At 45.9% G+C, this 67,550-nt stretch overlaps 9 protein-coding genes and 1 non-coding gene across 38 annotated transcripts in view; 6 read left to right on the plus strand and 4 right to left on the minus strand.

The window, feature by feature from the left end:
- The first annotated feature begins 8,481 nt into the window (after nucleotides 1-8,481).
- Nucleotides 8,482-9,660, plus strand: LOC120648528. The gene has a single exon (XM_039925283.1). It carries the CDS (start codon nucleotides 8,748-8,750, stop codon nucleotides 9,429-9,431), a length of 684 nt encoding a protein of 227 aa, XP_039781217.1. The 5' UTR covers nucleotides 8,482-8,747; the 3' UTR covers nucleotides 9,432-9,660.
- Nucleotides 9,661-10,082: 422 nt separating this feature from the next.
- LOC120650131 (uncharacterized protein At4g38062-like) lies at nucleotides 10,083-13,829 on the minus strand. Its single transcript, XM_039927153.1, has 2 exons — nucleotides 13,535-13,829; nucleotides 10,083-13,452 (listed from the first exon to the last, which is right to left on the minus strand). Exons 1-2 carry the CDS (start codon nucleotides 13,572-13,574, stop codon nucleotides 10,322-10,324), a joined length of 3,171 nt encoding a protein of 1,056 aa, XP_039783087.1. The 5' UTR covers nucleotides 13,575-13,829; the 3' UTR covers nucleotides 10,083-10,321.
- A 5,931-nt stretch (nucleotides 13,830-19,760) lies between these two features.
- On the plus strand, nucleotides 19,761-21,572 carry LOC120650132 (1,4-dihydroxy-2-naphthoyl-CoA thioesterase 1-like). The gene is made up of 3 exons (XM_039927154.1): nucleotides 19,761-20,060; nucleotides 20,156-20,347; nucleotides 21,210-21,572. The coding sequence occupies exons 1-3, from the start codon at nucleotides 19,902-19,904 to the stop codon at nucleotides 21,360-21,362; spliced, it is 504 nt and encodes a 167-aa protein (XP_039783088.1). The 5' UTR covers nucleotides 19,761-19,901; the 3' UTR covers nucleotides 21,363-21,572.
- Nucleotides 21,573-27,206: 5,634 nt separating this feature from the next.
- Nucleotides 27,207-32,854, minus strand: LOC120650134. 28 transcript variants are annotated; one of them, XR_005665498.1, is made up of 12 exons: nucleotides 32,197-32,851; nucleotides 30,663-30,848; nucleotides 30,376-30,506; nucleotides 30,177-30,275; nucleotides 30,021-30,107; nucleotides 29,649-29,808; nucleotides 29,501-29,574; nucleotides 28,481-28,591; nucleotides 28,321-28,384; nucleotides 28,181-28,217; nucleotides 27,777-27,868; nucleotides 27,207-27,556 (listed from the first exon to the last, which is right to left on the minus strand). XR_005665498.1 is itself a non-coding variant. In XM_039927155.1 (4 exons), exons 1-4 carry the CDS (start codon nucleotides 29,509-29,511, stop codon nucleotides 27,431-27,433), a joined length of 351 nt encoding a protein of 116 aa, XP_039783089.1. In that variant the 5' UTR covers nucleotides 29,512-29,642; the 3' UTR covers nucleotides 27,207-27,430. The 28 variants fall into 28 exon arrangements, 2 of the variants coding, with proteins under 2 accessions (XP_039783089.1, XP_039783090.1); XR_005665495.1 differs by having other exon boundaries at nucleotides 27,207-27,559; XR_005665501.1 differs by lacking the exon at nucleotides 27,777-27,868 and having other exon boundaries at nucleotides 27,207-27,559; nucleotides 29,501-29,541; nucleotides 32,197-32,852.
- A 1,592-nt stretch (nucleotides 32,855-34,446) lies between these two features.
- LOC120648289 (1,4-dihydroxy-2-naphthoyl-CoA thioesterase 1-like) lies at nucleotides 34,447-36,936 on the plus strand. The gene is made up of 2 exons (XM_039925011.1): nucleotides 34,447-34,899; nucleotides 36,641-36,936. The coding sequence occupies exons 1-2, from the start codon at nucleotides 34,528-34,530 to the stop codon at nucleotides 36,794-36,796; spliced, it is 528 nt and encodes a 175-aa protein (XP_039780945.1). The 5' UTR covers nucleotides 34,447-34,527; the 3' UTR covers nucleotides 36,797-36,936.
- Nucleotides 36,937-43,860: 6,924 nt separating this feature from the next.
- On the minus strand, nucleotides 43,861-43,997 carry LOC120653079. Its single transcript, XR_005666766.1, has one exon. It is a non-coding gene; the product is annotated as a small nucleolar RNA Z247 (small nucleolar RNA).
- Nucleotides 43,998-45,070: 1,073 nt separating this feature from the next.
- Nucleotides 45,071-49,048, plus strand: LOC120648290 (serine/threonine-protein kinase tricornered-like). The gene is made up of 13 exons (XM_039925012.1): nucleotides 45,071-45,303; nucleotides 45,772-45,946; nucleotides 46,033-46,116; nucleotides 46,211-46,452; nucleotides 46,529-46,754; nucleotides 46,899-46,978; nucleotides 47,062-47,146; nucleotides 47,300-47,431; nucleotides 47,541-47,654; nucleotides 47,746-47,793; nucleotides 48,392-48,476; nucleotides 48,560-48,619; nucleotides 48,757-49,048. Exons 1-13 carry the CDS (start codon nucleotides 45,101-45,103, stop codon nucleotides 48,900-48,902), a joined length of 1,680 nt encoding a protein of 559 aa, XP_039780946.1. The 5' UTR covers nucleotides 45,071-45,100; the 3' UTR covers nucleotides 48,903-49,048.
- A 2,053-nt stretch (nucleotides 49,049-51,101) lies between these two features.
- Nucleotides 51,102-54,054, plus strand: LOC120648291 (uncharacterized protein At1g03900-like). The gene is made up of 3 exons (XM_039925013.1): nucleotides 51,102-51,875; nucleotides 53,019-53,300; nucleotides 53,700-54,054. The coding sequence occupies exons 1-3, from the start codon at nucleotides 51,384-51,386 to the stop codon at nucleotides 53,766-53,768; spliced, it is 843 nt and encodes a 280-aa protein (XP_039780947.1). The 5' UTR covers nucleotides 51,102-51,383; the 3' UTR covers nucleotides 53,769-54,054.
- A 3,973-nt stretch (nucleotides 54,055-58,027) lies between these two features.
- On the minus strand, nucleotides 58,028-60,403 carry LOC120648292 (costars family protein). Its single transcript, XM_039925014.1, has 2 exons — nucleotides 60,158-60,403; nucleotides 58,028-58,434 (listed from the first exon to the last, which is right to left on the minus strand). The coding sequence occupies exons 1-2, from the start codon at nucleotides 60,236-60,238 to the stop codon at nucleotides 58,252-58,254; spliced, it is 264 nt and encodes an 87-aa protein (XP_039780948.1). The 5' UTR covers nucleotides 60,239-60,403; the 3' UTR covers nucleotides 58,028-58,251.
- A 2,791-nt stretch (nucleotides 60,404-63,194) lies between these two features.
- The window catches only part of LOC120648293 (tetratricopeptide repeat protein 38-like), a 5,114-nt gene continuing 758 nt past the window's right edge, over nucleotides 63,195-67,550 (plus strand). The window contains exons 1-12 of one of the 2 annotated variants that reach the window (XM_039925016.1): nucleotides 63,355-63,618; nucleotides 63,747-63,845; nucleotides 63,976-64,077; nucleotides 64,494-64,637; nucleotides 65,533-65,627; nucleotides 65,721-65,850; nucleotides 65,920-66,024; nucleotides 66,171-66,277; nucleotides 66,360-66,411; nucleotides 66,726-66,815; nucleotides 66,900-66,984; nucleotides 67,074-67,138. In XM_039925016.1, the coding sequence (XP_039780950.1) occupies nucleotides 63,355-63,618; nucleotides 63,747-63,845; nucleotides 63,976-64,077; nucleotides 64,494-64,637; nucleotides 65,533-65,627; nucleotides 65,721-65,850; nucleotides 65,920-66,024; nucleotides 66,171-66,277; nucleotides 66,360-66,411; nucleotides 66,726-66,815; nucleotides 66,900-66,984; nucleotides 67,074-67,138 (1,338 nt within the window). Of the gene's footprint in view, nucleotides 63,619-63,746; nucleotides 63,846-63,975; nucleotides 64,078-64,493; nucleotides 64,638-65,532; nucleotides 65,851-65,919; nucleotides 66,025-66,170; nucleotides 66,278-66,359; nucleotides 66,412-66,725; nucleotides 66,816-66,899; nucleotides 66,985-67,073; nucleotides 67,139-67,550 lie in introns of both variants that reach the window. The other variant, XM_039925015.1, reaches the window with a different exon arrangement.

Consider the following 67,550-nt stretch of genomic DNA (forward strand, 5'->3'; position numbering starts at 1 on the left):
TGGCTGTCCACCCTGGCTTCCCCCGCCACCGTGTCTCTTGTCCCCGCCTGTCAGACCACCATGGACAAAAGGGGCAGCCCAGCGTGGACCAAAGGGGCGGACCAGTCCCGGACGACCCCGCCTCCTTTGTCTGTTTCTCGGTCTCCTCGTCTTCTCCGAGGCGTCTCTGTCGTCTCCGGCAAGGCGCACGGCGGGTTCATGATCAGGAGGTCCCTTCGCTAAGCGGTCTGGCGCAGGAGCAAGAGGTTAGTGTGACAGACCAGGTTTTTAAATAGCCAATTCAGGGTAATTAGCACCAAATCATGCATCATTAAATAGGAAACCTTGAATTAATGCATGTGTATGCATGAATGTTTATGTGTATGTCTGTTTATGTGTATATGAAATTTTGCACATAAAATGACAGGTCAAATGAACCATAGTATTCGAGGTTTTAAACAATCTTTCAAATTTTAAACAAATATGCTTTGAAAATAATTTCTAAAATATAGCTCAAATGAATTTTTGTCCAAAACCAAAGTTCTAGGTTTTCAAAATATGAACAACTTTTGTGTTCAAAGTTTTTCGAGTCGCCACACAAAAATGGGAGAAAAATTTGAATTTCAAAGCGTATAGGACCTTTTCAGATGCACTCAAGTTTCAAATTTTATCTTTCAAACTAAGCCTCAAATGAACTTTTGCCTAAAACAAAAGTTGTAGATATCGAAATTTTGAACAACTTTGGTATTCAAGAGTTTTTCATTTGAGGCCAAGAAGAAGGAGAAAAACTGAATTTTACAAACTGCATTTTGGAACTTCGAGTTAATTACGAGACTGCCATCACCTTCATCTCCTCTGTTCGCGCCGCCGCAGCTTCTCGGCGTCCTCGTCCACGCGTCGCCGTGCCGCTGCCCTCGTCACCGCTTAACTGTCCGACGAAGCCAATTCGTGTTTCCCCTCTCCATTCCTCGCGCCAGAGCCCAGGCCGAGCTCTGCTCGCACGCCAGAGGCGCCGCCGCACCTCATGGCCGCCGCCCCCACCTAGCTCGCCGTCGGACCCCCTTCTCCGGCCTCCGTGCACCCGAACTGGGCAGCCTACAAGCTCCCACATCCTCCACCGCAGCTCGCCAGCCCGTCCCCGCTCGCCCTTGCCCACCGGAGCGCCGCCACACCGGAACAGACCGCTGCCGCCCCCTAGGCCACTGTGGAGCACCCCTCTCTGACCCTCCTCAGCCCAAATCGAAGCCACAGACCCCTTCCTCACCTTCCATCGATGCTCCCCGACCCGATCGCCGCCGCCCAGGGCCATCGGAGCGCCGCCGCCGGCCGCCGGAGCACGCGGCGCCGCCGCCACAGGCCATCATCTCACGCGCCACCACCCTCCCAAGGTAGCTCTCAACTCACCCGAGCTCCCTGACCCGTTCCCCCTCGCCGCCGGCAACCATCGCCGCCGGGAACGGCCAGCAGGGCCGTCCCCTGTTTCTTCTCCACCGGCGAAGGACCCAACCGCAAATAGTTTTAGAATCCCAGTGGTCTCAGCGCAAGAAACCAGGGACTGGATTGTAAGGTTTAGCTAGTTTTTTCTAAATTTTGCTGCGGACTTTGAAAATTCGTAACAATTCGTATAAAATCATAAAAATACAAATCAAAATGTTTTGGAATCCTTATTACGATATCTACAAGTTTTGTTACATGCACATCTTCAGAATCTGTCTACATTTTAATCTAGGAAAAAGATTATATTAAATGGGCTATGCTTGTTCTAGGAGTTGTACTCAGTATCTATATCTGATTTTTGGTTAGATGTTACTTCCTGCAATGTGTAGACCTGTGTAAAAATCTGAGCACCAATGGACACCCCTAACAAGATGAAATCCTAGTCTTTGCTAGATCTAGCATAACAACTTGCTATTTATTTCTGGATGTTATACTATAGATATGTGCATGAAACTTTTTCCATGTTTTTTTAATGCTAATCAAACACCACTATCCAAGTTTGGTTAATTTTTGATCAGTCTAGCTATATATGTGATTTAATCCATGTTTAATAGTGCTATTTCATGATAAATAGTTCTGGTAACTATAAAAATATGAAAAGTTCACAGCATACTTTAAACCATATTATAAATATTCAGAAAAAGTTTTAACACCAGAACTTGTATACCTTGTTCTGTATAAATAGGTTTTGTTTCTAGTAGTGTCTATTTGTTGTATTTTTCACGATTAATTTGCTGGCTAAAATTTGCTGAAACTTTTACAGTAGGCTTCTTAGCATATTTGGAATACTTTGTAAAATCATGAGCACCATTACTCTCATATTCCATCCTGTAGAAATGAATCTTGTTAATAGAAGAATCTATGTATTTTAATTTTCATGTTAGATATGATTAATGAAAATGGTTGAAACTTTTTTTAGTAAGCTTTTTGTTTAGTTTTATTCTCTGCATAAAAATTTCAACACCATAAACTCTTCCTAGTAATGATAGTAAATAAACTAAGTTTCTATGTGAAAAATGACAAAAGACAAAAATGAGAAATCCAACTTGCTCTATAAGTTTAAGCCAAGTTAATTACTACTCTATAAATGACTGCCCAGGAAATATTAATTGACAAGTTTCCCATACCACCCATACCAACTCACTTTATGTTAGACTGCAACTTTATCGTGAAGGAAAAATAATAACATCTAAATCGCTAAACAACTCGGAATTTTACATTCATACATATGCATTGTTACATTTCATTTAGGTACGATAGATGAACCACGTGAATAATGTGACGATTGAAGCTGAGCCAGAAGACGGTGAATGGTGGACACGTCTAGAAGATGGACGGATGGATCCCGATGTGCACGACCAAAGGAAGATGCTCGCCGAGCAACTATCCTTTAACTAACACTGACCTAGTGTTAATCCAAGGCAAGCCCCGGTGCATCAATCCCAGTATTTTAAATGATATTCAAATCATGTTCCTATTATATATCTGTGCATTTACATTTACAGGAGTTGACTGGAACCTTAGATGCATGATCCTAGGTACCCAGGTACTGGTTACTAGAAGTTAAGTGCGAGTAGATGCCCTGCTAATTAGGACCGGTAAAAGTTGAGTGGTTTCCTGCCGCTCGCGAGATGATAGGTTCTCTTCTACATACTGCAGAATATAAGGTCTACGGGCGGGGTCAGGGTACTATGTTTCTGGATGAGACCCCATCTGTTTAGTGCAGAAAATGCTAAGGCCGCAGTGTGTGGTAGTGGTGGTTAAGCATTTGAACGTACTAGACACATACCGAGAATATGGTAATCGGTAAGCTTAAGTACTGGATTGAACCGAGGCCGGAACATACCTCCCCACTATCTTGACTTTAGTCTCATCTGGGATGACGGGTGCAGAGCCGGGCTCTGTAGTCGAGGGCAGTGGGCCTGTTCCGTGAAGCGGGAATTGAAGGGAAAAGTTGCACGTGACTCTAGTAGTAACCACATGACGTGTGTTTAGGTCTGCCTGGCCAGGTTAACAAAATTGATTCGAATCGTTCCGCCGCTCACGGACAATGAGACTGCTTAACCCTTTTGCCACATAGAGTAAGAAGTGGAAGATGACGATGATGATGAATTTGGCTGGTTGGATGATAAAAGATAATTGTTTTCACCATGTATGCTATTGGATAGATGCTCACCTAGAATGGTTAATTGAACTAGAACCTGAAAGCTAAAACCTGCAATTAAGGACCTACTCTTTACTGCTTTTCGGCAAAACAAACCCCTCAAGCCAAAAACCTTGCATGTCTAGATAAAGGGCTAAGTATACCCTTAGTCGGGTAAGCCTTGCTGAGTATTAGTATACTCAGCCTTGCTTGTGGCTTTATTTTCAGGTGGTACATCGGAGGTTACGGTTGACGTCATGTACGGGCTTCATCATGACGTCTGGTTTCGACGCTAGACTATCGTTCGTTTTTCGTCAAACTTGAACTCTGTTGTACTTTTATAAATTCAAACTCGATTTGTAATAATAACAATCAGTTTCATACTCTGTACTGTAAAATTTGTGGAATGTTGCATTCTCTGGACTGCTTTGTCGATCCTGTTTCAAGTGGTTTAATCGGGATTTTACCCGACAGCACTGCCGAATTACTCCGTTTTAAGTGCGTGTTAACCCTGGTTGCCGTTTCGGTGATGGTTAGCGCACTTAAGCTGGATTAATTTAGGTGGGGCTGCCACAGTTAGTCCCCGCTTTGCCGTTCACCCATTTTTGCCCCAAGGTTTGGTCGTGATTGGACTAGGTATGGGAATGAGGGTTTCTATGGGAGGGGAATTTTGGAAGTAAATGGCGATGAAGTAGTGTAGTTTTATGTATTCGGCTTGTTTCTAGTAGACATAGTTTGGATTTTAGGCGTTAGGGTTGTGGGTTTAGGTTATTTTGGTGGAAAGTTGGGGTTTTTTTGGGGGTATTAGGCTCCTGCAGGTTGGGGTAAAAGTATACAAATGCGTAAGATTTTGATGTATGATTGCTGCACATGTTTTGATATTGCAGGATGGATAATCTTGCTGTTCGGTTTCACTTTGGTGGGTCATTTCTCAATACCGGTGGGCAGCTGCAATATGTTGGAGGGAGAACAGGGATGTCCGAAGTTGAGTTGGACAAGATATCTTATCCAGAGATCAAGGGTCATCTTGCTGATCATGTGACCCACTCGAGCTGCTACAGGTTGCATTGGTTGAAGCCTGGTTGCCAATTGTCAGATGGCCTTTTGTTACTTACTGATGATGCATTATGGCAATGGATGGCTGATAACGTGACTGATGGAGGTGCTGCAGACATATATGTGGAGGAAGTCTATGGTATGCAGTGTGCTGAGCAGAGTCCTGAGAAAAAGGATAAGGATTGGAGGAGTTTTATGCAGTTCTATAGATCCCCACCTAAGATTTCACAAGACTACAATGAGGCTGAAGGCTATATGAGTGGTAGAAGCGAATATGAGCAGAGCTATGTTGACGGTTCTGCTGATGACGAGGTAGATGGTGCTGATGGTAATGCTCATGAAGACAGCAGTGAGAATGACACATTAGATGAAGAGTACAAGCAGCCACCAGAAGATGACAGTTCTGCTGCTGATGAAGAAGGCCAACAGTTCAAGAAATTTGCAAAAGAGATTAAGCGCAATATAAAGGCTAAGAAGCTTGGAGTCCATGGGAGCCAGCTTGGAGAAATCAGGCTTGAAGATGTTGTGGCCGAAGTGCCAAACTTAGATGATCCTAGTAGCCCATGCTACGACTCTAGTGATGCCTATTCCTATGAAGAAGACAGTGATGGAGAGACACAAAGGTGGAAGAGCATAGAGAACCGATATGACAGCAAGGCTGCAGTTCCTATCTTCGCACTTGGAATGGCCTTTAGGAGCAGTAGGCAATTCAAGAAGGCAGTGGTGAAATATGGCATAGCAACTCACAAGCACATCAAGTTTGTAAAGGATGAGAAGAAAAAGGTGAGGGCTATGTGTTCTTGGAAAGGTTGCAAGTGGCTGATATATGGTTCCATCACCAGCAGGTCTGATTGGTTCAAAGTTGTTACCTTTGTTGATGAACATACCTGCCCACCAAGGAGAGACAACAAGTTGGTCACATCAAACCTGATTGCAAAACATTATTACAGTGAAATCAAAGATAATCCCACCTGGAAGGTTGGCCTTATCAAGAAAGCAGTGCTTAAAGACCTGCTTGCAGATGTGTCCATTGCCAAGTGCAAGAGAGCAAAATCATTAGTTCTAAAGGCTGCTCTAGATTCCATGAAGGGTGAGTACACTAGGGTTTATGACTATCAGGCCGAGCTTCTTAGGAGCAATCCTGGCTCAACAGTTGTGGTCTGTTTAGACCCTGAAATTGAGGACAGGCATGTCTTTGAAAGGTTCTATGTTTGCTTTGATGCTCTGAAAAAAGGATTCAAAGCTGGATGCATAAGGGTAATAGGATTGGATGGGTGTTGGTTCAAAGGTGCCAACAATGGGAAGTTGCTCTGTGCAATAGGTAGAGATGGTAATAATCAAATGTACCCTGTTGCTTGGGCTGCTGTGGCAACTGAAACATATGAATCTTGGTACTGGTTTCTAGGGCTGCTACAGAAAGATCTACAAATGTGATGTGATGTGGAATGGAGATGATGGCTTTGAGGTGCAGGAGAAAGAGACTCACAGGTTCATTGTCAACTTGGAGCAAAGGACTTGCTCATGTAGGTACTGGCAGCTTTCAGGACTGCCCTGCTGCCATGCCATCAGCTGCATCTACAAAGCTTCCAAAGTGCTGGATGAATTTATAGCTCCATGTTTCTCTGTGTCAGAGTACAATAAAACCTATGCTCATGTCCGGCAGCCAGTTGAGGGCCCAGCCAATTGGCCAATTTCTGATATGCCAAGGCCAGAACCTCCAGGTTTTGTCAAGATGCCAGGTAGGCCCAAAACTAAGAGAAGGAGGGAGCCTGGTGAGGCACCAAAGGGGACAAAGCTTAGCAGGGTTGGCACAAAGATTACTTGCAGGCTGTGTGGAAAATAAACTCACAATGCAAGAAGGTATCCAATGAACCCAGAAGCAGGCAAAAAAAAAGAATGCACATATAAAGAGGGATGCAAAGAAGACGAAGAAAGATGGGCAGCCATCAACTTCGGCAAATCGACAATCTACATCCAGGGGTAAAAAGAGGAAACTTAGTGAGGTATGTGAGGCCCTCAGTGTCCTATGGCATTTCTGTTTCTATAAAAATTTACACCTCTCCATTTGTAGGACCTGGCTCAAGGCCCTGCTCAAGCTCCTGCTCAAGGCCCTGCTCAAGCTCACCGAGTTCCTGTCCATGCTCCCGCACAAGGTACCTGGGGCAGCCAGACAAGTTCCATTACCCAGCCGGCAAGCCAAGGAGGGACATCTCTAAGGCGTTCAAGAATTGCCCATCTGTTGTTTGGGGACAACATCTAGTAATAGGCAGTAGGGAAGACAATAGTAATAGATCAGCTAGTTCAGTTAGTCTTTTGGATGAGCAATGTATTATATTCAGTGTCCATGTAGGACCTGGCACTAGAAGTGCATGATGCACTTGTGCAGCCTTTTGGATGAACATGTCTTTTGCTTGGTCTTTTGTGAAAACTTCATGTAACACTTGACTTCACCAGTGCTTGAAGGGTAGCACAAACATGGATATGGATATAAGTGCAACTAACTGCACTTTAATTTGCACAAATTCATATGCTCTTGTTCTAGTTGTTCAATTATGCATTCCTATTGTGAACTGGTCTAAGATGCACAGAATGCACATTTTTATTGTGAACTGCTCTGAGATTCATTGAGGTCAACACAAAACAGCTCATTCATTCATTCATTCATTCATTCATTCATTCATTCATTCATTCATTCATTCATGCCTTACACACAAAATGCATCAATCCTGGACAGCACCTGACATCAAGCCATCACAACACCTAACATCACACCTAGCATCACACCAACCACAAATACACACACAAAGGAACAGACTGATCTAGACCTATCCCACACATCTTCATAGCCATTGCTTGTAGCAATTCATCCTTCTCTGCCAACTTCTTTTTTCATTCCTTCTCGTTCTTCCTGCAGACTTTGGTTCATCTTCTTTGTTTTGATCTTCAAGCTCCCTGCTTACAATCACATCAACACTCCGAAGCTCATCAACCTCATCTCTCTCTCTGCCTTCATCCTCCACACAGCATTCCGAAGATCTATCAACAAGGTCTTCATGAATTCAGAATGCTCACCGTCAAACCACGAGAAGAACTTGCAGTCCATAGCTGACTGTAAAGGAACAAAGCACATCAAGAAGGAATTGTTCCTGAACCATTTCAAACAAAATCAACAACAAAGAGAGTCATCCTTACCCGTGCCCTGCTGCATCGGTAGTACCTGCGCCCCGGGTTGTCGTCGCTCCACGAAACCCTCCTCGGTGCCTTCAGCCTGCACCGGCAAATCACCGCAGACGCATAGTCCAGAGGACCTTCGCGGGCAGGCACCGGCAGCCCCTTCGAGGATGGTCGCGCCCCTGTAGAAGAGACCCAGGAGGAGGTCGAATCGGCCATCAGGTCGCCTCGCCGGCCCTAGGAGCCTTCCTCCCTCACCGGACCGCAACCTGCTCGCCTCCTTTTTCCCCGATGCCGCACTTCTCTTCGCGCCAAAATAGGCCGGCTGCCCGCCTCCTCTTCCGCCCTATTTCAGCACCGAGAGCACCCTGGTGGTCTGACAGGCGGGGACAAGAGACACGGTGGCGGGGGAAGCCAGGGTGGACAGCCACGCGGGCAAAACCGGGCTCCAGTACCGCCTTGGGGGGTTGTTTGTACCATTTGCGAAAGTTTAATGTGTCTGTTATATGATTTCATACCTCAGGGTTCTATGTATCCAACTTATCATAGTCTTGGGGGTTATTTAAACTTTTTCCGAATTGATTCCGACTCCGACGGTGAAGAGCTTCATCCGACTCATCCCCCCTGTTAGCAAACCCACGCGTTGGCTTCCGAATGCCTCTCCTCTGGGGGGTTTCCGAGCTTCATCCGACTCGTCGTCCCGCCGAAGAATCGCGTCCCACCAACGGCACTAGCAACCGCCGTTCACCTTGATCTGGACCCGATCGAGACTTCGAGTCCAACTCGACCGCGTAATCTTCGCTCACGCGTCAATAATGGCGGGGCTATAAACTCCACCACTCACACGACCCAGCGAGTCTCCCACACGCACGGATCCACTCCACTGGGCCCACTCGGCCTCATGGCGGCGGCGCCGGAGGCGGCGTCCTGCGACGGCAGCGGCGCGCGCATGACGCTGAACTGCAGCCACGGCGGCCGCTTCCTGCCCCTCGGCCCCGGCGGCGCGCTGCGGTACGTGGGCGGCAAGACGCGCGTCCTCGCCGTGCCGCGCGCCGCGACCTTCCGCGACCTGGCGGCGCGGCTGTCGCCGGAGGTGGCCGGCGGCGCGGAGGTGCGCGCGATCAGGCACCGCCTCGCCGACGAGGGCCTCGAGGACGTGATCGTCTCGGTCACCTGCGACGACGAGCTCGCGCACATGCGCGACGAGTACGACCGCCTGCGCGCCACGCGGCCAGCCGCCAGGTTCCGGGTTTACGTCACCACCAGCGCTCCTGCCGGTTCCGCCGCCGCCGGCGACTTCCAAGGGCGGAGAGCGGCGTCAGGGCTCCCACCCCTCCTCGACCCCAAGATGCGACGCGTCAAGAGCGTGGAGGCGCAGCTGCACCGGTGCCCCGCCTTGCCAGCGCCGATGCGGCGGATCCAGAGCGCAATGGAGTTCGCACGGGCCATCCAAGTCCAACCGTGTCCTTCCGCCACCGGCGCCAGCAGGAGAGCTGCCGCAACAGTCAGCGCCGTGACCTGTGCGCGGCCGCGCCGCCGCTGGCGCGTCCAGTGGACGCACTGCCCGGCATGTCCAAGAAAGTAGCTGCTCCTTCGGTGCCCGCGGCGATGGCAACAGGGCGGCTGGTCTTCACAGATGCCGCAAGGGGGAAGGCGAGGAGCAGAAGCCTCCTGGCGGCCATGGAGAACAGAAGAGCGATCTGGGAGTTGGCTAGTTAGGGCTTAGATTGTGTTGACGGTTATTGCCAAGCTGTAAATACAGATTGCTGTGTAAATACAGTTTTTGAAATACAATATTATTTTATAATTTGTAATTGTCCTCTGTTTATTCGTCCAAGATTACTTTGGACCATTTGGTGTTTATTTGTGAGCCACAGCCCACAGCCAAAAAGAGTGACTGTCTTTTTCCCCTTCAGTGGATGTATACTCAGAACTGTGTAAATACAAATTAATTTGTCAATGCATCCTCCAACTTGTTGCAGTTGCATTAAATTCTTCTCAAATAACAATGTCACATAAAGACAAGTATATGTTTACCAATTGCATAAGTTTCAGTTAACAACACAAGTAGTAGTATTTTAAAAAAAACTCAGGTAGTAGATAGTAAAATTGAATCATACAAATAGTGTCGAGGCATCTGAATTTATACAGCCTTAACTAAAATTTCCATAAAACAAAAACTTGGCAGTTCCATAATCATGAGCTTCAGATAGGAAACAAGAAAGTCAGGCAGATATCAGGATGTAACCAATGAAGTTTATTAATCAGAGTATCCAACAGTGCTCCACAGTAAGTAGCAGCAAATCCAGAATAGACTTGATTCCATTCAACACTGGGGAAACTATGTAATTCAAATCCAGTCCATAAAAAAAATGTTGGATAACCCACAGGCCACAGCCATTGCGTGGCATTAGGGAAGGAAAAGAAAAGGTATAAATCTAATACATGATCTGACCTATCTACCAGGTACAAAGACTAGTGGTTGTGCTCCTTCAGAGGTGATCTTCTCTCCAGAACATGCCCTGATTTGTTCCTGATCAAAGATGCAGAAGTTCTAGCTTTAGTTTTATCTAAGCTAGACTTGTCGTCGGATGGTTCCTCTTCATTAACTTTATGCGTGATCCTTCTAAAATCTGACATCAGGTTTTCACCTCCATAAATTACCTCCCCAATGGTATTGGTGAGTCCAGTCAGCTCATCAACTAAATCAGCCCTCTCTTGAAGAACAAAATTAGACAGATCTGTTGTTCTATACTTTAGCACTCCCAGCTGCTCTTCTAACATTTCTTTTCTTTCCTCCAACGATTTCAGCTTATTTGCAACTTCCTGACGCTCCTTTGATTTTTCTGTCATTTCTGCAGTAGACTCAGCTTTGAGATGCTCAATAAGATTCTTCAAATTTCCTGACCGTTCTTTCTCTAGCACTAGATCCACCTGCAGAGACTCGAGTTCTCTTTCACATTCTGCAATGAGCATATCCTTGAAAAGACTATCATGCTCTTGGATGATATTAAGTGAATTTAAGGATTCTGCAAATCGATAAAGTTGATTAACCTCGAGCTGAACATTTGTGACTTCTGCTGCTGCATTTTCAAGAAGTTGCTCGATGTCAAGTTTAACAGATTCAACAGTTCGTTGAATACCAGAAATAGCAATTTCTTTCTCTGCAATTAGTGTATACCAATCTGCTTCCTCTTGATCAAACATATCCATGATCTCCTGCTCCCTACATGTGAATTTCTGCTCAAAGGAACTAACCCTTTCTTCAAGCTCCAAAAGTTTTTTGTCATAGACCTCAACAATTTCAGAGTAGCTGCTGTTCACTTCTTGAATAGATTTCTCATACTCCATCTTGATAAGACTACCAAAGTCATTTTTTTGGCCCAGGTTTTCTTCTTCTAGTACAGCAATGTGCTGCTGAAGCTCATCAATCACCTTTCCTTTCTCGCTAATTATACCATATAATTTCTCCTTTTCTTTTGTATGACACTCCTCGCTCTCCATTTTGGCAATAAGAGCAACATCCAAATCTCTCTTCAGTATGTAGTTTTCATCCATATATGTTTTGAGTTCAGTTTCCATATCAACCTTCAGCTTCTTCAAATGCTCCAATGCTTTCTTTTGCTGATGAAAATTGTTCTCAAATTGGCTCAGCTCACTGTTCCTCTCTGAGAGGACATAATTTGCCTCATCAAGGGCACCTAGTAACTTTACCTTTTCTTGTATAAGCACCTCCTCAGCTTCCATCTTGGCAACGAGGGCAGCATCAAGATCTCTCTTCAGTGTATGGTTGCTATCCATATAGCCTTTGAGCTCGTTTTGCATATCAACTTTCAGTTGTTCCAAATGCTCAGTTGCTTGCTTTTGCTGATGGAGATTGATTTCTAATTGGCTCAGCTCATTCTTCCTATCAGCAAGGGCACAGTTTGCTTCATCAAGAGCACCTAATGCCTCCCTCAATTTCTCCTGCAGGTTGTTTTCTTTCTCTGAAGCCTCATCTTTTATGCAGTGAACATCTCTTGATGTGGTGTCAAGCATCTCTTTGTATGCACCAACCTGCCTTTGCATCTTCTCATGTTCTTGTTCTGCATGTTCTAGCTCCTCAATTATTCCCTGCAATTTTTCTATTACCTCAGATTGCTGTTTCTGTTCCACTTGAGCTTGAACAATCATGCAGCTTCTTTCTTCCAACTGCTTTCTAACAGAAGCAATTTCCTTTTCAACTTCTTCACAACGATGCTGCATATTCAGTTTAACAGTATCAATACATGAGCAGGACTCGTGAAATTTTGACTGTACAACAGTGGTAATTATCAAAGCTTCCCAATTCTCCACAATTTGAAGTTCAAGAGACTTGTAACTGCATAGTAACTCATTCCGCATTTCCCTGATAAGCATATCTTTGGATTCCAGCTGTGATAAGCATCTGTCCAAGTCACCCCCAAGCTTCTCCATCTGCATCCTCCATTCTGTCTCTTTATCTCTCAGCTTCTCAGTGCAATTTCTATGCGTCTGCTCCAGAGCTCGGAACTTCTCACGCAGATCTTTCAATGACACAACAGCATCTACGCCACTAATCTGTGCTTCCTGGTACTCCTTCAGCATCAACCGCAAATCCCCATTTTCTTGCTCAAGATGTGCCTTAGTGTACCCCATTTCCTTAAGCAATGTGACCTTCTCAGCCATTGAGCTCCTCAAAGATGCAATCTCGCCATCCCTATTGATAGTCAGTGACTCAACCATTGATTTGGCCTCTTCATATTCCGATACCACATTGCCATACATGTGGCGCAGCTCAGACATTTCTGCTTCCACCCGCTTCCTCCGGCCTTCCTCATGTGCCAATGCCTGGCTGCACATCTCTAGCCTGGATCGAAAATCCTCCGCAACCCTGGTCTTGGAATCCAAATCAGCCTCAAGATAACCAATCCGATCGACCAAGGTTGATCTATCTGAGCCCCACTCCCTCTTGGCCACCCTGAAGTCATCCTGGACCTTCTTGAGTGCCTCCTCGAGGTGCCGGAACTGCTCGGCCTTCCACTTGAGCTTGCTCTCGACGGCAGCTTTCTCCTCCTCAAGCTTCACCAGCATGTCGCCCCTCACCGCCACCGCCCTCGGCGCCAACGCCCTCTTCTCAGCCTCGCCGCACCTCCTCTCCTTCTCCGACAAGAGCCCCCTGAGGCGCGCGACCTCGCCGTCGCGCGCGCGCAGGGCGGCCTCCTGCTCCGCCCTCCCCGCCTCGGCGTCCTCGAGCGCCGCGAGGAGGCCCCTCTTGTCGGCCTCGAGCGCCTCGGTCCTCTCCCGGAGGGTGCCCTTGAGCGCCTCGTGCGCCGCGCAGAGGTGCCTCAGCGCCTGCTCCTTGTCGGCCAGCCTGGCCTCCAGCTCCCCGCACCGCTCCCCGGCGGCGGCGGCCTCCTCGCCCCTGGCCGCGGCCTCCGCCGCCTGCCGCTCGGCCTCCGCCCGGGCCTCCCGCAGCCGCGCGGCCTGGTCGGCGCCCGCGCGCTTGAGGCCGCCGGCTAGGTCGGACTTGGCGCGGAGCTGGGCGGTCAGCGCCTCCACCTCGGCCCGCAGGTCATCGAGCTCCTTGCTCATCTCCTCCATTTCCGCTGCGCGAAAAAAATCAAAGCAAAACGTCAATCCGAAACTCAGGCGACTACGAAATCTCGCTGCACGGCGGGCGGCGGGCACCTTTCTGGGAGGAGCAGGTCGGGAAGAAGGAGCGGGACATGGAGCGGCGCCAGGACACTAGGGGTTCGGCATGGGCGGGGCGAGCTAGCGCGGCGCCGATCGGTGGCGCAGTGGGGAATGGGGATGCCGAAACCCTAGCGGTTGAGTGGAGGGTGGGAATTGGCTTGCAGTGAGGAGGTGGTGCGGCGTAGCCGCACCAGCGGGAGGCGGATCTGATGATTCTGATCCGGGCGGCCGCCTGCTCCGTTCCGTTTTCACGGGCTCCCCATGTCTCCAGGATTTGAAATTGGCTGCGCGGCGGCGAGGCCGACCCCGTGGTTCGGCTCGGCTTAAATGGCTGGGCTGGTGGTTGCTGGCTGTGGTGTGGTGGGGCGCGCGTGCTGATTGGGCCAATACGATTCTTCACGCGGCCCAGGGACTCGTAGCGCGCGCGGTTTTTTTATTTTTTATTTTTTATTTCCGTTTTTTACAAAAATATATTTTCGATTTGGAAATTTACAGAAATATACCCCGGCCGCTCCGTTGCCGGGCGGCCGGGACCTGGCCGCCCGGCAGCTGGGCGGCAGGGGCTTATCCGCAAAAAAAGACAAAAAAAAATTGCAGACAGGTCCCTGGGGCCGGTCGCCCGGCTGCGGGGCGGCCGGCCCCCACTGGCCGCCCGGCTGCTGGGCGACCGGCTCTCCCACCCTTATATAAGAGTTGGTTGGTCCCCCCCACCCCTCATTTGCATCACTACAATTCCAGAAACCAAGAAAAAAGAGAGAGGGAGGGAGAGAGGCGAAGCCATGCCGGATTTTCGAGCTGGCGACTGCAGGTAACCAAAATTCTTCTACGCTTTACAAATAGCATGATTGTGTGTCCAGATATGGCGAGCAATTATTTTTGTTGAAACAGTAGATTAGCAATCAATTTAATATCATGATTCTGTGTCCAGATATGTCGAGCAAGCTTCGTTTTCAAGTTCATTATGGTGACGGATATATTTCTCATAATGCGTATGGAGTAGATCTATCAGCTTTTGAACGAAGAGAGTGCGGAATAGATAAACCCTTAGAGAGGAGTTTTGGTTCCATACGCAAATGGCTTCACGAGATATTCAATGTGAATCCAAAGACTCATTTCCTAACCGTTCAGTCTGTGACAAATTGGGAAACTGAAGGGGATTTCTGGGAGTTGATGCTTATAGCAAACACCGAAGAATGGCAGACTTACATGCAAGTAGCTCTTGACCGCGGGTGGCCTCTTGCAATGCTAATTCAGATTCACCAGAAGGCAGTCCATTTCGGTGAAGGATCAACAAGTACATCATCTTATATGAACCAAGCAGTGGAACAAGAAAATTAAGATCAGAACATGCATGTCACAGAACCTGAGCCGCAAGGTATAGCTGATCAGGTAGGAGAAAAAGAAGATCAGAACGTGCATGTCATTCAACCTGAGCCGCAAGGTTTAGCTGATGAGGGTGAGCGGATAACTGGAATTGTGGAAGCTGTACAGAATGAAGACCAAGAGGCTCGAATGATGGAAGAATGTGGGGACTCATCAGACGATGAGGACTACCCATTGCTAGGTGAATGGAGAGGCAAGGGTTTTGGAAATTCAGTGATACAGGATATTAGGAGTAATGAGTACGAATACAGAGAGAATGAGATTGTGCAGGGGGCAAAGTATCCTAGCATTGAAGCTGTGAAAGATGCTGTGAAGCTTTGGGCTATATCGTTGTGGAAGGAATTCAGAGTTCTGAAGTCTAGCAGCAAAGAATATGAGGTGAAGTGTGTCAATGGCGATTGTACATGGCGAGTACATGCCTACAAGGGCAAGTACAAGATACACTGGGAGTGTTCAATTGTTACACCACATATATATAGATTAACTGCTGTTGCTCAAACTCACCGTAACATCACATCCACTTTCGTTGCCAAGAAGATGTATGGGGTGATTCTGGACAAAATTGATTATGAGCCAAAATTGATAATTAGGGACATCGACGACCGTTTTCAATACAAAATCAGCTATGCAAAGGCTTGGCGGGCAAAACAAAAGGTGTTTGAGATGATATTTGGTACATATGAGGCATCATATGATAACTTGCCTCACATGCTGTCAGCAATTGTGCAGAGAAATCCTGAAAGCGCGGCTGATACCTACATTGTACCGAGTTTAGATGGGGGACCTGGGTTTCTGCTTCGTGCTTTCTTCTGCCATGGTGCATGTGTGAGGGCATTTACGTATTGTCTTCCTGTTCTATGTATTGACGGCATATTCTTGACAGGAAGATATAAGGGGACAATACTGACAGCGATTGGAGTTGATTGCAACAAGCAGGTGGTTCCCATCGACTTTGCTTTTGTTGAGAATGAGAACACAGAGAGCTGGTACTGGTTCCTTGAATGTGTGAAGATTCACGTTGTTGTTGGAAGGCCTGATGTTTGCCTCATCAGTGACAGACATGCTGGTCTTCTAGCAGCAATAAGGAAACTACATGAAGGAAGTCGAGAACAGCCTCCTCTATGGCCAGATGTTGTGAGTAGGTGGTGCATAAGGCATATGGGTGCAAACTTTTATGAGCACTTCAAGAATAAGGAACTTATGAATTTGTTCAAGAGATTGTACACTCAGAATCAGCAGCGGAAGTTTGATGCATTGTGGCAGGTGCTAGATAACATGTGCGCCGAGCTGCTAAAGGAACAGGCCTCAACCTTCAGCCGGAGACGTTCCGGCGGCGGAACTTTCACACAGTGGATTAAGGATGCACCTAAGGAGAAGTGATCAATTCTATACGACACTGGTGGTCGTCGATATGGGATCGAGACAATCAACCACGCAGAGTGTTACAATATGGTAATGCGTCATGTTCGTGGATTTCCTCTTGTTGGCATAGTTGAATTCATCATATACGGATGCACAAGGTACTTCAGAGAGCGGTACCAGGCAGCTGCTGTCTTACTTAATGATCCAGGTGTAATTTTTTGTAATAGGGTCACTAACTACATGAAAGAAAAGATTGAAAAGGCTCAATATCACAGAGTGGTCTCAATGGGCACAAAGGATCAAAGGTTTGAGGTTTCATGCAAGGACAGGACAGGGCAGGGTGTCCGCAGACAAAGGGTCGTTCAGGATTGCTTGATAACGCCGGAAGGCAAGGTTTTTTGCAGATGCAAGAAGCCACAGCTTCTTCACTTACCATGCTCCCATGTCATTGCGGCATGTTCAGAATCTGGGTTGGATCCTGGGGTTTTTGTTTCACAATATTACAGAAAAGAAACCGTTGTGCACACTTGGGACCATGAGATATATGGCATAGGCAGTCTGGGATCATTCACTACACTAAATATCTCTCCAATGTACATTCCCAATCTAGATGCTAGGAGAGGGGTAGGTCGACGGCAGACACTTCGTATCCGTAACGGAATGGATGAGTCTGAGGTAGGAAAGAAGAAAAAAAGATGCAACCTGTGTGGAGCAAATGGTCACACTTACAAGAAGTGCCCTAAAATGCAAGAAGATAATGCTGGTGCTGAGGTTGGACCTTCTGGAAATCCCACCGATGGATTGCCTCCGGATTTTGGAGCCCGTCGCGTCTAGATTTCGTTGTGTGCATATGTATTTGAACCAGATGTATGGATATGTATTCCGATCTGTATGTGATAATTAGATTTCGTTATGTATGGATATGTATTTGCACCAGATTGTAGCATGTAATATTACGAAGGTATTTGTGTAGTAATATTTTTTGGTTGTAGTTCTAAATGTGTAGGTTGGTTCAATTATATTGCTCGCTTGGGTCAGCCATGCTTGATGGTCTGTTACTGGTTGACCAGATGGGATTGCAGAAAAGAAAATAAAGATAAGAGCATCCGTAAAGGAGAAAGGCATCATCATCTGAAGGCAAGTTCCTTCGGTAGCAAAAGGAAAAGTTTCTGTAATTAATATTCCTTAGAGTTGTTATGTACTTTTCAACCCTCCTTGAAGAATTATGAAAAGAAAAATCAAAGACTCCGCTTGTACAAGATGAGAAGTGTGCATGCATTTAATAGAGTTTCCACTGTACGCTCCCTGATTATATATATGATGGCTGGAAGAACAATCCAAGAACACAGAAGAGAGTGGTAACTCAAAATTCATATCTCACTGGAAAAACTGGAAAGTGTACTGAAAATAGAAGGGTAGTTACGAATCATAAATTTTCGGTTTGCAATACAGTTTTGTAAACAATGCTACGATTACAAAGCAGAGGCCTAAGGCGTTCGTACTACTAGATACTTGAACAATAAAAACCATGGCATGTGCAACACGATAACCTCGTGTTGTGAGTAAACCTAACATGCCATAGGAAATGTAAAATGCCGGGATTACATGGTGGTGCTTTACTGAGTGCACCGGGGATATTTTCCCTTCCTAATAGCTTCAGACCCTGCTTCCTTAGCACGGCGGGCCCTCTCTCGCTTCCTCTCCCTATCAGCTTCACGTTCATCTGCCTTCTGACGTTCCACTTCTGCAATCCTCTTCTGAATCTCTTCCTGGTTTTTCTTGCGCTTCTCCTCCATCTGTTCTTCATGCAACATTCGTTGCCACCTTTTGTGCAGCCCACCTTGCTTGAAGCTCCACGTGGTCCTTATCCTGCTGAGATTGCTCGGTGTCTAACCACTGCACGAAATCACATAGAGGCGGTGGAGTCTTTCCCCAAATCATGTTAGAAGTCATTACTAGATCTGAAAGTGACAAACTCTGATAGTGTTTTGTAGTACCTTTGCTCGGTCCTTGCCGTAATGTTTGGGCGGGTCGTACTCGTAATTCTCGCACATGAAGAATCTCTTGCCAAATTCGCCCCCCAAAACCCTTGATTTCATTAGTTTGCACAAGGATCCGCAAAAACACATAGGCACCTGGACTCCTTGGGGGACTGTTTCCGTCACCTTATTCCATGGAATGTAGGTGGATCCTGAGGATGCCATGGTGTTGAGCCCTTGCAATCACAAGTGAGCAATCAGATTGCTAATATATTATATCAACACTAATCATTATCAATAACTACACCTAAATGTACCACTAATCACTCCTAATAATAATTAAACTGATTGCTAAACTATTTTCTAACATTTTCTAAAAAAATTCTAACATTTTCTATAATTTTCTAACATTTTCTACAATTTTCTAATAATATCTTGCATTTTTTTTTATTTTCTAATACTTCTCTAATAATTTTCTAGTATTTTCTAATACTAAATCTAACACTAAATGTACTATATCAACGCTAATCACTATAAGTAACTGCACCTAGATGTACCACTAATTACTCCTAACAATAATTGAACTGATTACTAATCTACTGTAGAAAATTTTAGTTACCTAAAGTCGCCGGCTTGAAAATCTGACAGGGCTTCGCCGTTTTGCATCTCCCTCCCTCCCTCTCTTTTCTTTTTTTCTAGATTTTTAGTAAGCCAAATGGGGGGTGAGGGGCAGCCAACACCTTATATAGGGGTGGGGGCCGGCCGCCCCGCTGCCGGGCGACCGGCCCCAGGGATCTGTCTGCAATTTTTTTCGTCTTTTTTTTGCGGATAAGCCCCTGCCGCCTGGCTGCCGGGCGGCCAGGTCCCGGCCGCCCGCGCGGCCGGGGTATATTTCTGTAAATTTCCAAATCGAAAATATATTTTTGTAAAAAACAGAAATAAAAAATATAAAAATAAAAAAAACCGCGTGGCGCGCTAGCTTGCCTATAGGCCCTGACCCCCTGGCCCATGAACCCAAATGTTTGACCAGCCACACACACTGCCGCCTCGTTGACCACAGCTCGCACGATTACTGCCGCCTCGTTGACCACAGCTCGCAAGATTACTGCTCGCTATCAAGAGAAGAAAGGATCTTTGCTATGGAGCGTGACCCCCGGCTTTGGACGTGCACTTCGCACGGCGAGTTCACCGCTGGATGGACTAGCGTGGCATCTTGATGTGTTCGCGCGTGACGACGACGCGGGCGAGCACCCACCAGTCGGGGCAGCCGGTCCAGGCAGAGGCAGACTCACTCGGGATGGCCAATGGCGCCGGTCTGGCCGGGCGGTGCCCCCCCCCCCCCCCCTATCAGTAGGTGCGCCAGAGAGAGTCGGGGGACTGAACGGTAGCCTGGACCAGGCCGCCAATGAGAGAGCAGACTACACGGCTTGGGTGGGTTGGTGCCGGCTGCGGTCATGAGACGAAGAGAGACGGCTCACCCGACAATCCCACAATCGGCCGGTCAGAGGCAGAGGCAGACCCCGAAGCGCAAGCCCAGAGGTTCCATTTCCACGTGCACCTTCCCCCGGCAGGCGGCAGGTAGCTGCACGACCCAACCACCCCGCGGGCCGCGGCAAACCTTGCCGGTCGCGCGCGCCATGGACGACGACGCCACGCTGCGGCGGCCGGCGGAGAAGGGCTCCGTCGCCAAGGCGGGCGAGCTGGACCCGCCGCTGCAAGCCATCGGCTTCGAGGTCGAGGAGCTCTCCCCGTCCCGGATCACCGGCCGCCTCCTCGTCACGCCCACCTGCTGCCAGGTCAGTTGATCGGTTCCTACTAGCTACCAACCAACTGCTGCCGCCGGCTGCTCTGCCTGCCTCTGACTGATGACCGCGTGGGCCGGCCCCGGCAGCCCTTCAAGGTGCTGCACGGCGGCGTGTCGGCGCTGCTGGCGGAGTCGCTGGCGAGCATGGGCGCGCACATGGCCTCGGGCTACCGCCGCGTCGCCGGGGTGCAGCTCAGCATCAACCACTTCCGCAGCGCCGCCCTCGGCGACACCGTCCTCGCGCGGGCCGTCCCCGTCCACCTCGGCCGCTCCACCCAGGTTCGCTCGCCCTTCCTCGATCATTCACACCCTCGTCTCCATGCCGCCAACACACACGGGCTCACATGATGAACTGCGGATCGGTAGCTAATTCTTATTCTATGTCGCTCGTTAAGCAATCTGTTCTGTCCATGTTTTTCTTTACTGCTTCCCAAAAGCTCAGCCTGCGGATTCCATTCCATTTCAGAGATTGCACCTGTCTTGTTCCTTTTTGCTTCTGAAACGAGCCATTCAGTTCTTCCTTGCGGTTGTTTATTTCGTTGGTCGTCCAGGGACAGTGAGTTGCAGCGACTTCTGATGGCAGCAAAAAGTACAGTCAGCGAAAAGGACAATATTCAGACATGATGCTTCCCTTTTACCAGGCTCTGTAAATCGTTAAAAGTACAAATGATCTACATTGTGTTAAATAGTAATGGGAAACGGGAAATCATAGTATCAACAATAATCAGCACGCATAACGTGGTCAGGAATCAGAGAACATGGATGCGACACGGTTGAACTACCGGCCCCGCGCACTGGTTGTTGGTGTTGGCTACATTGAACACCCCATGATCTCGAACAGGTCTGCCGCCTGGTTGTTAGTGGTTCCATCTGCTTTTAATTTGTTTCGAAAACACTGCGAAGAACACGATTACCGTGTCGCAGATTCGACCAGGGAGGAAGATTCCACTACAGCTGGATTATGCTTTGCTCGGACGTCCAATACTGTCTATTTCATTTCCTCATATTATAATCAAGCATCTCGTTTTGGGGTGCTTGCTCATTGATTCTTTTGCATGCATGCATCTGTTTTTCTCCATGTTATCTTTCACTGTCTCAGTATTCTCATGAAGAACTAACAATGCTGACATTTGATTGGAAGGTGTGGGAGGTAAAGCTCTGGAAAATGGATCCATCGACAGGAGAGAAGGGCCCTCAGATCGCTGAATCCAGAGTCACTCTGCTGTGCAACCTGCCGTTGCCGGAGGAACACAAGAACGCAGGAGATGCTCTGAGGAAATACTCAAAACTGTAAAAAGGAAAAAAGAAAAGTTCAAACGGATAGCTGTGTTGCAGTTTGACGGATCTGATGTTGGAAGCATTGGTCAATGGATATAGCATTACCTTTCTTTTTTTAATCTCTACTAGTATGGTGCACGTGCGGCATGCACGTGTTTAAAAAAATAATGTTGTAAAGAAAAAATAACCACACTAAATTTTAATTACAACAAGGTCAAACTTTATATCTATTTATCTGGATCAGCCTACTCTATGCGAGATAAGAGGCCAAAAGGTCATTAATAAATGTCGTACTCCTGGACCTCTTGACCAAAATTGTAAAAGAGAAGTAGCTCACCAGAGGGAAGCTGAAACAGAACAGGATTCCATATAGGCACCCCAAATTGCTCATCAGCCACTGCCGAAGGATGCCATTGACCACCCTAAAAATATAAAATGTTTTAGTAAAAGCAAATCTTCTAGGTAAAATGTCACACCCTGAAATTTTTGAATTTCAGGATGTGATTAAAATTAAAAATAAAACAACAATTTTCTCATAATTTTAAAATTTTGTCAACATTTATTATCGTTACAGGGAATTTAGTATAAAGAAAATAATCGTTTGCCTTTTAAATTAAATGAGGTTGCTTGTTGGTTATGCATTCATGCTGTCCTTCCATAGTTTTATTGTTTGTTGATCAGTTTGAATTTGAATTATTGAATTCGAATTTGAATTGAATGTGTTTGTTTCTTCTAAAAAAATACAAAACATTCCTTTTTCCCCTGAGCCATTTCAGCCCAGCCGGCCCAACCCCATCTCTTTTTCTTTTCTTTCCCGCGGCCCAAAACCTCTCCACCGCCGGCCCGTTTGATTTCCTCCTGGCCCAGCCCGTTCCACCTCTCCCTTCCCTCTTTCTGCTCGGCCCATATCTCCGCCCCGGCCCGTTTTCTCCTTTCCACCGGCCCAGCCCGACGCCCCCTCCCTCCCCTCTCTCACGCTCACTGCCACGCGGCCCCCGCCTGTCAGGGCCTTCTTCTTCTCGTGTCGGGTGCGGACTCCGCCGAGTCCCGCCGCCGCACGCGCGTCCCCGCGCTGCGCCTTGGCGCGCACGCCAAGCCAGCCCCGGCCGCCCTATAAAAGGCGCCCGCACCCCCTGGAACCCTATCAATCGGAAGCCGCCGCCTCTAGATCGCGCAAACCCTAGCCGCCATTGTTGCTGAAGCTCGAGCTCGGCCGCTGTTCATGTTTCGCCGCTCCGCCGCCTCCCTGTCGTGCTTGAGTCGCCCGGAGTTTTGTGTGGAGGTGGGACACGCCGCACACCCCTTTCCTCTCTATTCCGCCCGGGGCTACTCGCCATCGCTGCCGCGAGCTCCTCTCTGCCCGTTCTAGCCAGCGCCGCTGCCCTAGACGCGTTTGTCGTGACGCGCGCATGCTCCCAGAGCAAGACCCGAGTTGAATCAGGGCCGGAATCGCGTAGACGCGATACGCCGGCGATGCGCCGCCGCCTAGCTCGCCGCCGACAGCCTTGCGCTGCTGCCAGTCCGCCCCATTAAACCCTGGCCGTTCGATCCTCATCCAATGGATCAGATTAGATCTGATCCAAGTCAAAGAAACCTAGTACCGGTCAACCGAGCAGTTTTGCAAATAAACCCCTCTGTTTTCCGAAATTAACCCTCCATCCACTGCTGTTGAAAAATATTTACAAAACAGCCCTTTATTTTCTGTTTTAGCCCCTGAGCTTTTCTAAAATCGAGCCCGCCGTCCAAAGCTTTAGTTTTTGCTCGCTAGCCCCTATAGTTTAGGTTTAATCTCATTTTAGCCCCTGGTTTCTTTAGAGCTAGCCCCTGGAAGTTTAAATCTATCGCAAACAAGTCTTTAGAACCTTGTTTTAGCCATAACTTCTTCGTTTTAACTCCGTTTTCATCGATTCTCGCGCTCACGTGATCCTTGCAATGTGTGCGATAGCTTTATGACCTTGTTATCCTCTGTGAGCATAGTTTGCTGTGTCATGCAAATCTTTCCCGCTAGTCTTCAACTCTATAGTTAATCGCGACTAGATCCCTGAAGCACCGTTTAGTCTATAGAATCGTCGTTTTAGTTTCGTTTTCCATGTTTCTTGCGCCCTCGTAACCGTAGCAGCGAGCCCTATCCTTCAGTGCGCTCTTTTAAAGCTTTTCTTTTGTTTTGGTGTATTGTTCTTAGTTGTATCTTGTTGTTTGCTTTGTATGGTTGCCCGATGTTTGTTCCGAGTAGAAGGATCGCTGTTTGAAGATTGAAGATCAAGAATTCCAAGTGAGCAATAGTGAAAGAGCAGTAAGAGTAGCTTTTCGTTGGAGAAAGACAAGTGACCCTAACCATGTTTCTATCTATGCTTATTTATAAGAGTATTATGATTTAATTGGAACATGGAGAACCACCCAAGAAAACAGTACAACCACAATACTATATGGCTCTGGTCTTGGCTGATTAATTAGAGACTCTAGCTTGTGACAATCTTACCGAAAGAGCAAGAGGGGATGCATCGACGGGGTATAGCTCGGTCCTCTTGGGGCAATTGGTATTGTTTAATGGTCCTTTGGCAAAGTACCACCTCATTAGGACAGTGTTATGACCGCTTTGGCTTGAAACCTTAGCGGATTGTCATAGGTTAGGGAATCTTTGTAAAGGCCTCGTAGCGTCCCTATGCAATCACACCTCAGAAGTGTGGTATTGTGCCTAGCTAGCACATTGCGTGATTGGGTTCAAAGTTCTTCGGAACTTTTACGCGAATTGTGGTGAAAGTGTACAACCTCTGCAGAGTGTAAAACTGATATATCAGCCGTGCTCACGGTCACGAGCGGCTTGGACCCTCACATGACTAATAAACTTAAAGATGGATATAAATCACATTCTGTTTATTTCTTGCGGCCTTGCTGAGTACCAATCATAAGTGTACTTACCCTTGCTTACTGTTGCTCAGAAGGAACAAGATTTGGAAGTCTTTTGAAGATGATGCTGAGTTTTAGGCGTACGCAACTCCCAGTCGATTGCCTGTGAAGTTTGAAGCCTTCATTTCCAGGATAAGCTGTATAACTCTGATAGTCTTTAATTGTTGTTTTTCTCCTTTATGTGATACTGTTACTGATTATTCACTTATAATGTCTCTATATGTATGAAACTTGATCCTGGCATACATATAGCTATGTATTCGGTTTTGTCCTTAAAACCGGGTGTGACATAAAAACAACAAACATAAAAAAAACTGAGTATACTGGATGAATTGAACCCACACTATATCATTACAACCAAATTTTGACATCCAGAGCACCTTCCATGGATCCACCAAAATATGCCACCAAAAAATAGCCTTCATCAATCTGATGAGGCAAAATTCATATGTGAGAGATTCTTATATCTTCTTTAAAGTGCTATTACAACCAGAGGCCATGTACATGTACAATAGTGGAAGCATGATAACTATTGAAAGGGGCACTCCTAGCTGGAAATGTGAATTCTTCCTTCAAAATGCTCCATCCAGACGTCACATTTGCAGTAATGTTGGTAATGTCTTGGGTAATCTCTGCAAACCTATTTCCATTATCCACCTTTCTGTAATCTCAAATTCAGCATCTACATCTTGTCAGGAGACATCAAATTTCAGAAGTTGAAACTGTTGAGCATCAATAAAGGAATCAGATATTTGAAATTGATAGGAGTCTTCATAAAGTAAATTCATAATAAGTGACAGCATTCAGCATGCACACATGTGGCACGTGTTTAAAAAGCAAAATTACTTAAAAAATAACTGGATTACATCAAATGAACTACTAAAATTATCATAAATAAATTTGGTATGTGCTGCTTCTTAGGGAATTCATTAATTCAAATATCTCCACCCTAGTTACAATCATAAATATTTTCATAACTTGTTTATATGAGTTTTGAATGTATATACTTACACGCAGTTAAGTATGGGGAGCAAAATAGTTTCTATTTATGTTAGATCTCCACACGGACACGGGCATGAATCACCGTGACAGCTGCAAGGAAGGAAGATATTGTTGCTGCAAAAGAAAATGCTTAAAAGATTGTAAAAAAAAGTTGATTATGGAGGGGTAAGGGCCCTCATCGGGCTCAACACGTGAGGAACCTAGAAATGGACCCGATCTGCAAGGACGATTTCTCAAGTGTGCGTGTTTCAAAATTTCAAAATAATAGCGACAACCCACGCTTATAAGCTGATCGCTCATGCCTTGTGTTGGCGATGTGGGACAAAACCCCCACCTTCTGCATGCAATTCGCTAGCATGCACCTAACCAATGCATCCCGCTGCATATATCTTGGGGTCAATCAAAATTCAACCCGCACGGCGTGGAATTCTCGAATCCCCTGGATCACTTCGGAAACATCTTATGCAAATATGGCCAGAATACCCAACCTACAAACCTAAAAACTGCAGCACTGTAAAGAAAGGCCTTATAATTCTAATGCTAACTAACGAACTTAGCTTTAAGAGACCAATAGATGAAAAAATAACTTTATTTAGGAGCATAAGAATACATGAAAATGAAGCAAAAAATTTGAAAATAGAAGAACAAAAGATATTATCCAGCTTGAGCCTCATCTTGGAACCTACCACCAACTAACATTCCAAACGAGAGGCTCAGTCAAAGCCTGCCAATGTTTGAATCCAAATGTATGTGCAAAGCAAGTGACCTGCAACTAACGTAGTAAAGCAAAATGAGTAAAATGCACTGTGGGTACATGAACTTGTAGTGCTGTGTCAAATAGGTCCATAAACTTAGAAACCGGACATCTAGCACCTCGAACTTGCGAACCCGTTCACCCCAGGTCCAGTCCGGTTTTGCATGGCTTGCATGGCACTGTGCGCCCGCGATTTGCTACAGTAAACCCGGATTTGCTACAGTTACCGCATTTTGTTTTTTCTTTTCTAATTTTTTTCGGCTGAATCTATGAAAAATCATAACTCTTCGATACAACATCAGATGAAGATGATTTTTATATGAAAATTGTAGCCCTCGACGAGATCTACAACTTTCTAGTTTTGAGTTTTTTCATTTGATGAAGTTAAGTTGCCCAAAAAATTATACAAAAGTACAGCACCATAATAATCGCGTACTTCTGCTTGTCGTACTAGAAAATTAATATATTTTTCTGTTTGTTGTCAAATGAAGACACTTTGTATACCAAAATTTTAACACTTTTAACGATCTAGATTCTTGTAGTTTTGAGTTTTTACATTTAAAATTGTTAAGATGTTGATAAAATAGTATAAAGCCTCAACGTCTTTTGCGTACTTAATATGCTTCTTTATATTGTTTTATCGATATTTTAACAACTTCAAATATAAAAACTTAAAACTCTAAGAATCTAGATCTTTTAGAGTACTAAAATTTTAGTATACAAGTGTCTTCATGTGACAACAAACAGAAAAATATATTAATTTTCTAGTGCGACAAGCAGAAGTACGTGATTATTATGGTGCTGTACTTTTGTATAAATTTTTTGGGCAACTTAACTTCATCAAATAAAAAAACTCAAAACTAGAAAGTTGTAGATCTCGTCGAGGGCTATAATTTTCATATAAAAATCATCTTCATCCAATGTTGTATCGAAGAGTTATGATTTTTTAAAGATTCAGCCGAAATAAATTAGAAAAGTAAAAACAAAACCGTGGTAACTGTAGCAAATCCGGGTTTACTGTAGCAAATCGCGGACGCACAGTGCCATGCAAGCCATGCAAAACCGGACTGGACCTGGGGTGAACGGGTTCGCAAGTTCGAGGGACTAGATGTCCGGTTTCTAAGTTTATGGACCTATTTGACACAGCACTGCAAGTTCATGTACCCACAGTGCATTTTACTCAAGCAAAATTATCTGTGAGCAACCTGCTGATGAAGAATACCCTTCCGAATGAAGTATTACAACCGCCCAAAGAGACGATTCAATGCGATTACAAAGAGACAACAATATTGATTCTTTCGTTTAACTTTGGACAAGCCATCCCATCAAACACAATTACAGGATTGTCTAGGCTACCCTTTACACCTTTACAGCTCAGTTTGTTTGTTCGGACGCCTATTGTTCAGACGCCTAGCCTGCGGTCATGAACTAAAGGGGATTGCTTGACCACGCACCTCATCTGGTTGCTCCTCCCCTCCGGCCCTCGTGTCCTTGCTGCCGCCGATCCCGTTTCTCGAGCGTCTTGTTCTGGGATCTTGCAGTGCCTTCTGCTGTTAGAGATGACAAAATTTTGTATCAATAAAGGCAGAAAACAGGAATGTCAAAATTTACAAAGGAGAATGAAACACTGTTAGTGATGTATATCGCATCTGCAATACTTTGATCTTGCTTTAAGTGGATTGTAAAGTCCATGCTTTAGGCATTTAGATAAACTCTCCACAAATGGACGCAGAAGAAAAAAAAATCACATGTTGCATAAGAGCATACTTGACAGAATCAGATTGCATAAGGACTGCATTGTAGCCATATTGCCTGAACTCGTCAGCTCTACCATGCAAGCATTCTAACTGTGTCCTTGACTGTACCAAAAATAACTTGATATTGGCATATAGTATTATCAGGTAAATCTCTTAGAACAGACATATTGGAGCTCATGTATGGCATTCAGCTTGGTACATACAGCAATAAAAAAGCTGAACTTAATGAATGAAAAAACACCCAAAGGAAAAAACCTCCATTTATATAGAGATAACTTAGCTAAGGTCTTAGTATAATAGTATTTAAACCCATCACTAATACTCTTCCTGGATCAATCACAACCCATCTTTAATTAGCGGAAAATATCAAAGCATTCATTAAATCGAGAAGAGAATAGAATAACCAAATCAAACCTGAAATTAGTCAATCATGTTGTATCAGTGTGGAAACCTGAAATTAGTCCAAAAAAGAACCATGAGCTCCAAATAATTTATGCTAACTTGATTCTGTGATTTACATGGCCCCAAAGTAGAAATATTTTCTTCTCGAGCACCTCAGCCTTCCTCTCCAGATCTTCTTGGAACGGCAGGAAGAACAAACAACCTTCCTCTCCAAATCTGCTTGGAATAGCAGGAAGAGTAAACAGGAGATGAACTCAATGCTGACACTGGCATGCATGTTAACCCATTATTTATTAGCACAATTCACAGAACCTGTAATGCTCCATACGGTTGTTGCTCTTATCAGCTTGTACTCGTGATGACCACGGCTGAACCTGGAAGCCTCTGAAGGACTGATCAATTAGTTTGTAAATATATTGAAACCTGGAATAGTAGATAATTCTATATCAGCACAATCTTTTGTAAATAACTAGTCAGGTTGGCGCGCTACGCGCGCCTATTAAAAAAACGTGGACCTAAAATATTAATAGAAAGATATTATCCGTTACTATGTTCGAAGCAACATCGTATCGATGTATTGAGTTAGATCTAAAAATTACAGTAAAGCGGCATAGTAGTTTTGTGTCTGAGAGCGCGCCAATCTCAAGCATTGTAGTATAGAGGTACAGGTAATTTTTCCTTAGAAATTTTTTTTGTGTCAGTAGGTATAGTTTAATTACTTTAGTAGGGGAAAAAAAGTAAAATTAGAAATGAACGAACAGTTTAATTATATTTTGTGGGTTTACGGAGGGAAATCAAAACCTAAGAAGTAGTACAACTACCACATGTAAATGTAGTGTACAAAGTTTAGTTATTATTTTTGTATGTAGGAAGTAGTTAAATATATTTTGTATTGTGAAATAATGGAAGGAAAATATTTTTTTAAGATAAAGAGACTAACTTAATAGAATCGTGGGCCCCACGTGGGTCCCGCCTGAATAGTACATGGGTCCCACGTGGGTCCCGCCTGAATAGTACGTGGGTCCCATGTAAATAGTATGTGGGACCCGCATGGGTCCCGCCTGAATAGTACGTGGGTCTCACGTGGGTCCCACGTGAATAGTATGTGGGACCCCGCATGAACAGTGTATGGGCCCCACGTGGGGCCACGACTCATGAGGAGGCCCCAAATCTTGGCCCTTTAGTATATGTACTTAATGAGAAGACCTAAATGCATTGGTTCCCACGAGAATCAGTATATCCAAGCAACTTGCCGATGAACATGGTTTCCTTGCAACATTAAGAACGACCATTGCAATGTGTGAATAAAGAAAAGAATCCATTTGTTCATACCTTCTTCTCATAGTAAGCAAAAATATGTATTAGAACATCCCCTGTTTGATGTTAGGCATCGTTATGCCACATATCTGAAAAATACAAATTTCTGTAGGCAAATTTAGGGAAATTGTGAATTTACCAACATTAAGACAGTTCTATTTACCTCAAACCATTTCTCTACTTTAGTCTGCTATTTTTCAATCTTCCTACGGTACTGTGATGGAGGGATCATTGTCGGCTGGTGTGGCGGCCGCTGCGCGATCCTCCTCGGTGTCGGTGGTGGCCGGCGGAGGCAGAGCAGCAACCTCAGCCGCTGGGTGGTTCTGCCAATGTTACTTTAACAATCACCAAAATAATTCCAATGATTCTGCAACGGGACATTGAAAGTGATAATAATATCATGCCCATGCTAAGCAAATATTTGCTCTTGTTCCTTGTTCCTTATGATAATATGTTAATAATTATCACAGGAAAAAATAGCAGCAGAGTGCCTTTTCAAACAGGCTTATCATGATATATGGTACAAATTACTTACTGTGGCTTTAGGCTTTTGAATTATAACAGAAAGTGCATCAACAAGCTCCCCCAGATTGTGAGGAGGAATGTTTGTTGCCATTCCGACCTGAAACAGTTTAAACAACCTAAATATCTGACTTAGTAGCAATTGTATAAACTGAATACAAACTCATACCGCAATCCCAGAAGAACCATTCAACAATAGAGATGGAACACGAGCCAGCAGCAGAGATGGCTCCCTCTGTGAGTTATCAAAGTTTGGTATGAAGTCAACCTGTAAAAATAACAAAAAGCAGAATGAAACAGATGAGAAAAAAGGAATGCCATGCAACAACAACTCACAAAGAAAGACAATAAGATTTCGGAGTAGCTACCTTTAATACAGAGCACAAGAGATTCGTAGCTGAGTAGGCTGCACGGCATGGTTAAGTTGGTCATCACACGGGCGTAGACGAAGCAAGAGCAAAGCTTCAAGTGATAACCGTGTGGTACGCACCTTCAAGTGCTGCAATAGAGGGGCATGTACCAGGTTCTATTAAAGTGATAACCGTGTCTTTGTCAAGTAGTGATTATGCTTAGCGGTGAGCTCACTCTATGCACGACTGATTCACAAGTACATGTGCAGAACAAAAGAAAAGGTAGAAAAATAATATTTGCTTACTTCCTAGCATGCCTCTCCACAATCTATATCAACATATATAGGCACAAACATTTAGTATGATTAGTGACGCTCCGAACTTCAAGTCGATTGGCACAAGGCTTGTGAACTTGGTAATCTGGACATCGACGTCCCCTTTAGCAAAACCAATAGAAATCTGAAACAATGCTGGGCTTTGGCTTTTAGGACCTACAGTAATAAAAGCAAAATGAGACTACATAGTTTGTGATGCGACAGCGTCCGGCGAGGGCCCAGTCAATTACGGGGAAGGTTAATAAGAGCTGCAGCTGTGAGCTAATTTTACATGTACTACTGTCTAGTCTTGACTTTATTTATCCATACAACAAGCAGGCTGCAAGACAACTCTTCTGTTTGTTACTCATATAAACAGCTCATCTATAGCAAGACAATTTTTTTTTTTTGGGGGGGGGGGGGGGGATAGCAAGACAAATATTAGGCAGCATGCAAACTACATGAAATCAGATAATTAGATGTACATACAAAATTAGCTTACAACTAATTTAAATTCTAGGTTTTCTAATGCAGCTACTTTTAGCTATCAGTCCATCACATTCTGAGTGATCAAAAGAAAAAAAAAGGAGATCCATATATTTGGCAAGGCACAACATACATTCAGTGAAGAAAGTACAGTACTTAACCAGGGTCATCGCTCTTTGCTATCTAACCAAGATCCAAGATCTTCTTCAGAATCTCAAGCACAGAGCAAGATTCTATGACCATGAACTTTGGCCCGTTTGGCACAGTGCAAAGAAAATTCCTGCCCATTAGAGGATGGGTGATGACATCAACTACTCTGATATAGAGCACGAACCAATGGCCAGCTCACCAGCACATGTCCGCTCCACAATAATCAACAAGAAAACCAAATCAACTACTATGCGACACGTGTGATGACATCAACTACTCTGATCTAGAGCACGAACCAATGGCCAGCTCACCAGCACATGTCCGCTCCACAATAATCAACAAGAAAACCAAATCGAAATATCCAGCCATTCTAGTCATGAATCAAGAACCGGATTCGGCCCGATAGGAATTAAAGAAGAGATAGCAATACAAGCAATAAGCTGCATCATTGTACTCACTGTACTCTAGCCAATCAAACTCATCAAACCAAGAATTATGAAAAGATCTAAATTCACCACTCATCTATTTACGAGGAAAGATGAGATCAAGAGGTTGAGTTGGTCCATTCAAAGCATATGCCCTCTTTACTTGATCTCTAATTTCAGGCTGATAATCATCAATTGGTTTGCGCTTTCTAGGGTCCCCAATTAAATTTGAATGTCTAAACTCTGCTCTAGATTTCTTTGGTTGAGATGTGCTCTCATTAGTATGTGGAGTTGAAGAACTTGAACTTGAAAAGTATGTATGTATGATTCTTTTCGACATTTTGAAGTCTGTCATACCAATCAAAAATTGAATCATTGAAATATGATACTAGAAACTGAATCCTAAATTCACGGACAAATAGAAGTACAAATTGAGTGATTGAATCCCAGAAATTGAATCGTACCAAGCTACCAGCACTGCTGCAGCACTGCGGCCCCTGCCTGCAGCTACACGCCTGCACGCCTGTACCTCCACTGCTGCAGCACGGCAGCGCCGCACTGCTGCCGCCTGCCACGCGCCCAGCCGCGCCGCGCGCAGGTGTGCTGTGCGACGGCCGGGCTGTGCACGGGCCGCGGGCCGCCTGCCGCTCGCCGGCGCCTCGCCTCGCCCGCGGTCACCCGCCGCAGGACTGACCCGCCGTGCGCCGCCGCCGTCCCTGCGAGCCCGATGCGCCACGATGGGGATGGTCCGATGGATGGAGGATGGAGACAAGATTACCGGAGAGAAGCAGTCGCCGTCGCTAACACCCCCGGCCGACCCCATCTCCGCGCGATGCACGCGTCCATCTACGCGATCCCATCCCCGATCCGCCTCCATCTCCACGCTCCCTTGCTCAGCGTGCGCGTCCCCGGTCGCGGCACTGCCATCCCCGAAGGAGAACCTCCTCCCTGCGGAGGCAAAGCGCATGGGGGCGGTCGGGCGGAGGAGGAGAGAGCATGGGAAGGGCAGCACGATGCGGATTAGCGGATGGTGCGGATGGGGAAGGGAGGAGCGACGGGGATGGAGAGGGCGTGATTAGTGGGGTGGGTATCGCGGCGGGGAAGCGGAGAGGCGCGGTGAGAAAAAAAAAGCCGCGGAAGGCAGAAACATCGCGGAAACCAGGTTTTCGCCGTTAGGTAGTTTTCGTTGAGCTGGTTCAACCAAAAATTTTCTGATTAGTGGACTTTTATGAGAGGATGGGGTAAGTTTTTTTAGTGAGAGAGACTTTTAATTGTTTTCGTTTTTTATAATATAGATAGATAAGAACACCTACCAATCTATCTCTTTGCTGTAGCGACGTGTGTCCAGTGTTCTTCCTTGTGTCCGATTGAAGGCCTTCAGCGCGAGTACATGTGACTGAACACACCTATCAATTTCGGGGTCACACGCGCGAGTACATGCAGTCCTGTCCCACAAGTGCCCGTGCACACGGCCCGCTCGCTCCTGGTTGGTTTGCCAGCTCAGCGGTGGGTTTAAAGCCCAGTTTTCTATTTTTTTCTGAAAGTTCCAATAAAATATTTTTTCTATTTTGTTCTAATGAAGTATTTTTCATTTTAAGGATAAGATTAGATCTAATTGAACAAACTTTAATTTTTGTTTCAATGAAATTTTTTACCAACAAAACAATTTGTTCCAATCATAACAGAAATTGTGGGCCGACTACCCAAAAAAAAATTCATGGTCTAGCTTCCCTGCGCCCTTCTGCGACGGATGTACTTTGGGTCACACGAGTGACCCCGAGTCTGGGGAACTTATAAGCCGCCATCCCTGCTCCCGAAGCCCTCCCAAACGGTAGTTTTGTAACCGGCTTCACGTGTGAAGCCGGTTCTGAAGTTATCGGCGGCTTACACAGGCAAGGTGAAGCCATGAAATCGTGGCTTAACGCGGCTTACACATCAATCTAACAAGTGAAACTATTTTGCCAAATATTTTCTAAAACGGCTTCAGTTCCACCAGAGAAGCCGCTCCATCTGAGGAGCCGGAGCTGTTTTTGGAAGAGCCGGAGCCCTGCCAAACAGACACTTAGTCTTTGCACCGCCAAATTGAAAGCAAAAGCCCAATCCTCCATTTCTTTGGTTGTTTCAGTTTATCCCGTGGCAACCAATATATGCGTCTTGTTCTTACCTTGACTCCACTAATAACAACATATCACCTAGCTTTTCTTTCACTTTGATCGCAAATCAGGCGTAGCTAACCTTTTTTTTTCTTCTCATGAGTCGCCTTTGGTGATGCTTTTGTTGAGTGCACGTCTTTTTTCACAAATTGCATCAATACTATTCCAACCTCTACTTAGTAAAGTAGTGATCAGTTTTTTATTTTCGCTCAATTTCCTCCTTATTTTGTTGACTCGATTTTCAGTGATTCAACAATTTTACATGAAATCGATTCAAATATTTTTTATAGAGATGTTTTCGTCGACAACGAGACGTATATGGTGATTTCGTCAATATCAAAAATTTGTCGGCTCAGTCTTCGAAGATTCTCATAGGAGTAGGGTTTGCGTATGTGTGTTCATAAGGGTGTGAGTGTACCTTATGAGTGTCTGTATAATCTTAAAAAAAATATTTATAGTGGGGCCATACCACGTTGGGAGCAAGGCCGGAGGGTTGACCACGGTGTAGCATCACCACTCCAAAATAGCATCCCACCTTGAAGGCTTGAACCCTTCTACGCCCTCCAAAAACGAAGTCCACACATTCCAGTGTCGACCCGCTAGCTTCCCCCAGCGACCTCCGGGCCTCCGGCCGGTCACGCCATGGACCCCGGCGCCACGGCCACGCCGCGGCAGCCAGCAGCCCCGGCGGCGGCGAAGGAATCCGGGGCCAAGATGATGGCCGAGCTGGACTCGCCGCTGCACGCCCTCGGGTTCGAGATGGAGGAGTTCTCCCCGTCGGGGCTCGCCGGGCGCCTCCTCGTGACCCCCACCTGTTGCCAGCCGTTCAAGGTGCTGCACGGCGGCGTGTCGGCGCTGGTGGCGGAGGCGCTGGCGAGCATGGGCGCGCACATGGCGTCCGGGTTCCGCCGCGTGGTCGGGATGCAGCTCAGCATCAGCCACTTCCGCAGCGCCGCCCTCGGCGACACCGTCCTCGCGCGGGCCGGCCCCGTCCACGTCGGCCGCTCCACCCAGGTTCGCCCGCCACGCTCGCTCCGTCCGCCGTCGTCCCCATCCCGATTGAGCACTCGCCTGGCTACCATGGCCTGCGCGATCTCGGTTGACCGCTGTTCAACCGACCCACTTGACTTGCCGGCCAAGTGGTTAATTTCTTAACCGCTGCTACTAATTTTAACCGCGCCGAGGCAGCTTGTGCGATCTGCCCGTGTTCCGCGCTACTGCTCTGGAGTCAATAAATCAATTATCGAGTAGCTGTCCTGCCCATGCAGCAATAATATATACGATTTTTTTATTAACCAGCAATAATGAGATTTGGTGGATTTGTGATAAACCACCAAGCAGGCTGAGTAGGATTTTCAAGCCAGCTTTGAGTACGGTAAGAAACTAGAAAAAAAAACCTCTGGAAAATCTGTTCGGTAGCTCCAGCAGCCTCTAGCTCAACAGTGTTTTCCTCTCACACCGCTTTAGCACCAGTTTTCAGCCATCAGTCAACCAACAGTATTTTTCTCTCACACCATTCCAGCCACCAGCGAACAGAGTGAATAGATGCCACATGGTTGAACTAACCACCGGTTGTTGGCTATACTGACAAATCTAATAATGCAGGTGTCCCTGACTCCCTGGTGCAATTAAGGCCCTGTTTAGATCTTTACATGTTTTTGCAAAAAAGCCGTAAACGCATTAAAGTGAAACGGAATCTTGCTAATTTGAAGTGCTAAATGAAGTCTATTTACAAAACTTTTTGCATGGATGGGCTGTAAATCGCGAGACGATCTAATGAGTCTACTTAATCCATGATTTGCAACAGTGATGCTACAGTAACCATCCGCTAATTATTGATTAAATATGGATTAATTAGCATCATTAGATTCGTCTCGCGATTTACAACCCATTTATGCAAAAAGTTTTGCAAATAGACTTCATTTAGTACTTCAAATGCCTTCTTTACATCTTTACACAATTTTGCAAAATAAACTAAACACACCCTAAGTGGAATGAAAAAAATTGTAGTAGTTCCAATTGTTGCTGGAAATCGGCAATAAGAAAAAAGAAAGCTACAATTGACCTGGCTCCGCTACTCGGCGGATAAGATATGTAACTTGTCGGCTAGCAGCCTAGCACTAAGGCCTCCCGTTTTGGTTTTTTTTAAGTTGCTGTCAATATTCAGATGTCCATTTCAATTTAATATAAAATTAATTGCATAAGTTGCAATTAGGGCTCTCGACGAATCTATTAAAGTATAATTAATAAACGATTAGCTGATGATTACAATAGCAATTAGTGTCAAATTGTGGACTAATTAGGCTTAATAGATTCATCTTGTGATTAAGTCACGACTTATGAAATTAATTTTGTAATAAGTCTATATTTAGTACTCCTAATTGGTGTGTCAATATGCGTTGTGACGGGACTTGTGACTTAAACTGAAAAAAACGAAACAAGACCGGAGAAAGAGGCAACCAATTGTCAAAACTTCAAATTGCCCTGCTGATCTCTGGCTCTGAACACTGAAGCGTGCGTAATAAAGAAAGAACTAGATAGAATTGAACAAGTTGCGGAATTATTTCTAGAGAAGTCCGGATGGCACTTAAAGTTGAAAATAATTCCTCTAGGTGCTTTCTGATCGATTTTTTTTTTTTTGCATTTTCTTCATTTGGTTTTGTATCCATGTTAAATATTACTGTCTCTGTAACTCGTTCCTTTTACTCAAAAAAAAAACCCTCATTCGAACCCTCTGCTAAAATTCGATTGGAAGGTTTGGGAAGTAAAGCTCTGGAAGATGGATCCATCCACGGGAGAGAAGGGTCCTCAGATTGCCGAATCCAGAGTCACGCTGCTGAGTAACCTGCCCTTGCCGGAGGAGCACAAGAACGCCGGAGAAGCCCTCAGGAAATACGCATCAAAACTGTAGAGATGGGACGCTTCAAACGGATAACCTTCTTGCAGGTTTCACGGATCTGAATATCTGATGTTTTTTTTATGAAACTGAATATCTGATGTTGTAGAAAACATATTGGCTATCCTAAAGACCTGCAAGTTTCTTCTGCTCTCTTTTTGGTGTACCAGCATGCATCCATGCGCCCGTGTTCCGAGGACCGAAGTGTTAGGTTCTCTGGGGTTCTTGACTGGGATCGAGTCTAGGCAACAGACCGAGTACGGGTACATGGTTCTAGTGTAGAAATACAAAGGGATTCGGGTCCTAGCTCTAGTACAAAGGAAGAGAGAGAGTAGGAGGAGCAGACCATCCGCAGGAGGTGGTGCAGTGGACGAGCTGGTGCCGGTGGGCGCCATGGCGTCAATCGAGTCGATGAAGGAGGCGAGTAAGTCGGAGTCGGCGAGGTGCGGCTCGACGAGCTCGCGGTCCGGCGATGGCGGTGGTCGACGCGGGTACCGGCGTCCCTCGGGCCTCCACTGTCACTGGCCGTCGATGGCGTGGGCGTTGGCCAACGAGGTCGTCGTGGCTGCACTGGGGTGCTTCCCGTCAGCCTCGCACTAACCCTAGATCGGGTAGGGTTTCTGTGGGAGGGGTTTGTGGCGGCGAACCTTGTAGTGCGAGCCCCGTCACCCCTCCCGATCTATATAGCGCGGGCGACGGGGGCCCACCAGCCAGCCGATCTATAGGCGCGTCAAGAGAGTCAACTCGGCTTTTGGGTCGAGTCGTGAGATCAATCCCAACATGAAGCCTTCATCACGCTATACATGACCTTTCATGCTGTGCTGATGATATAGGGCAGTGATCCCTTTGGAGCTACCTATTTGAACGGTTTACTGGTTAATGAGCTCCCCGGTTGCTGGCGTCCAAAGCCTAGCCATCACTAGTAGTCTAGTAGAGGGCTAGAGGCGGAGCTCATCCGAGTGGCGCCAGTGCGAAATCCGCAGCCATCACTTCTACGAGAAAACATAGCTTGTTTTGTGCTGATGCCTCCCATCCTTACAATGGACAACAAAACAACAACAACAATAATAGAGCCAGGATGACCAAGAAGACTTTGCGGAACTAACAATATCCAGTCACTTTCTTGTTCTCTCTTCTTTCTCGCGTTTCACATCTGAGTGTTTATATAGCACAAGCAGCAAAAACGGGCATCATCACCAGATGTAATTAAGCTAATCCGGACGAGTCTCCTCCGTAGTAACTGCAGAGGTACTCCAGCCACTATCGTGTGGGCCTGGTCGCAGTCGGACCCACGTGGCAGTGGCACAGTCTGTCTGCAGGCACCGCAGGGGATTGGTTTCCGCTAATCGTCACAGCTTCTTGCAGTGACCTCGCATTCCAGCTCGCATCAGCCTTCCTGTGCCTCCCGCGCACGGCCCAGTTCCATGGTCCATCACCCTGAAACTTCTCTTCTACTTCCAAATCCCCCGGTGATTGCGGATCCCTTACTCCCGATGCCTCCTAAGCCCATGCTGTCCAAAAGGGGAAAATATTAGAAATGGTATGGAACCTCCACGGCTCCACGGTGCCAGGTATTTGCATACAGCTTCTTATGAGAGTAGTGAAAGTAGTTGGAGTTTGTAAAGCTTCTACAATATCACAAACACAAACAGCCTGGTGTGTGAGTACTATGTACTGTGCTCATCAATGTGAAGGTAGTTGGAGTTTGTAAAGCCTCTTAGTGAGAAGGGTTACTGAAGTTTAATGCCTACTAGAAATGAAGGGAGTTGTGATGGATTGGAAGAAGATGCCTTGATGATGACTGAATTGCCAATAGCCATTAACTCCTATGTAATTGTAGCACGAGCTCCTCAGATCGTGTTTCCGCATTGCGCCTCTGTGCTACATATAGTGTGTACCCATGTGGGATGTGGCCAGTGCTTGCGTGCTCGTTGAGTCCTTTTAAGCTCGGGAAACTTGCCCATCCAATTCGACAGCTTCATCGTGGTACTATACAATCAGAGAAACATCCATTAAAGACTTCTAAATTGTTCTTTAATTAAAGTGCGTTCTAATTGATCCTTTTCCCTTGTGTCCATTTGCTTTCATATATCCGTGGCGTCTGTTATGGTCCCATTAACTCTCATGTACAAGCTTTTTGAAGGTTTGATGGATCTATCGATTTGATGTTGTAAAAGCATCGGTAGTAATTTCCTTATTCCTTTTAGAAAAATTAAAGCTACGAGTTCCTTATTCTCTCGTTTCCTTATTCCTCTTTAGAAAACTGGAAGTGCTAGCCTCTGTTGCTTCTTAAAACAAAAAGAGAGACAAGTGAATGCCTGAATGGCACAGTCCAAAATCAACTTGCAGACGCTGACCCATTATTGTCGCGACCAAATTGGTCTCTGGTGAACATGGCCTTTCAGTTGTGGAGTTGGATAGGCCCATGTGGCTGATTACTGAAGGAGCGCGGTGACCAATGACGATGATGCCACTGGCTGCATCGGTTTGTCCGATCGAAGAAGCATGTATTTTTTGTCTTCACTTGCTTCCCGTAGTGCGTACAGAGAATGGAGAAGACAATGGCAGTTCTCTCACTGCTGCTAGGCCTCTTGTTGCTTGCCTTTGTTCTCTTTTCGCTCTTTTATGTATCGATTTGGGTTCTTAAATAGGCAGAGATGACGTCAATGGGAAGAGAAGAGAGAAGAGTTGTTGTGCAACTTATACTGAATATAATGTAGCAGCTAGACAGTTGCAAAGTTTCTGCTAAATGGGAAGAGCTATTGAACATGACAGTAAAGTAAAAGATTAATCTCATAAGAATCATGTATTGAATATAGTTTAAGGTGGTAAAGCTCCCCTAGTAACCATATATGCATCTGGTTAAGATGAAATCTGGACGGAAACTCGGACGGAGATTGGGCCACGTCACCTCCAAAGCTCGACCGTTGTATCTTGCATCTATGATAAAAACCAGGGCGCATGGGCCAGCATTCCTCAGCCATCTTCCCGACACTTCGGGCCAGGCAGCGGCATCCCTCTCATGAGTGCGGTGCGCGACCATCCTTCCCCGCTACTCCGTACAGCACTCCATGTTCCGATGATAAACGACTTTGCCAACTATAGACTGTTAAGATTGCTGACACAAATGTAAGATACAATGGAACGGCTTGACCCTCAAGGGGCGCCGGGTACTTCATTATATAGTGACAGGTATGAGTACAAGACCGTATCAGGTACGGTAAAACATAGGAGTCCAGTTAGGATACTAGAGTCCTACTCCTATACATTACGTATTTCTACATCCCCCCTCAATCTCAACGTACCAGCTAACTTAGCCACTAGTAACATTGAGATTGTTACAAAACTCATGTAACCGGCGCTCTGTCTGAGGCTTAGTAAAGCCATCAGCAACTTGATCTTGAGAGGAGATAATACGAATATCCAGCTTCTTTTGAGCAACTCTTTCTCAAACAAAATGATAATCCACCTCAATATGCTTGGTTCTTGCATGAAAGACCGGATTAGCCGACAAATATGTGGCACCAATATTATCACACCACAAGATGGGAACTTTGGATTGATACACTCCAAGTTCATCGAGGAGAGACTGAACCCAAATGACCTCTGCAGTAGCATTAGCCAGAGCTTTATATTCAGCCTCAGTGCTAGAACGAGAAACAATTGCTTGTTTCTTAGCATGCCATGAAATAAGATTTTCTCCAAGAAAAACAGCAAACCCTCCTGTGGATTTGCGATATCGGAACAGCCCGCCCAATCAGCATCAGAAAAAGCAGTAACCAATAATGAAGTGGACCGAACAAACTTAAGCCCAAAATCAAGAGACCCACTAATATACCGAAGAATCCTCTTAACAGCAGTCATATGAATAGTAGTTGGACAGTGTAAGTATTGACACACTTTATTAACAGCAAAAGCAATGTCCGGACGTGTAAGTGTCAAGTACTGAAGACCACCAACAATGCTACGATATCTAGTAGCAGCAACTGAATCAAGGGGATCACCAACATGACGAGTCAATTTTTCTGTTGTAGCCATTGGTGTAGAGGCAGGCTTGCAATGTTTAAGTCCGGCCTTGTGAATGAGTTCTTTGGCATATTTATTTTGACGAAGCAACAGACCACCAGAAGAACAACCTGTGACTTCAATGCCTGAAAAATATTGAAGTGGGCCAAGATCTTTAAGAGCAAAGGCATCACAAAGCTGAACCAAAAGCTTGTCCATAGCCAAAGTACTGGAGCTGACAACAATGATACCATCAACATATACCAAGAAGTAAATAGTGACACCCCCTTGCCGGAAATAAAACAGGGACGTGTCAGCTTTCGAGCCATGAAAACCAAGATCATGAAGTTTAGCACTTAACCGCGCGAACCACGCCCGCGGTGCTTGTTTAAGGCCATAAAGAGATTTATCAAGCTTGCACACATAATGAGGAAGCGTTGGATCTACAAACCCAGGGGGGTTGCTTCATATAAACATCCTCCTCCAGAACACCATGTAAAAACACGTTCTGAACATCTAGTTGACGAATACTCCATTGTTTTGAAACAGCAAGAGACAAAACAAGACGAATCGTAGCAGCCTTGACAACCGGACTAAAAGTATCTTCATAGTCCAGACCATACCTTTGCTTGAAACCTTTAGCAACAAGACGAGCTTTATAGCGGTCCACAGTACCATCTGACTTTTGTTTGACTTTATAAACCCACTTACAGTCAATCACATTCTGAGAGGGCTGCGGAGGAACCAAATGCCACGTTTGATTACAAAGTAATGCATCATATTCAGAATGCATTGCAGCTTTCCAATGGTCAGAAGAAAGAGCATCCTGCAATGAAGATGGCTCGTGAAGCATACTCGAGAGCCCATAAGGAATTGTCTCGTCTGTAAATCGCTTAGGCATGCGAATATCATTCTGAAGACGCGTCCTGGGACGGCCAAGCGACGATCGGATAGGACCATTCACAGGACACGGAGGCCCTGGAGGCGGAGGGGGTAAACGCCGCCGTACAACATCAACCGGCAGAGTCTGTGCAGCAGATCCGGGCGGAGGAGAACTGGCAGAGGGAGCGGCCACAGGAGATCCTTGGGGAATAGAATCCGACAGCGATAAATTTGAGGATGTCGGGGCAGGTGGCAGCTCCGGGCTGGAGGAACCTGGATCCGTAGGAGAGGATGCCAGCGCCATATCATGCAGAGGAGTAACGCTAGGTTCTGAGCTTGTATTAACACCAGAAGCCGTGCCTGACTCGGATGGAAGCTCCAAACTGCAAGAAGACTCGCCAGAACTTGCCGGTAATGGAAAGAACACCATAGAGGGCATACCAGCCGGATTCGCACCATTGTTCGCACCTGTATCAACAGAAGGCAGCTCACAAGACTCGGGTGAAGCATCAGACATGTTAGAGGCACCAGAATTCATATCCTCATCATGAAAATTCTTAGGAAAAAGAAGAAGCTCATCACGAAGACGTTTGCCCGCATTAGGATTAAGAGTGGAAAAAGGGAAAATAGTTTCATCAAACACGACATCGTGAGAAATATACACCCGACCAGTAGCAATATCCAAGCACTTGTACCCTTTATGCATATCACTATAGCCAAGAAAGGCACATTGCTTGGAACGAAACTCAAGTTTATGTTTATTGTATGGTCGGAGATTAGGCCAACATGCACAGCCAAAGACACGAAGAGAGGAATAAGAGGGGGTCTCATCAAATAAACAAGTCAAAGGAGTGGAAAAATTGAGGACTCGGCTAGGGATCCGATTAATAAGGTATGTTACAGTGAGAAAAGCCTCATCCCAGAATTTGAGGGGCATAGAAGCTTGGGCTAAAAGGGAGAGACCAACCTCTACAATATGACGATGCTTGCGCTCAGCAGAGACATTTTGTTGATGAGCATGAGGACATGAAACATGGTGCGTGATGCCAATCTTTTGGAAAAACGAGTTAAGCTTTTGATATTCACCACCCCAGTCGGTTTGCATAGTGATAATTTTTGTGTTGAGAGAACGCTCAACAAGCTGTTGAAAATTAAGAAAGACTTGAAAAACATCAGATCGATTTTTAAGAAGATAGATCCATGTGTATTTACTAAAATCATCAATAAAACTGACATAATATTGATAATGACCAACAGATAGATGACTCTTTGCAAGGGAAAAGAAGAAACACTATCCGACTGGGGATAAGGCAATTGATGACTCTTTGCCTTTTGACAAGCATCACAAAATAGATGTACTGGGATCTTTAACAAAAGAGAGTTTATATTCCCTAAGGACTCGACTAACAATAGCAGGAGATGGGTGGCCTAAACGATGATGCCACCGAGAAGTAGAAGGCTTCACGACATGGTGAGCTTGGAGCTTGTGCGGTAGAGGGTAGAGGCCATCGCGAGATCTACCGTGAAGAAGAGTTTTCTTCGTGTCCAGGTCCTTAACATAGAAAAAAGAGGGGTGGAATTCAAGGTAAACATCATTATTAGTAGTGAATTGATGAACAGAAATAAGATTTTTTGTAGAATCTGGAACGTGAAGCACCTTGTTGAAAGAAAAATCACGATGAGGAGTATGAAAACTAGATGTACCAACATGACATATGCTCATACCTTTGCCATTAGCCGCATGGATCTGTTCATCGCCTCCATAGCGCTCTCGCGACGTGATGCGATCTAAGTCATTCGTAATATGATCAGTAGATCCAGAATCAAAATACCAGTTAGTATCAACTCCATAGGAGGGGACAGTAGAGGAGGCTGACTTCTGCTGTCCAGTCTTGAAGGGCCGTGTGCCACCATCTCGAGGTGGGACAAATTTTTTATTGAAACGGTACCAGCAATCATGTACCGTGTGCCCAATGTGCTCACAAAGCTGACAGACAGGGCTATCATCATCATTAGTATCATAGTCCTGAGGAACAGATCGCTCATTAGAACGTCCACCAGACACGGCACCACGACCTCGACCGGCAGTACCTCGGCCACGTCCTCGGGAATATCCGCGACCACGTCCACGTGAGAGAGCATTAGCAGAAGAGTATGATCTGAATTCATCAGAGGCTTGTTGACGTAGGCGAGCTTCATATGCAAGAAATTGGGCATACATATCACTAAGCGTGAGGTTTTCCTTAGAAACCATTGAAGAGACAAACAGATTATAATCTGCATTGAGACCATTGAGAATATATTCGATGATTTCATCATCATCAAGCTTTCTTCCAACAGCAGCAAGTTCATCAGCAAGACTCTTCATCTTGGAGTAATAGGCAGCTGCAGAAGAATCTCCTTTCTTCTCTCTAGATAGCTGGGAGCGGATCTACAAGATTCTAGACTTCGATTGAGAAGCAAACATATCTGTAACAGCGCTCCATACTTCAGCAGCATGCTCATAGGAGGAAACTTGAACCAATATTTCTTTGGTCATTGAAGAGAGAAGATAGGAAAGAAGATGCTGATCCTGTTTGATCCAGCGATTATACGCCGGGTTGTCCACCTCTTCGATGGTTTGGTCAGCTTTCTGGGTCTTGATGGTTGATGAAGGTTGCAAGATAGATCCATCAAGAATTCCGACCAGCCGTGCGCCACGGATAGCCGGCAAGACCTGGGCTCGCCACACCAGGTAATTGTCCCGAGAGAGCTTCTCTGACACCGGGATTGAGAAGAAAAACGAAGCCCCCGTGCTCGTCGACGCCATCTAGATCGGCGACGAGAAAAAAACTCACGATTTGCAACTAGATGCTCTTGTGGAGAAGAGGCTCTGTTACCATGTAAGATACAATGGAACGGCTTGACCCTCAAGGGGCGCCGGGTACTTCATTATATAGTGACAGGTATGAGTACAAGACCGTATCAAGTACGGTACGAAACATAGGAGTCCAGTTAGGATACTAGAGTCCTACTCCTATACATTACGTATTTCTACAACAAAATCTCTCTCTCTCTCCTCAACTCTTCCTCTCAACCAAAACCACACGTCTTGTGGGGCTGTGCGAGCATTTTTAGCATATCCTTCTTTGTCGCCTATGTCCTTGCTTCTCTTCCACCACCTTTCTCGATTGCCTAAAATTTTGATGACTATTTTTTGACGCAGATGGAGCTAAATTTTAGATCAAAATTTCCCCATTACATTGCAGCACTGCACATAAAAATTCTGATGTTCTTTTTTCTTGGAATTTGCACGTGTAGATCATACTGAATTTGTACTTCAACTAAGATTGCTTCTGGGATGCAGTTTCTGCATGGACAATCGTTTATAGGCTTATGCCGTTAGTTGGGATCATAGTTGCAGCAATTGATTCCTTTCTTCTCTTGCTTGTAATGGATTCAGCGAGGAGCTGGTTCACCAAGCTCCAAACGAGGGAGAAATCTATTGGCAAGAAGAAGGAATTGCCTCCCAATAGCAAGGAATCAGGTGATGATGCACCATCCAGCGTAACCAAGCAGAGGGTTGCCGCTGCCAAGCAGTACATTGAGAAACACTACAAGGAGCAAATGAAGCATCTGCAGGACAGGAAAGAGAGGTAATGATCTGTGCAACTATCTGAGTACATAATTTTATATATCAGTAAGTTCATTTATTACATTATTTCTGCATCCATAAGCAATGTAATTTTATCTGTCAATAAGTCATTTATTAATCTATTTTTGTATCCACAAATAGCAATTGCATTTGAATCAACTATCATACGAAGAAAATAGATTGTTTCAAAATAAAGAGAGAATAACCTGACAAGAGTTTCTAAAATGGTTTTGTTCTCAAATTCCGTTCCAATGAACAATGCATGATGTATTATTATGGTTTGTTCTCAAATTCTGTTCCAATGAACAATGCATGGTGTATTATTATGGTAATTTTCTTTCTGTAAGCTTCTTCGCATGATGATTTTTTTTTTGTTATGGTCATGGTTACACTACTATTACGAAGTTCTCCCTCAAAAGTGGTTCTCATTGCTCATGATATCTCAGCTTTTGTCTTTGTTGTCATGCAGACGGTGTAGTCTAGAAAAGAAATTAGCAGATGCCGATGTGTCCGAGGAGGAGGTGAACAACATCTTGAAGCAATTTGAGAAGAAAGAGACAGAGTACATGCGTTTGCAAAGGCATAAAATGAACGTCGACGATTTTGACTTGTTAACAATGATAGGCAAGGGAGCATTTGGTGAGGTAATACGCAAATATGCGACCATTCTGTATCCTGTTATATCTATTTTATTCGAATGTTTTCAGTCAATGCTATGGTTTTCTTCTAGGTCAGAGTCTGCAGAGAGAAGTCCACAGGAAATGTTTATGCAATGAAGAAGCTTAAAAAGTCGGAAATGCTTCGTCGAGGTCAGGTACAACTATTTTGCTATGAAAATTATGGTTCCTATTTATACCTGATGTTCTTTCTCTAAGTGATTTTTAGGACATAGTAATTTTGTTTCATAGGTTGAGCATGTCAGAGCTGAGAGAAATCTTCTTGCTGAAGTGGATCACCACTGTATTGTCAAACTATACTGCTCATTCCAGGATAGTGAATATCTGTACTTGATCATGGAGTACCTCCCCGGAGGTGACATGATGACGCTGCTCATGAGGAAAGACACACTGACTGAAGATGAGGCCAGGTTCTATGTCGGTGAGACAGTTCTTGCGATTGAAGCGATCCACAAGCACAACTATATCCACAGGTACGGAGCATGGGCAATCGGTTTTAGTATTGTTGCTGATGTGGTGTTCTGATGAGTTAAGAACCTGAATTTTCAGAGACATTAAACCTGATAACCTACTACTGGATAAGTATGGTCACTTGAGACTGTCAGATTTTGGGTTGTGCAAACCGCTAGACTATTCCAACTTCCCGGACCTAAATGAAAAGGATGTTACACCTACAAAATCATCATCAACACAAGGGGATGGGAAACAACAGTCGATGCCAAAGCGTTCGCAGCAAGAGCAGTTGGAGCACTGGCAGAAGAATAGAAGAACTTTGGTCTGTAATTGACACTTGACATTCATCATTAGTATCCACTACACAATTTACATGTTGATTCCAATGTTATCAATCATCATCTGTTTGATAATATCTTCTTCCATAATTTGTTCCAAGTGTTGACAAGCAATCATATGGTTGTAGGCATATTCAACCGTTGGTACACCAGACTACATTGCTCCAGAAGTTCTTCTGAAGAAAGGGTATGGGATGGAGTGTGATTGGTAAGCACTAAGCACCGTTTGAAGTATCATTAGTGTGCTATTAGACCGACTGAGTCTGTGGCTAATGGAAAGATTCTTTCTAGGTGGTCTCTTGGTGCTATCATGTATGAGATGCTAGTGGGCTATCCTCCATTTTATTCAGATGAGCCTATGACAACTTGTAGAAAGGTAATGTGTTTTGGCTTTTAGCTATGAACACTTCATGTTATTTCCACTGATCAGAGCATGTTCATCTTCTAAATGAATCGATTCCCAAGTTTAGTTAAATCTAGTTTGTTCATATGTCCTTTATTTACATCATGCTTGTATATGCCAAAACAGATAGTGAACTGGAGAACACATTTGAAGTTTCCTGAAGAAGCGAGACTAACAGCGAATGCAAAAGATCTTATAAGTAAACTACTATGCAATGTCGACCAACGCCTCGGTACAAAAGGGGCAGAGGAAATAAAGGTTGTTATGTGTTTGTTAAGTATGCCAACGTGGCCCCCAGAAATCATTTTACAAAACAATATTTGATACTATGAATTGTTGCTCAAAGAATTTTCATATGTAACCTTAGGAGCACTCCTGGTTTAGCGAATTACAATGGGATAAACTATACGAGATTGAAGCTGCATATCTGCCTCAAGTCACAGATGAGCTGGACACTCAGAACTTTGAGAAATTTGAAGAGGTAAATGTTGCTTCGTAAGGAAATGTGCTTCTCAGTTACCAGAAGTTAGCACAGATATGAAATAACTTATCTTTGAACGTTGTATTCACAGTCCTCGGATAATATTCAGTGTTCAGCAAAGGCGGGTCCTTGGAGAAAGGTAATTGTACGTTTGCGTATTGTGACTTGTGAGCATGTCAGCTGCTAGTATTGTTCAATTACTAAAGCAGTACTAAATGAAGGGATTTTTCATGTGATTAAAATGACGTTAAAATTTTATGGGGAAAAGAGCAAACCTTTAAGTCCCTTCTTAATTATATATTTATATATAGATGTTCAGTTACTAAAGCGGTACTGAATGAAGGAATTTTTCTGTGGTTAAAATGACGAGAAATTTTATAGGGAAAAGGGCATTCCTTTCTGTCCCTTCTTAATTAGATATTTATATATGAGCTCTTTCAGGATGATTGTAAAGTACCAATGGGTACTTTTACCTTGATTTTTTCTAGCCGTTGATCTATGAAAAGTATTTATAAAAAATAAATTAAATTAATATTCGGTCTTATTTTTTAGTACTTGGTCCCATATTTTGGAACTACCAGGTACTTTATCCTAAGTACTTCGGGGTACTTCATACCTTCGCCATCGTAGGATTTTATCAAATGGATGGCTTCTATTTTTTTTCAATCATTGTAAAATTTCTCTTTATGTATATATGCACTGTAAATGTCATTCTATTTTTTGTGATATTCTTCCAGATGCTTTCTTCAAAGGATTTGAATTTCGTGGGCTACACCTACAAGAACTTTGAACTCGTGAACGATCATGACGTCCCTGGCATGGGTACTGCACTCTGAACAAAGTCTTCATTCAGCACACTTGTTGTTGTTCTTGTTTCAAATAACACATCTTGCCCTCCTGCGCAGCTGAGCTGAAGAAGAAGGAGAAGGCGAAGAGACCAAGCGTCAAGTCTCTCTTCGGTACATGTTTGTTAACTCATCCGCTAAATCAGTTCCTGCTGCGTTGATCTCTCCGCATCCTCGCGACCTTGAATGTTCTTTGAGCACCCTACGTTGTTCGTCCGTGACATTCTGAAGAAGATCCATTTGGCCTCTGCGCGCAGATTCGCCTGAAGGGGAGGAGAAGAACAACCAGGAACAGGGGCAGGGCCCAGAGCAGCAGCGCGACGAGGACGCCGCCGAAGGAAGCGTGAGGAAACCGGCGGCGGAGCCCGAGCTGACCAGAAGCCTCAGCTCAGCGTCCACATGAAAGTGCTGCTTCTCCTAGCATCGCGCCCTGCCAGGCATGGCGTCGGTGGTAGGGCTTGCATCGCATTGATCCAGTCGTGTACAGGAGCAGCGTCCATTTGATTCGTCGGTAGAGTTTCCAGTGGCTTGCCGGGAGAAGAGGGAAAAGCGTGGTGTGTTCTTTCATTGTTGATTGCACTGGTGATCCTGCGTGCTGGGAATAAGTGATTCAGATTTCCGTCCTGGGAACTGGATGGGTAACTTGTTTTGATCTCTCGGCGGCTCCCCGCGACGCCGTGCGTGCTTGATGCGCGCGAGCAAACAACCCCGCGCGCGTCGCGCAAGTGCGGGATCATAGATGGGCGGCGGGGGCCGTGCTGCACTGTTGCGTTGCCATTTCAAAATTATTAGGCTAATTTACCAGAGATCCCCAGGATATGTGGGGCTGACGTGCAAAATCCGGCGTGGGCCTGTAGAAGAGAAGCGTCAAGTACACTCCCTGATGCAAGGGATGGTGGTGCCATGGTGGCCTCTGGGGTAGTCTATGGCGGTCAAGCACACGAATTGATATTTGGCATATGCGGTAGTCTATGGAACCTTTTGGGTTCGATGACGTTTTTAGTTTTTTTTTTATAATTATACAGTACAACTCAGACACTACAACGCGCACACACTCACCCATGTGAACATATGGACATAAATCTTACCCCTATAAGCATCTTTGAAGACCGCACTGGCAAATCCTCAAAATTGATAGAGTCACCACAAACACCTCGCTGTCGAAGGGAGCGTCGACTATCACTAAAAACATAATGCCGTTAAATACTAGAATATTCAGTCCCACAGAGGAGTCGAATCCGGGACCTGAGGTGCTACCGATGCTCTTTTTTCTACCGAGGCTCTTGTAACCATAAGGCTACGAGCCCTTTTCCGAAGATAATGTTTTTACCCACGCTTGGTCTCTAGGTGCTACCAAAACTCTTGTAATCACAAGGCTACGAGCCCTTTCCGGAAGATGATGTTTTCATGCACGCTTGATCTCTAGGTTTTTATGTACCAATTTGTTTCGGGATATTATTCCCCAGTTTGAAATTAAAAGGTTAATTTTCCTTTGTTGGGAGAAGTTTTTTTTAGAAAAATTAACTCTATTGATGCATAACATGACATAAATAAAGAATTGGACACACTATTTTCAAGCACATACTATATCAAATGCGGACATTATTTTTTTCCTTTACAAGAAAGTGTGCGCCCAACCCATATTGACGTGCAAAAACTTTTGAAACTAGAAAGTCCGACTTTAATTAGCTAAGAAAGGTAGGTGCCTTCAATCTGACCTACAACCTAGAAAATCAGCAAAGTGCCATAAAAAAAAGAAAATCAGCAAAGTATTTCAAAACTGTGGTCAAAGGTGGAACCACAAATTGCAAGTGAAGTCTCAACAAATGGTGGTGTTTTGGGCTGGCGATATGTTATAATCTTGATAGGCATTGGAATTTTGCGAGAACTTGATGCTTACATCGGTGACGCTCCCCACATTGGTTGGTGATGCACTCGGGCCCCAACCTCTCAGACAAAGTGCACAAATGCCTGGTTCCATGAACAGAAACGAAAACCATCTAAAAAAAAGGTTTCTTTAAGAGGTGGAAATATTAGGAGACACACATGACTAGTAGTCAAATCATCACATAAAATGGAACATTTCTTTATTGCTGAAATAATTGTTCACGTTTAAAAAAATGTTCCACACAAAAATCGTAAGTGGGATCTTTTTTTTGTATATTTAAGTCGCAAGGAACACAACGGTGCAGTCGAATTTTAATTTGAATATACAATTTTAAAAAATATAACTATGTGACATCTTAATTACTACACGTGTGGCTTCTAGTAGCCCCTCAGCGGGAGCAGAGTGAACAAAAGACCCTGAAATAAAATCCTAGCCTGAGAAGGGGGCAAATCCTAAAACGTTACATTTCCGATGTGTCTAGATCCTCTAAAATTTAGAAGAAATTCACCGGAGCAATTTTTAATAAAAAATTAGAGGGGTTAAATATGATCTAATTATAAAATTAATTACACGAATGGACGAAAAATCGCAAGATTCTTCTGGCAATTACATTCTAGAGTTAGAATAGATTTTGTCAATTATCTATATTTAATATTTTTAATTAGTAGTAAAACGTTAGCGATCAAAAAAATTTAGATCTAAACACAACCTCTGATTTGTGCAATCCTCCCCCACCTTTCACCCTTCGATTGTTCGATCCCACGTCTTCTCCACCTTTCTCCTCAAGAACCCCAATCCAAACCCCAAACCGCCAAAAAGTCCTACGAAATTGCGCAGAAATATCGTCTCGGCTCAGATCGCGTCTGAGGTGATCCAGACCTCTGCTGCTTCATTTCCTCTTGTCGCAATCTGATCCCGTAACCATTAACTGTTCTTCGATCGCACAAAGCGAGGAAGCAGTGAGTTGAGGGGGGAGGAGGAGGCGAGGGCGGGATCATGTCGTCGTTGGTGGAGGAGGAGGAGGCCTTCGAGCACACGCTGCTAGTGGTGCGCGAGGTGTCGGTGTACAAGATCCCGCCGCGCACCACCAGCGGCGGCTACAAGTGCGGCGAGTGGCTGCAGTCGGACAAGATCTGGTCCGGCAGCCTCCGCGTGGTGTCCTGCGGCGACCGCTGCGAGATCCGGCTCGAGGACCCGGCCACGGGTGAGCTCTTCGCCGCATGCTTCGTGCTGCCCGGCCAGCGGGAGAGCGCCGTCGAGACCGTGCTCGACTCCTCCCGCTACTTCGTGCTCCGCATCGAGGACGGTAGGGGGAAGCACGCCTTCGTCGGGCTCGGCTTCAACGAGCGCAACGAGGCGTTCGACTTCAATGTCGCGCTGTCGGACCACCAGAAGTACGTCAAGAGGGAACAGGAGGAGGAGACTGTAGGCGAGGAGAGCGGCGGCGGCGAGATTGATCTGCACCCCGCCGTCAATCGCCGGCTCAAGGTGAGCTGAAAGCTCCAGCTTTTTGTTCCCCACTATGTGCGTCTAATTCGGGATGCGGTTGATCAGAAGTTAAATTCTCTACTGCAAACTTCAGCGATTCTTTTGTGATTAGCTGAATGTTTTGGACTTCAGCGAATGAGTTATAAAATGTTGTTGTTAACTTGGTAAAACTGGTTATCCATGCAAGAATACTAGTAGAAAATGATAACGTGCATCTAGTCAGGGTCTGCTAATATGTAAGCTGACAAGGAATCATAGATAGATTGCCAAGTGTCTAATAAGCTGTTTGCCGAAATAGATTTTTGTAAGTTAATTGAGACTGGCCGTAAAATCATGTTCACAACAAAAGATGCTCATCTGTCTTGTGTAGTGTATAATTAGAATTCGTAGTGAAGCTGATCATAGATTTGGAGTGCTAGCTATTGACTTGTCGTTGTCATTAGCAGATCAGACATCAAGATGAGAAAGACATCCAAGCAAATCAGGAACATTTTAGTCAGTTGTTTGTTTCTGATTATCCACAATGGATGGCTTTGTTCTGCTATAGGATTGCAGTTTATCTAAAGTAATGCGACCGACTCATTGCACATATCAAGCTTTCTCACATATCAAGCTTTCTCACAAATAGAACTCTTTAGACTCTTTTATCCACGCAGTGAATTTGTTTCCTAATCCTAACAAAGATCATATCAATAGATCCTTCTTTTAATCACTGGAACCAAACAAAGGATTGTCAACTGCTCAGTCGTTTGCATATCCAATCCATGGTTTACAACTCCATCAAAATGAAAGAATATAGTGTAAAGGAGAAGGAAATAAAAAATCTTCTGTTTCGGAGTGCATATGTAAACAAAGGCTATATTTTTGTACTTTGCTGATTAAGTCAATCTATCAGTGTTGTGTGGTAGTACTCAACAAGGAAGAACATTGCTCCTTTTGTAGTTTGTGATGTAAGTTTCCCGTAGTGCATGATACTGATGAGAATGTAACAGAAGGTACCATATCATGATCATAGGTGCATTACAAGTGTTGCACAAGAGCATCCAAGTCATTTAATCATGTTCATCTTTTGTATCTGTCAATGTGTTCATGATGAATTATCCTGGTATTTGCATGAGTTTTAATGGTGTTCATTTGTTTTAGGAAGGTGAAACCATTAGGATAACTGTAAAAAACAAGCCATCAACTGGAAGTGGCATGCTTTCATCTGCTGGTTTATCTGGAGGAGCCACTGCAAAACCAAAGACAGGCATGCTTCTTGCGCCACCACCAGGAGCAGCTGGAAAGCTTCGGTCTCCTCTTCCACCTCCACCAAATGACTCTGCAGCTGCCAGAATGGATTCTGGACATAATACAGGAACCAGGGCCCCAAAAGAAACAACCAAGAGAAATAATGATCCATTTTCGGATCTTTCTGCTATAAAGGTGAGGTTTTTGGTGCCTTGCACTTGAGAGCATTGTTTTCCAGAATGGAGCTGTCCATGCACATACTAACTAATTACACAAGCTGGTAGTAAGACAAGATTTAAGCTTATACATTTATGGTTCATGCCTTCATGCTAAAGGCTTAAAGCAATCCTCAATCCTCAAACAAGTAAAAGAAAATATTCTTTTAGATCTGGTTATTTAATTCTAGATGCACCCCTTTTTCTGTCACTTGTCAAATAAGACAACAAACAAAAAGAATTTGTCAGACATTCTTAGTTCATCTAGATTAAAAAAAAAACTCCAAAGGCCATCTAGAGTAAATTTTGGGCCTTTTATCTCATGGTTATTTTACTTAGCTGTTGATGCCTTTACGCTTCAATCGTATGTGATACGCAGCAAAATCTACCTTCTTCGGGCGAATCTGGGCGAACAAAGAGCACAGGAGCTGGATGGGCAGCATTCTGATGATGATGCACAATCTCCTATTGACATTGTTTTATCTGAAAAGGAAGAGTAGTGTAGTGTAGTATTGCCATGGTACGATAGCCACGTAAAGAGTGCAGGAGTCTGTTGGTTAGAGGCATCGATTTTTCAACATATTACCTGTAACCTGTGTCAATGACATCCGAGATAATCCGAGAAACTAAAAGTGAGCTAGGATGTCAAACCATGTGCCACTCATAAGGATGGCAATTTTTAAACGCATATGGTTTCCTAGTTTGTTGCATGATTAAGATGCAATGAGCAATTAGAGTTTTGATGAAGATGATAAAATGCTTTATTTGTTCAGAAAAATAAAAGCACCCTGCTGGTGACTCACAACACTCTTTAAGAAAATGAAGTTCAGAAGATTCAGGCACTCTGATGGGTCGGATGGCTTCAAACACTATGCTGATCACGCTCATGCTTTTGACATATAAACAAGTTTGAAACTAGAACGTACGTACAAGGAAGAAGAGGCATTAAACGTGGTTCCATGTCATGGATATTGCTCACAGGGAAGAGTCACTTGAGATGTCAGTGAACGCATGTGACCCTGAATTTGTATGAGCTTGCTTTGAATCTTTAACTGAAGCATGCTTGTAATGCTGGATATAGGTGGACGAAGGATCGTACGTAAAATGCAGTGTCAGGCAGGATTGTTTTGCAGGTTCAGAACTGCTCAAACTTGAGACCATCATAAACCAACTGAAGAAGAAAGTCAAGGAAAAAAAAAAGGAACAAGAAACGATTCCCTTGCCACATTGATCAAGTGACTTAGGACTTAGGAGCATGTAAAAGGAACAAGAAATTATTCCCTTGCCACATTGATCAATTGACTGAAGAAGAAGAAGACGACCAATGCTGTTGGTTAATCTGTTTTTAATTTCCTATGAATTAACGCACAATGCCCTGTGACTCTGCCTTGACAATCCCAGTGCACACGGGGACGGGAATGTCCTTTGCCTCTCTTAGTTGTTGGTCAGAGCATGTCTGGTGTTGTGGTGGTGATCAAGTTTTTTTTTTCCTTCGTACATTTTCTTTTTTCTAGATTAATCTTCAGACTGGATGACCGAACTCTTATGTTAGGACAGGCAAGACTGCACTTCACCTCGGGAACGAAGGACCAATGCTTAATCCGAATCCGTGCTATCCCACAAGCTTCGCCTATCGAATGTGAATAGCAAGCACATCAAGCGTGGACAATCTGAAGACGAAATGCCCCATTGTCTCGATGCTTGCTTGATTCGCAAAGTGTCTTCTGTTGCTGCTTCTGTGCAGCATGCCTGCTAGTCCTTTTGGACAATTCCCCAATCAAAGACAGGTCGATGTGCCTGAGTCGTTGGTGGAATGCGAGTGACACTACGTCTGACGGTCTGAACGCGTCGGTGCTCCGGCGAGCCGAGGCGGCGTTCATGGCGGGGCCACCTGCCGTGGTTGTGGAAACATCGATCAGGACATCGGCGGCCGCGCTGCTCATCGGCACGGCGGCACGTGTGCGCTCGCCACGGCACGGCGATTCAGAAGGGTTTGAACGGGCCGGCGCTCCGGCAAGCCACCGCATCCGCATGCCCCGGAGATGGAGTTCTTCCGTTCGGTGTTCGCGCGCCGGCGCTCAGCTCTTCCTGATCCTTGGTCCGGAGGCCGCGGCGGCTATCCGGCGAGCCTAGGCAGCGTCCACCAGGACGGACGCTACTCGAAATCCTGGCCGGGGGCGGACGGTATTTCAAATACCGTCCACCCCTGGTTCATTTCCGGCCGTTGGATCGAGCACGTGCGGCCCAGATCGGACAGACAGAGGACTTGGTCGTCGTTGTCAGCTCGTCAGGCAAGCTGCGGCCGCGCGGGAGCTGGATGACGCCAACGCCATGGCGAAGGCAGGAGGACCAGGTCCGGCGCACCTCTGGACTCTGGAAGTCTGGAGCGTGGCGGACCACGCCCGCGGGAACGCCGGCCGAGTACGCAGGGAACTTCGTCGCCGCTCCCTTGGAGAACAGCCCTGGCGGCTCGCGCGCTCTGGTCCGTGGGGCCGCTGGCACGGACCTCATCGTCGCCGCCGCCCGCCAGCGCCGGCTTCTTGTTGCTTCGAGTACCATGTTGCGGCCGTCGTTCGGAAGGCTCCAGGAAGAAGGAGAGGGAATTAACCGATGCCTACGGCGCGGGTGCTCTCCGGCGAGCCGCAGAGGCCGCGTCCTTGCCGCGACCAGGAGCGGACGGTATTGACCGGGGGTGGACGGTATTTTATACCGTCCACCCCTGGGTCACTGACAGCCATCCGATTGGACTCGTGCTCGGGGCTGTCCGTCCTCGTTAGGCAGGCTCGATCGGGAGCTGCACGGCGGAGGCCGGAGGTCTAGATCAGATGGATCATCGGATCCAGGCGGAATCATCGAGCGGCACCGGCGGCGATCCGCCGATCGAGGACGCGTCGAGCTTCGCCTCCGATCTCTTCAAGAACAGCTCGTGCGCTCTGGTCCGGGGCTCTGGGCAACCGTCCAACCGGGCACACGCCACACGGGCATGGCCGATCGACCTTGGAGCCGTCGGGTCGACCTCGTCGTTGTTGCCTCCGGCGTGTACGAGGTGGCGATCTCGCCGAGGGAGCTGTCCGTGGACAAGCGCCCGTGCGCGTCCATCTCGAGCTGCGCCAGCGCCGCCTGCAGTTTGCGTGCGTGCGGCTGTGCGGGGACGAGGTTGTCCACTGCGATGCCGGTCACGCGCGTGGCTGGGAAGTACAGCGGCGCTGAACGGGCTGCCGGCCATGCCCGGGAATAGATCGTCGTACACTCGTAGACCATGGCGTCGTGGCGATGAGCTCGATGCCCATGCCAGCCGCCGCGGACAACACCATGGCGCCAGCGCCGCGTGCAGGTTGCGTGCGGCGGGGACGAGGTTGTCCACCATGGCGCCGACCTCACCCAAGATGGTTTCGACAGGGAACCGCGCGATCGGCGGCGGCGGTACGCTGGGATCGAGTAGTTCATTTCACAGGCAACCAACGCCCGGGCGCGCGGCGGCTCTCCGGCGTGCCTCGGCGGCGCGGCATGCAGCCGAGGAGGCGTTCCAGCGGAGGACGGTACCGACCGGGGGTGGACGGTATTTGAAATACCGTCCACCCCTGGGTCTTGTCAGCCGCTGGATCGGATTCGTGCGGTCCAGATCAGAGGACTCCTTCGTCCTCGTCAGGCAGGCGCGCCCGCGCGGGGCCGCGGGAGCTGAATGGCGCCAGCGCGGCAGCGCCATGCCGCCATGGCGGACGGCGGAGTCCCAGGTCGGGTGCACCGGGAACCTCTCGAGCGTGGCGGACCACGCCGGCAGAGGATGCGGGGGGAATCCGCCGCCGTTTTCTGGGAGAAAAGCTAAGGCGCTCTGGTCTTGTCAAGCGTCCCCTGGGGCCGCCGGCTCGTGCTTCGTCCTCGCCGCGACCCGCGAGCATGGGCTCTTTCTACTGCTACAAGTTCCACTGCAGCGCAGGATAGAAGTGGCGGAGTACTTTGCAGGATCAAATCATTGTCGCAGCGTGCGCGACCGCAGCAATGGCGTAGTACTTTAATTTGCAGGTTCAGACTTGAGGCGGGTCAGGGTCTCAGGGAGACTGATCCAGGCGCTGCCATCAGAGATTTTTTTTTTCTTCTCGAAAAGATCCAGAGATCAAAATATCAGACCACACGTATCGCTAAGTTTGCATAAGACGTGATTAACATAATAACATGGACGTACGCGCTGCTCTACATCACGCCATTCTTAGCGTGTATAATGCTGTAAGCTCAGTTTCAGCGTTGAGGTCCTGACTGACATGGGGTTGGAAGCCAGAGATGATTTGAAGCATAGTTGCGCCTGTAGTTGATGAACCAAGGGTGAACTTGCCAATAGATGCAGTAAAAAAATGAAAAATAATGGCAGACAAAGAAATTACACATTTCTGTTTCAGTCCTTCGCATGCAGCCAAGATATGTTTGGGTTCATGGCTTGTACTCCATGGAGTCACAGCCTTTCTCGCATTGATTCGTGTTATCTAATCTGTAATCCTTCCTTTGCTTGTAACAACGTTATGCTTCATCGAGAGAGAGGTCTAATCTGGTTTTTATGGGACACTACCTGATCAAATGAGAATGGATACAGGTACTATAGGTATCATTATGCTAAAGTAGGCGATGCATTGAGCAGGGTGACATCATATATGCTGGTGAGAGGAGAAATTGAAGATGAGGATCCCTGGCAAGAAAATTAAGGAAAAGGGAAAGTACTGGAACTAAAAAGAGAACTTTAATTTCTGAAGATGAACAAAATCATCTAGAATGTTACAACACAACCATATGCAAACAAGCCAATTTTTTAAGCATCACAACTTCGTACATCACCCAACAGCAGTCTTCTGGGAATACCAAATGGTTCATGAAATACATAGACACAACAAAGTACTAGCATATCAACAGTACAGAATAGGGGACTGCTGGATCTGTGTGCTTCAGGCGGCAGCAACTGCAGGAGGCGGCAATAGGGTTATCTCCACATTGTCATGAACACCCTGCAGAAGCAGCTCGCCATCATATGTCAAAATTTTCCTCTTCTTAGCGGCCCTCAAGGTGCCGACTAGTGCTTCAAAAATGTTGGCACAGCGATCATCATTGAAGAGTATACCGAACTTGACCTGCAAACCGTAATAGCTCAGTAATGCAGTATTGATGTCTTCTATACAAGTTCACAAGATATAGAACAGTAAAGATGAAAAAACTAACATAGGTAATTTTATTATAAGTAGCATCATAATGTTACCTGATGTGTTATAAAGCTAACATCGACAATATCAATTAAACTCTTCAGAAGCGAAACTCTTTTAGCAAAAGGTCTGCAATAAGCAAGTCATAGCATGCTCACCTGCCAGTAGTGTTCGAATTTAAGAATGTCATTTCAGCCCAAGCATAAACTGTGAAGAGCTATAAAAGCTCACGGTACATGGATGGTGCCAGGGTCCAGGGACTACATCAATGTACTATACTAGCTAGTATACCAGGTTATTTCTGTTTCTTTTCATCACTAGCTTTTGGCTAGAGTTAGGGACTCAGATCACATGTCAAAATATTTTAAGATCATTAGTAGCGCAATGGATCAAAGAAATGAGCCAAGATTAGGATTTGCAAAGTTTTAATTAGTCACACCAAACATGAAAACAACCCCTAATCTTAAGTGGTAAAAAATAAACATTGGAGTCAGTGAAAGAGGAATCGAAGGAGAAACATTGTGTCTGAAATTTTGATACAAAGTACATATAATGATGCACTATGGATGTGCATCGTTTGAAATTTTTTGGATACTTGCAACTATAATTTTTAAAAGGGTTTTCACGTTTTCACCGAGAAGGTGGTTTGCACCAAATATTTTCCCCACTTTTATAGCCTCACATGCTTAAGACAACCCCGAAACAAATGACTAGGGAAAAGTAACAGAGAACGTCATTAGAATGTAACACACGATTACACAAATGGGATATTAGTTTCATCTAAATTAAGCAAACAAAAAATAACCAAAATAGCCAAGATGAAAGAATTCTATTGAATTTGTTGAGTATTCTCAAATAAATAGGCTCTGTAGTAGTCAACAAAACAAAGATCTGCAATATGAAAGAACTCTGTAAGGAATACATATGACTAGAGTCCTTGATCAGGTTTCACTCTTCTTTGCGCAATCACAGTGGGCATTTTCCTAGAGAACACGACACATACACGGATACAGCCTAACATTTAACTAGTGCGATTAGGACACTGTAAACAGAGGTTCCATTTGTTCGGGCTATTGGTTCACTGGAATAGGGGATAATGTATGAATTGAATAACTTACGGTAATCTCAGCAGAACCGAGATGAAAGGCCACCCCAAATTCAGAAGGACTAGAATTCTAGAAATGGTGTATTTCAGTTGTAACATTATGGATGCACTAGTTGACTAGATAATTGCCAGGGGTGTACAGATTTGGGGATCTGTACTGGGGAAAATCAGTTTTGGCAGTGACACTGCACACATCAGTTCGAGAATCCACCGCCTGCCAAGATAAGCATTCCCTATTTTTCGCATCAGCAGCGCCAAAGGATGATCTCTCAAAATCCATCAAATCGACAAGGGCCCCTCCAGGACTCGACTCGATCGCAGCCGCGGATCAAGATTTTGGAGAAGTTCCGCAGCTTCACGCCAGGCGACTGGTCCATGCACATCAAACTGCACAATGCCCTAAGCATCGAGAGAGGAGGGGAGGAATCCCAGCCAAGGCCACGCCGGAGATGGCAACACAGAAGAAGAAAAATGCGGCGGCGCGGATGGCTCAGATCTGCGGCGGTCCCGGAGAGGGAGCGTCAGACTGACAAGGGGCCAAGGGGGTACCTTGTAGGAGCCATCAGGCTGCTTCTGGCCGAGCCTCTGGATCTCCTCCTTGAGCTTCCCGACCTCCTCCTCCACGTTCATGGCGCCTGGGACTGTCGGTCACTCTCTCTCGATCTCCGGGCTCCGGCCCTGTCCGTGCGTGGGGCGCGAGTTCTTGAATCTTGGCCGCGGCAGCTGGCAGGATATTTCAGATGCAGAGGAGGCTGCGGTAGTTCGTTGGAGTGTCACCAACCGTCGCGCGTGGACCGTTTGATCGGAACTGGACGGGCGGGATGGAGGCTGACTGGTCGACAGCCTTCGTCTAATCTGCTTGCCGATCAGCCGGTGAACTGTGAATTTGTGACGGGATAATTTGGATAGGTCCACAGGGGTAACAAAGGTTAACAGGCAACTATTCAGAATGAAGTAACATGCCATCTAATCAAATGCGTAAAAGATGCTCAAACATGTGTCTCAATTTCAATTCTCTTTTAGTACTACTATCTTGGCTCAAAAATAGAAGGCCTCTTCGCTAACACTGATTCAAAAATCAATCAAACTAAAACTTCGCTGCGGGTTAGACGAAAAATCAGTCGAGATGATTGCTAAGCACACATGATTCTGTACTCCTGCACATGATCCAATATTTCTTGAACCTTCTATTTTTGAGCCTTCTTTAGCTACCCAATTTTTGTGTTCGGTTGGCCTTATCCTTTCGCTACAGTCGAGAGCCGGCCAAACCAAGGCGACACCGAGGCGGAGCCTTCTTCCGCCGGCCCCTTTCCACTCCGGCAGCCGGTCCAGCGCCGGAGAGGAAGGAGGGTTAGGGAATCACCGAGCGGACTTGTACAGGGTAGTTAGGTTTCTTTCTACGCCTAGGTTTTCCTCATCGGCGGCAGAGGTAGTCTTTCCCGGAGCGGCGGCGGCGATGCTGAGGCTTCTCCGGCGAATAAAGTTCTTCTCCGGTTGGGAAGATGGATCGACCGTCTTCTCCGGTGAAGTTTGGAGGAGGTTTGTTTGCCTTTTGGAAAAATTGGTTGTACAGCATCGAAAGATCACGACTTCCATAAAATATCATCGAAAGCGTTCGCCCCATAAAAAACCACTAAAAGATGCAAACGTTACCCGAAAATACCAATCCGTTAAATTTTATCTACGGCTCTGTTAACTTGGACATAAATACCCACCGCTCGCGCCTTGTCCTCCTCGCTCCACCCACCACTGTCACCGCGACGAGGAGCGGCGCGGCCGCGGCGTCCAGGCACGGCACCGCCTGAGGTCAGCCTTCGCGGCCTTGCAAGCCTTAGCCTTCATCCACGATTTCCATGCTAGGAGTGTCGGCACGGTGCCGGACGCGAGGAGGACTAAAAGCGCGACCACGAAGATGCCCGAGACGACCCGCCGCAGCCGATGCCCGTGAGGTCTGTGGCGAGGAGGTACAAAGCGATGCGATTTGATCGCGGCGAAGCAGCGCCCGTCTTCCGCTTCATCCACGGTCGCACTCGCGGCGCCGACGGCATGGCCCTCGCGGAGGAACACCACGGCGAGCGCGCACTAGCGCCAGCCCTCGCAGACGACACCGGCGAGCGGCACTAGCGCCGGCTGGCGGCCGGCCGGGCAGCCAAAAAGGCCCAACCCCCGTCCATTCGTCTTGGAGGGCGGCACGGGTGCGGCAAGGGGACAAGAGAGGTCGGGGGGAGGCGCTGGTGCGGGAGGAAGCCTAGCGGCATCGATGCGGGAGGGGCGCCGGCGGCATCACGGATGCGAGTGCGGGAGGGAGGCTGCCGGCATAGGTGCGGCAGGCCGGCAGGGGGGCCGGCGGCGTTACAGGTGCGGGAGGGGTGGCGTCGAGCATGTGCGGGGAGAGGAGGGGCGACGGGCAGAGGGATGCAGGGGCGGCATATGGATAAGGCTCATATGGACCAGGGATACACAAGTCATTTTACATCCATGTTATGAGCTGAAAAGATACAAAGAAACGTTTTAGTGAAGAAAATGTAACGGAATGCTATTTTCGGGTAATGTTTGCATACTTCCATGGTATTTTACGGGGGCAAACGCTTTCGATGGTATTTTACGGAAGTCGTGATCTTTCGATGCTACCGAACCAATTTTCCCTTGCCTTTTCCTTGAGTTGGCCTGGATTTGGTTGGGGTTTCCTTGGTTTCAGTTTGGTCGGGGGAAGAGGAACCACGGCGAATTTGGGGCGGCTCTTTCTGTCCTTGACCTCTGCGAAAGGGTGGAAGCTTCCGGTCATCCCCGGGGCGGAGTGTGGATTCTAGCCGCCAGTCGTCTTCCCGGCGACGACGGATGCTACTTGTGGCCCTCGGCGAAGGTGATGCCGATGTTCTTCCAACGTTTTAGATGCGGCCGGGCGAGTTCCGAGTCATTGGTTCTTGCGGCTTCACATGTGTGGATCTTCTTCGTCGAGGTCTGCTGGAGAAGAAGATGGCCGGTGACAAGCAGCAACAGTGGCGAGCCGTTGGTCAGGGAGGAGAAGAACCCGGAAGAAGAGTAGTTTTGCAAAGCAGTACTTGTACTTGGTTGTAATTTGCTTTTCTTTTCAGGTTACGTTTGTGAGTTGAGGTTGTTGCAGCTAATATATATCCCTTCGCAAAAAAAAGCCTTCTTTAGCTACCAGGGCTACATAGTTCTGACTGCACGTTCCCGGACGCTACTATGAATGAACTTGAAAAAAAAACTTCAGTAACTTCCAAAAAAAAGAAAAAAAAAACTTCAATCTTAGAAAAGTGAAGGAAAAACCGAAGTAACTCCCGGCACGATTGTTTAGTGGTTCCAATCCTATCCCTCGATCCCCATCCCCTCCAAATCCGCCACCTCAGCTCGTCCTCGCATCGCCCCCTAACCTCGCGTGCCGCCGCGTCGGCACCCACGAGGCGCCTCGCCATGGAAAGAAAGAACCCCCACATGTCGCAGCTCGCAGGGCGTGTCACGGTCACTGACGCGATGGGCCTCACGCACGCCAACGCTAGGCGTGGCCCCACCTGTCACCCACCGTGCCCAGAAAACAAGACGCTGACCGCGGAGCCACTCCCGTGTCAACGCGATAGCAAGGAGCAGCAGCAGCGCACCGGCAGCCGCGAGGCCCGCGACCCGCTCCCACTCCCGACGCCCGCTAGCTAGCGCGACGCGACGCGACGCGAGCACCCACCGGCCACCGACCAAGGAGCGACCGAGCGGCGAGCGAGGCGACCGGGATGGCGGCGGCGGCGGCGGAGGGGGAGGTGAGGCGGGACATGTGGGGGCAGGAGTACCGGACGTCCTCCGCCGAGTGCGCGGCGGCGCTCGACGCCTACTACGCGGCCTTCCTGTCCTTCGGCCGCGGCCGCGTGGCGGCCGTCCTCCGCGCCGCTGCGGCCGACCCGTCCTGCGCCCTCGCCGCCGCGCACGCCGCGCAGGCAGTCGCGCCCAGGGACCCCGCGCGGGCCGCCGCCTTCCTCGCCGCCGCCGCGGACAACCTCGTGAGCTGCCGTCCTGCTTTCCGATTGAAATCCCCCGCGCGCCCTTTCGTTCCCTGATGATCCTGCTGCCTTAACCCGCGGTGTGCTTCTGTTCTAAAAAAGGGGTGTGCTTGCTCGCCTGCGTGCAGGGGAATGCGACGAAGTACGAGAGGGCCGTGTTCGGGACGCTCTCCGCGATGGTGGGCGAGGGGGGGAACGAGGAGGTGGCACTGGAGAGACACTTCGAGGTTGTGAATTTGTGATGGCTTTGAGTTTCTAGTTGATCCAGGCTTTGGGTATTGGAAGCGTGTGCTATTGGATTCTTTTGGTACTTGCGGACCAATTAATTGATCTCTGGTATACGGTTGCATGCGACAGTTGCTCAAGAAATTTCCCAGGGATCTCCTGTCTCTCAAGAGAGCGCAGCTCATCTGCTTCTATTCGGGAAAGCCGGATTTATCCCTAAAATTTGTCGAACAAGTAAGTTATACCAGGCTCCAGTGTGCTTAAAATTTTTGGATTTGACCCGAGAAAGTCTAAATTCATTCCAAAAAAATTACCCTGTGTACATTCGTTGACCTCATTTTAGGGAATGCCTAATATGGTAACTTGGAATAGAAAATTAAATCAAATTGTGCTGAAAGGTGTCCAATGCCAACTCTTACCTGACAGCATGGTGACCCACTGACCAAGAGCATGAAACTGAAATAGTGCTCATTCGTCTTCACTCCTGTTCTTTGAATACTTCTCTTTTTGTTTGTGCATGTGCCAAATGGTAATTGCAAGACCTTTGAACGCAGCTGTTACCAAATTATTCATTAATTCAGATCCACGTAGAAAACTGTAGTAACAGTCTTTGTTTTCACTAGATTTTTATGATGCTTGTTACTGATCAGGTTTTGCCCGAGAATCAAGATCAGAACTACATATATGGAATGCTCGCCTTCCCTTTGCTAGAGCTTGGAAAGATGGCTGAAGCTGAGAGAGCTGCTCGAAAAGGCTTGGCTATTAACAAAAATGACGTCTGGTCGCAGCATAATGTATGTTCGTAATCAGATTATAATTTCAGTGGTTCTTTTATGTTGTCTATAACTAACCTCAAATGCTTCCCTTATTGGATCCATTCAGTAGAAATATGATGAAAGAATCACCATTGGATGACTTTCTGTGCAGGATCTAGTGCTTGCAATTTGTGTTTTTTTAAGGGAAATGCAATTTGTGATTCAGAGCATGTAGGTTTGTGTTTTAAGAAATTTTTAGTACTTCAAAAAGAGAAGTTACCATCAGCATTATGGTCCCACCCATCAAAGCATGGAATTTCGGATCATTTGGTTTAATGTTTCGCACAGTGTACCCACCAATAACGAACTGGCAAGCAGAAGCTAGCATGTAGCGCTTGGCAAGCAGAAACAAACTATTATCTTATTCAACAGGTTGAATCAGGTTTGTTTATGAGGAATCCCTGGTTACTAATTCTGGTCCTACGTCTCCCCACCCGCTTCATTTGATCTGTCTGTTGCTTTAGAAGCCCAGATACTATATATCTTTGCGATAAGAGCATCATTATTGCTTTCTTATTATGTGGGATAGCACTTGCTGAGTTCTTGTTAGGCAGACACTCTGTAGCTTCTTTTCATTAAGAAAAATCTATCTTAATAATAAACTGTTTCACTTAGCTGATATATCCAACAACAACAACAACAACAACATAGCCTTTTTTCCCAAGCAAGTTGGGGTAGGCTAGAGATGAAACCCGAAAGAAATAAGTTCAAGGTTCAGGCACACTGATAGCTAGTCTCCAAGCGCTCCTATCCAAAGCTATCTCTTTAGAAATATTCCAATCCTTAAGGTCTCTCTTAACCGACTCATCACTTAGCTGATATATCCAATAACTAAAAATTCCATTTAAAGACCCATCTTTTTTTCGTCGTGCAGCTCTGCCACGTTTTTCAGCAGGAATGTCGCTTCAGAGAAGCTACTGAGTTCATGGAATCATGTTCTCCATCATGGATGGCGTGCACATCATTTTTGTACGTAGTTTTCAACACAATGTGTGTTCTATTGATGTTATTCAAAAAGTCGTGCTCATGGTTCTCAGAAAAAAATATTTTCTTCTCTTACAGGCTTACTCACAACTGGTGGCATGTCGCTGTTTGTTACTTGGAAGCTGAATCCCCTTTACAGAAAGTTCTGGATGTATATGATAAAAATATCATGAAGGAACTTGAGAAAAGTGATTGTGAGGCAGCAGAGGTATTTTTGCTGGTTATTTTTCCTTAGACATAGATGTTTGCGACACTGAATAGTTTCTCATGCATTCAGGTGTATTTGAATGCTCTAGGGTTGCTGCTACGGTTGTTTGTCCGTGGTCATGTAGATCTTGCGAAAGAGAGGTTAACAACATTGCTGGATGCACTCAAGGATGAGGTATTGACTTTCCCCTCGACACATTTAAAACTTGTGCTATAGGTTGGTGCATTGTTAATTAAGATACTTAGCTACCTATTCCTATTTTACTGATCTGAAATAAAACTATATGAAGCTCATTCTTCGAGAGTTTGAACTTTTTTCAGTCTGTATGGCATGTGGAATGGCTCCTTGATTTGCTTACGTTATGGGCGCTATCAAGTATGGGCGAGTTAAATAGTGCACGCAATATGTTGGAATCATTGAAGTCAAGGTCAGATGTAATCTTTTCTTTTGCAGGACATAATTAGGTTCCATTATAGTTATTAATGTTGCAGATGTAAACCTGATTGCAGGGTCAGTTCAATGGAAGAAAATAGGCAGCAAGTGATGCAGAAAGCTGTCCAGGTATGCTAATTGTTCTGCACAAGTTCAAGTACAAGAAGAGAGGATATCCCTTGCAATGTATATTTACTCATCAAATAGTAAGCATTGACATATTTCTGCCCAAATATCATTGGACATAATTCATGCTCCAGGGTAATATGTGCAAACTAGCTTTCTGATGTGCTGCATTCCTGTATCTCATTGTTTTTATAAATTTATTTTCTCGTAATTTACTAACTTGACTATTACAGCACTGCATAAAAAAAATCGTATCACAATTTTCCTCCAGCAACATTGATAAATGTTGCTTTCTTTTGTTACTTTCTTTCACATAGCTAGCAGAGGCTGTTTATGAATTTGGAAATGGAGAGCACAAGAAGGTCTTTGACACCCTGGGTCCAGACTTCGATGCGCTTTGTTATAAAGTAAGATCATGGAATCCTTTATGACTGACACAAGAAAATATAAATTTGCTTATGTTTGATAAAGGTTATAAATGGTGCAATTAGATGATTGGTGCATCAGATGAACAAGTGGATGTCTTCAATGAAGTTTGGTTCATTGTTCTAATAAATGCTGGAGAGACTTCAAAAGGTATGCGGTCTTCTCTGGTCACAAAATCGAAGCACACCTTTTCGGTTGCTCCCTGTGTTAAGAGCTAATGTAGTTTCAATATTACACAGCAATTGATGTGCTTGGCAAACAAATAAGGAAACGAGAGGGGGCACCCTTCCTGTGGCGTTTGCTGGTAACAATGCTTCCATGATCGTGTTCTTTTCATTTCTGTTATATATTTTTATTCCGGCCAATGCTTCCTAACTGTAAAACTCTGAAGTATCTCTAACTGAATTAGCAATTTTGATTTCTTTTTGGCCAAAAATCTGTGGGAGCACTTTTCAGCAAGACACTTAATCTTGGGTGTTATAGGCACAGATAACAACAATTTGTGGATCCAAGATAAATTTACCTTGTGTCCTACTGGCCCAACGGAAAAACTGTTTCTCAGATATTCCTCCTGGCATATAAGCAGACTCTGGAGATATCAAATTCTGAATGTGTGTTTTTTTACCAACCTAAAGATGAAAGTTCTAAACTAGCTGACTGGTACAAATACGAAAATGATTGGTCCCCACCTAATGCATCAATATAGGGAGTTTTTG

Source organism: Panicum virgatum, chromosome 9K (genome assembly GCF_016808335.1).
Source record: "Panicum virgatum strain AP13 chromosome 9K, P.virgatum_v5, whole genome shotgun sequence".
Classification (NCBI taxonomy): domain Eukaryota; kingdom Viridiplantae; phylum Streptophyta; class Magnoliopsida; order Poales; family Poaceae; genus Panicum; species Panicum virgatum.

Excerpts from the sequence above, each read along its gene's own strand:
- LOC120648528 (XM_039925283.1), top strand. The coding sequence starts at position 8,748 with ATGGCGGCGGCGCCGGAGGCGGCGTCCTGCGACGGCAGCGGCGCGCGC.
- LOC120650131 (XM_039927153.1), bottom strand. The coding sequence starts at position 13,574 with ATGTCCCGCTCCTTCTTCCCGACCTGCTCCTCCCAGAAAG. Across the intron at positions 13,453-13,534 it reads GACCTGCTCCTCCCAGAAAG|CGGAAATGGAGGAGATGAGC; the intron begins GTGCCCGCCGCC and ends TTTTTCGCGCAG.
- LOC120650132 (XM_039927154.1), top strand. The coding sequence starts at position 19,902 with ATGGACGACGACGCCACGCTGCGGCGGCCGGCGGAGAAGGGCTCCGTC. Across the intron at positions 20,061-20,155 it reads TCACGCCCACCTGCTGCCAG|CCCTTCAAGGTGCTGCACGG; the intron begins GTCAGTTGATCG and ends CGGCCCCGGCAG. Across the intron at positions 20,348-21,209 it reads ACCTCGGCCGCTCCACCCAG|GTGTGGGAGGTAAAGCTCTG; the intron begins GTTCGCTCGCCC and ends TTTGATTGGAAG.
- LOC120650134 (XM_039927155.1), bottom strand. Across the intron at positions 28,385-28,480 it reads AACCGTATGGAGCATTACAG|ATTTGGAGAGGAAGGTTGTT; the intron begins GTTCTGTGAATT and ends TATTCCAAGCAG. Across the intron at positions 27,560-28,284 it reads TATTTCTACTTTGGGGCCAT|CAGAAGGCACTGCAAGATCC; the intron begins GTAAATCACAGA and ends CATCTCTAACAG.
- LOC120648289 (XM_039925011.1), top strand. The coding sequence starts at position 34,528 with ATGGACCCCGGCGCCACGGCCACGCCGCGGCAGCCAGCAGCCCCGGCG. Across the intron at positions 34,900-36,640 it reads ACGTCGGCCGCTCCACCCAG|GTTTGGGAAGTAAAGCTCTG; the intron begins GTTCGCCCGCCA and ends TTCGATTGGAAG.
- LOC120648290 (XM_039925012.1), top strand. The coding sequence starts at position 45,101 with ATGGATTCAGCGAGGAGCTGGTTCACCAAGCTCCAAACGAGGGAGAAA. Across the intron at positions 46,979-47,061 it reads TATGGGATGGAGTGTGATTG|GTGGTCTCTTGGTGCTATCA; the intron begins GTAAGCACTAAG and ends GATTCTTTCTAG. Across the intron at positions 47,794-48,391 it reads AGGCGGGTCCTTGGAGAAAG|ATGCTTTCTTCAAAGGATTT; the intron begins GTAATTGTACGT and ends ATATTCTTCCAG.
- LOC120648291 (XM_039925013.1), top strand. The coding sequence starts at position 51,384 with ATGTCGTCGTTGGTGGAGGAGGAGGAGGCCTTCGAGCACACGCTGCTA. Across the intron at positions 51,876-53,018 it reads CCGTCAATCGCCGGCTCAAG|GAAGGTGAAACCATTAGGAT; the intron begins GTGAGCTGAAAG and ends CATTTGTTTTAG. Across the intron at positions 53,301-53,699 it reads CGGATCTTTCTGCTATAAAG|CAAAATCTACCTTCTTCGGG; the intron begins GTGAGGTTTTTG and ends TGTGATACGCAG.
- LOC120648292 (XM_039925014.1), bottom strand. The coding sequence starts at position 60,238 with ATGAACGTGGAGGAGGAGGTCGGGAAGCTCAAGGAGGAGATCCAGAGG. Across the intron at positions 58,435-60,157 it reads AGCCTGATGGCTCCTACAAG|GTCAAGTTCGGTATACTCTT; the intron begins GTACCCCCTTGG and ends TACGGTTTGCAG.